This window comes from Nicotiana tomentosiformis, chromosome 7 (assembly GCF_000390325.3).
Source record: "Nicotiana tomentosiformis chromosome 7, ASM39032v3, whole genome shotgun sequence".
Lineage (NCBI taxonomy): Eukaryota > Viridiplantae > Streptophyta > Magnoliopsida > Solanales > Solanaceae > Nicotiana > Nicotiana tomentosiformis.
Genome location: NC_090818.1, coordinates 19,661,533 through 19,733,621, shown reverse-complemented (window position 1 = coordinate 19,733,621; position 72,089 = coordinate 19,661,533). Strand labels below are relative to the sequence as shown.

At 37.3% G+C, this 72,089-nt stretch overlaps 5 protein-coding genes and 1 long non-coding RNA gene across 8 annotated transcripts; 3 read left to right on the top strand and 3 right to left on the bottom strand.

The window, feature by feature from the left end:
• Positions 1 to 13,478: 13,478 nt before the first annotated feature.
• LOC104102188 (universal stress protein PHOS32-like) lies at positions 13,479 to 19,289 on the top strand. Its single transcript, XM_009609838.4, has 2 exons — positions 13,479 to 14,246; positions 18,972 to 19,289. Exons 1-2 carry the CDS (start codon positions 13,586 to 13,588, stop codon positions 18,977 to 18,979), a joined length of 669 nt encoding a protein of 222 aa, XP_009608133.1. The 5' UTR covers positions 13,479 to 13,585; the 3' UTR covers positions 18,980 to 19,289.
• Positions 19,290 to 30,820: 11,531 nt separating this feature from the next.
• Positions 30,821 to 35,889, bottom strand: LOC104102187 (uncharacterized). Of its 2 annotated transcripts, none has more exons than XM_009609835.4 (5): positions 35,636 to 35,889; positions 34,385 to 35,495; positions 32,918 to 34,231; positions 31,747 to 31,861; positions 30,821 to 31,365 (listed from the first exon to the last, which is right to left on the bottom strand). In XM_009609835.4, the coding sequence occupies exons 2-5, from the start codon at positions 35,036 to 35,038 to the stop codon at positions 31,130 to 31,132; spliced, it is 2,319 nt and encodes a 772-aa protein (XP_009608130.1). In that variant the 5' UTR covers positions 35,039 to 35,495; positions 35,636 to 35,889; the 3' UTR covers positions 30,821 to 31,129. The 2 variants fall into 2 exon arrangements, with proteins under 2 accessions (XP_009608130.1, XP_009608131.1); XM_009609836.4 differs by having other exon boundaries at positions 34,385 to 35,490; positions 35,636 to 35,868.
• Positions 35,890 to 44,552: 8,663 nt separating this feature from the next.
• On the bottom strand, positions 44,553 to 46,951 carry LOC138895320 (uncharacterized). Its single transcript, XM_070179998.1, has 2 exons — positions 46,844 to 46,951; positions 44,553 to 45,359 (listed from the first exon to the last, which is right to left on the bottom strand). Exons 1-2 carry the CDS (start codon positions 46,949 to 46,951, stop codon positions 44,553 to 44,555), a joined length of 915 nt encoding a protein of 304 aa, XP_070036099.1.
• LOC104102184 (uncharacterized) lies at positions 46,923 to 52,638 on the bottom strand. 2 transcript variants are annotated; one of them, XM_009609833.4, is made up of 5 exons: positions 52,271 to 52,638; positions 51,000 to 51,420; positions 49,647 to 50,901; positions 49,391 to 49,537; positions 46,923 to 47,898 (listed from the first exon to the last, which is right to left on the bottom strand). In XM_009609833.4, the coding sequence occupies exons 2-5, from the start codon at positions 51,048 to 51,050 to the stop codon at positions 47,288 to 47,290; spliced, it is 2,064 nt and encodes a 687-aa protein (XP_009608128.1). In that variant the 5' UTR covers positions 51,051 to 51,420; positions 52,271 to 52,638; the 3' UTR covers positions 46,923 to 47,287. The 2 variants fall into 2 exon arrangements, with proteins under 2 accessions (XP_009608128.1, XP_070037473.1); XM_070181372.1 differs by lacking the exon at positions 52,271 to 52,638 and having other exon boundaries at positions 51,000 to 51,050; positions 51,171 to 51,307.
• Positions 52,639 to 54,976: 2,338 nt separating this feature from the next.
• Positions 54,977 to 57,025, top strand: LOC104102183 (uncharacterized). Its single transcript, XR_687609.2, has 3 exons — positions 54,977 to 55,276; positions 55,899 to 55,963; positions 56,704 to 57,025. It is a non-coding gene; the product is annotated as an uncharacterized lncRNA (long non-coding RNA).
• Positions 57,026 to 67,479: 10,454 nt separating this feature from the next.
• On the top strand, positions 67,480 to 69,242 carry LOC138895319 (uncharacterized). Its single transcript, XM_070179997.1, has 2 exons — positions 67,480 to 67,644; positions 68,607 to 69,242. Exons 1-2 carry the CDS (start codon positions 67,480 to 67,482, stop codon positions 69,240 to 69,242), a joined length of 801 nt encoding a protein of 266 aa, XP_070036098.1.
• The last annotated feature ends 2,847 nt before the right edge of the window (positions 69,243 to 72,089 follow it).

Sequence of the window (72,089 nt, the reverse complement as noted above, 5' to 3'; positions counted from 1 at the left end):
GCCGTGATTAACGACCAATCCACCTACAGCAGGTCGATCTCAATGATCCTATAGAAACCCGTATCCTGCAGGCGTCTGACTATACGGGGATGGAGCTGGCGGGTCTTAAGAAAGTCCCACATATCGTCTGCTCTCCTAGAACGTAAAGTCTGGGCCAATAACTACCCCTCCCATATGTAGGAAGACCTATGCTCGGCCTGTAGCAATAGTAGCTCCAGGGAGGCAGGTCCAGAATGCAAAGGCGGAACCTCCATGACGACTACTGTAAATTGAACAAAATTAAATATATTATTTTTCTTTTCCATTGCTTAAATATATTGCAATACCTTGAATATTAAATTTTATTCGATATTTTTACTATAATGTTAATTAAGTTGATACATTTTCAATATTATAATTTTATATTTTATATATTACTTTAATATGTTAGTTTTATTATTTTATATGTTAGTTTTATTATTTTATATGTTAATTTTATTATTTTATATGTTTGTTAGTTATTCACCTATTTTTTTACTATACAAGATTTAATTATTAAATATTCACATTTTGGTTCGGACACAATATTTGAGGCCCAGTAGCACCTATATATCCTGAATTCTTATGTTCAGGATGAGAAATATTTTTCAATTTTTCACTCATAAGGTCTGCTATTTTATATGTTAGTTTATTATTGTATATGTTAGTTTTATTATTTAATATGTTAGTTTTATTATTTTATATGTTTGTTTGTTACTGACTTTTTTTTTACTATACTAAAATTAAATATTTAATTTTTATAACTATACACGATTTAATTATTAAATATTCATATTTTGGTTCCGGACACAATATTTGAGGCCCAATAGCACCAATGTATCCTGAATTCTTATGTTCATGATGAGAAATATTTTTCAATTTTTCACTCAACAGGTCTGCTATTTTATATGTTAGTTTATTATTGTATTTGTTAGTTTTATTATTTAATATGTTAGTTTTATTATTTTATATGTTTGTTTGTTTATTACTCACTTATTTTTTACTATACTAAATTAAATAATTAATTTTCATAACTATACAAGATTTAATTATTAAATATTTATATTTTGGTTCCGGACACAATATTTGAGGCCCAGTAGCACCAATGTATCCTGAATTTTTATGTTCATGATGAGAAATTTTTTCAATTTTTCACTCAACAGGTATGTTATTTTTATGTTAGTTTATTATTGTATATGTTAGTTTAAATATTTAATATGTTAGTTTTATTATTTTATATGTTTGTTTGTTTGTTTGTTTGTTACTGACTTATTTTTTACTATACTAAAATTAAATAATTAATTTTCATAACTATACAGGATTTAATTATTAAATATTCACATTTTGGTTCCGGACACAATATTTGAGGCCCAGTAGCACCAATATATCCTGAATTCTTATGTTCATAATGAGAAAGTTTTTTCAATTTTTCACTCAATAGGTCTGCTATTTTATGTGTTAGTATATTATTTTATATGGTAGTTTTAGTATTTAATATGTTAGTTTTATTATTTTATATGTTTGTTTGTTTGTTTGTTTGTTTGTTTGTTAATGACTTATTTTTTACTATACTAAAATTAAATAATTAATTTTTATAACTATACAGGATTTATGTCATGACCCCAAATTCCCTCCGTAGGATGTCGTGATGGTACCTAGTTTTTAAGACTAGGTAAGCCTATCAATGCGGAATAAAAATTTAAATCTGAAATAAATAAACTACAATTCAAAAAATTTCAACTCCCAAACCCGGTAGAAATAAGTCACAAACTTCTAAGAATTTATTCTCTATGTCTCTATATATCAGAGTCTAAAACAAATAAGGAAGACAACATAGTAAGATAGAAGTGGACTCCGGAGTTTGCGATCGCTGACAGATATACCTCGAAGTCTCCTCGTACAACTAATTTATTGATGCCTGGTCTGATAAGGTGTACCTCACAAAAAGATGTGCAGAAGCATAGTATGAGTACACCACAGCGGTACCTAATAAGTGCCAAGCCTAACCTCAGTAGAGTAGTGACGAGGTCAGGTCAGGCCCTACTGGAAAATAATAATAGATGGCATGGTAAAATGTTTCACAATATAATAAAATAAAATGACAATGGAAATGAATCAAGTAGTAGGTCACCATTTAATTACACAAATAATGGTAAATAATACCTCGTGGAACAAAATAAAATTTCTTTTCAACTTTAAGAAAAACAAATCACAAACAAATCAAAGGCAACTACGACCATAAATCAACATCAACAAGGGCACTTCCGAGGTACCGCCTCGTAGTCCTAAATCATAAATAAATTCACAATATCTCATTTCCTTATCTCACCGCGGGAGCCTTCACAATTTATTTTAAAGAAAATATTTTTTTTTCCCGAAAGAGCATCTCGCGTTTTAGCCATCCTTATCACACCGCATGACTTCTAGTAGTTCCCCCTCAAGCCGCCCTTATCTCACCGCATGCGTTTCAATACCCAGACCTTATACCATCGCATGCATATCAATATCACAATATATCACAATCTGCACCTCAAGTGCTCAAATAATTTAACTTGCTACAATAATTCAACAAAAATATTATCCACAATAAAGAGCCCATGGCTCATGCCAAAATAAATCATCAACAATATTTTTCTACAAATAAGAGCTCACGGCTCCATCACAATAAGTACGAAAATCTTACCAAAAATATTCAGGAATAAATAATTCAGCAAAATAATATTTCAAAATCTTTAATACGTTGCTTCAATACCAAATTTAAAATGTCAAATACTTTATATTGATAATATTTATTTTAAAGAAAATCAACCTTCAAATAATGCACAGAATAAAAGAAACCAAGTTCCAACTAAATAGGTAAAACAATTAGCAGGAAAAGGCCAAGCAAATCTAAAGTATATAAAACAAATCAATGATGGAGAATATAACAAGATTTAATAATTTAATTAATATGCAACAGTGATCTACACAATTTAAAAATATAATCCTTCACATTTAACTCGTGTACACACTCGTCACCTCGTATATACGACTTTCATCATATTATAATTAATATCAATCCTAGGAGAAATTTCCCTCACACAAAGTTAGACAAGTCACTTGCCTCGACTTGCTCCAATTTAACCAAGTAGTATGCTTTTTCTTTGATTTTTCGACTCCGATCGACTCGTATGTAGTCATAATTAATTCGATACAATCAAAAAAAATTATAGACCCTCACATCACCTTGAGCACCCTCACTCTTTTTTTCTTTTTTCTTTTTATTTTTACCACCCAGTTTCCCAGATTCAGTTGTTTCAACCCCAGTCATAGTTCCTACCAAAATAAACCTATTTTCCACATATTTAGCAACCTCAAAGATTGTCTCATATGTAATTTTTGGACTAGATGTTACCTGCTTTATTTTAGATGAAAAAGTTTCTTCCCCATCAGTTACAGGCTTGAAGGAATCTTTAGATTTTTGAGGTTCTGCCTGACTTGCCCTTAATTTTCTTGATTTGTTCTCCTCTGGCGACTACTTTGCGAGCAAGCATCTTGAATCTTCCTTTCTTAGAGATAGGTGTGGTTGAGGGTGTGGGTGTGAATTCTTTGGGTGGTGATGAGGGATTTTCAGAGATGTTAGCCATTGATGGTTAGAGGATGAGAGAAGATAATTATGTGTGTGTTTAGAAGATAAGAGAAGATAGAGAGAATTATTTAACGGCTGGAAATTTAGAAGTGAAGAAACGGCTAAGGCCAAATCAATATAAAGAGAGAGAATTCAATTGGGTAACAACAGCTTTTTCATAAGCTCAGAAGTCTAATCAAACTGGGAGTCAGTTTTAAAAGACGTTGAGGACTCTCCCTAGAATCTAGGCACTTATTGTGTTTTGGGACTCTCTTTCAGTGAAACTGGTTCATTTTATAACGGATAAGCTCAGGAAGGTTAGAATTAAATGGGAATCTCCTTTTGATCATAATCCAAATATAATTATTTCAAAATATGCATAATGGAGAGTACGTACCAAGTAATCTTGATGAACCAGGTTCTTCACTGAGAAATCTCTTGTGTAAGTTTGAATTTTCCAAGAGAATAAAGATAATATCATTAGAGATTAATGAGATATTTTAGCACATGGCACAAGAGTATACTAATGAAAGTATGAGACTGAGCAAAATCTAATCTAATTATGTACAAAATTCATAAATTATCTAACCAATTTTTGAATTAAAACTGGTTCCTTTTAGGTGATCTTAATCATCCCTAATTCTAACATGTTCCTTTCAAAGTGATCTTTACTTAGAGCTTTTATGAAGAAGTCGGCTATTTGCTTGTCAATAGCACAAAATTCCACAGTGATCAAACCTTTTTCACAGTTGTCCCTCAAAAGGTGATACCTAAAATCTATGTGCTTAGTTCTTTTGTGATGAACCGGGTTCATGGTCATACTAATTGCACTAGTGTTATCACAAAAGATGGGGATATAACCTACATCAATTCCAAAATCCATTAATTATTGTTTGATCCATAACAATTGAGCACAACATGAGGCAGCAACAACATACTTAGCTTCGGCAGTAGATAAGACCATAGAATTTTTCTTTTTGGTAGCCCAAGACAGAAGTAAGAAATTGTGCCATACCTGAGGTGCTTTTTCTATACATAAGAAAACCTGCATAAATAACATATCCTACTAAGTTGAAATTACTAACTTTTGGATACCATAGACAAAGGTCAGTGGTGCCTTTTAGGTATCTCAAGATCCTTTTGACAGCAATCAAGTGAGACTCATTTGGATTTGCCTGAAATCTAGCACAAAGGCCTATACTGAAAACAATGTCAGGTCTGCTAGCAATGAGATATAACAAGGAGCCAATCATTCCCCTATACAACTTCTGATCAACAGATGAACCATGTTCATCTACATCCAATTTTGTGGTTGTTTCTATAGGAGTGTCAATTTCTTTGGAATATTCTATTTTAAACCTTTAAGCAACTCTTTCACATACTTCTGCTGATAGACCATAGTTTTATTTTAATTTTGTTTAATTTGTAAGCTTAAAAAGAAATTAATCTCACCCATCATACTCATTTCAAGTTCACTCCTCATTAGTTTAGCAAATTCTTTACTTAACTTATCAGTAATTGCTCCAAAGATTATATCATCAATATATATCTGAACTACTAAGAGATTTTTACCTTTTTCTTTCAAGAATAAAGTATTATCAATTTTACCTCTCTTGTAGCCATGCTCAAGCAAGAATTTTGATAATATTTCATACCATACTCTTGGAGCCTTCTTGAGCCCATAAAGTGCCTTGTCAAGCTTGTACACATGATTAAGACACTCCTTGCTTTCAAAGTCCGGAGATTGCTTGACAAATACTTCTTCCTTTAGATAGCCATTGAGGAAGGCACTCATGACATTCATATGATGGAGAGTGAATTCCATGTAGGCAGTGAAGGCTATAAGGAGTCTAATTGCTTCCAATCTTGCAATTGTAGCAAAAGTCTCATCATATTCTATGCTCTTCTCTTGACTATATCCTTGAACCACCAATCTTTCCATGTTCCTTGAAACTGTTCCATCTACATTAAGTTTGTTTCTAAAGACCCATTTTATGCCAATTACTGATATGTCCTTGGGTCTTAATAGAAGATGCCAAACTTGACTTCTTTCAAATTAGTTGAGTTCATCTTGCATTTCATTCACCCAGTTTGCATCCTGCATAGCCTCAGCAACATTTTTAGGTTCAATAAGAGATAAATTATATCAAAATCACAAAGATTCTTCAAAGAAGATCTGGTTTTGATTCCAGAGGTCGGATTAGTAATTATATTCTCAATGGGATGAGAACTTTGATACTTGTAAGTTTTTACAACCACATGGTTTCCCCTAGATGTTCCTTCAATGTTTAGTTGTTGAGGAACAGGTTCATGGACAGGTTCCCTCGAGGTTTGAGGATCAATTCCTCTATGTCCAGTTCCCCCTATCAGGTTGCTCTAGGTAGAAGGACATGTTCCATCACATGTTCCTTCCTCTGGTGCAGCTTCAGCCTGGGTTGTGATTTCATCTGAGTTTCTTACCATCCCAATTGCTTCATCATCATGTTCCTGCCTCTCAAAAAGAATGTTAGTTTCGTCAAAAATCATATATGCACTTTTTTCTACACACATAGTTCTTTTGTTATAAATCTTATAAGCTTTACTATATGAAGAATATCCCAAGAATACTCACTCATCACTTCTGGTATCAAACTTAACTAGGGAGTCTTTTACCATTATTGTGCACAAAGAACTTGCATCCAAATGCCCTAAGATGGGATATATTTGGCTTTCTCCCTTTAAGTAACTCATACGGAGTCTTCTCAACAAGAAGTCTAGTCATGCACCTATTTATAATGTATCATGCAGTGTTCACGGCTTCTGTCCAAAAAATATGGGGCAGTTTACTAGAAAGAAGCATAGTCGTAGCCATTTCTTCCAGTGTCATATTCTTTCTTTCAACTACTCCATTTTATTGTGGAGTCCTAGGAGCAGAAAAATTATGATTTTTTCCATGCTCATCACAAAATTCATCAAATTTAGCATTCTCAAATTCAATACCATGATCAGACCTAATTGATGCAAGTTGATTACCTAGTTGTCTCTAAGTTTTTCTAACAAAAGAAGTGAACATGTCAAATGCTTCATCCTTAGATTTTAAAAACAATGTCCAAGTAAACCTAGAGTAATCATTAACAAGCACCATAACATATCCTTACCACATATTCTCAGTGTTCTCATTGGACCACAAAGATCCATATGGACCAGCTCCATCGTCCTGGTAGTGTTTACCGTTTTCTTGCTTTTGAAAGAGGATCTTACATGCTTCCCCCTTGCACAAGCCTCACAAACTTTATCTTCCTTGAACTTAATGTTAGGCATCCCTATCACCAAGTCCTTGGAGACTAGTTTGTTGAGTTGACTTAGACTGGCATGTTGAAGTTTTCTGTGCCAAATGAGAGGATCATTATCCAACACACTTAAGCAAGTGAGTTCATTATCTAAAAGTATGGACAGATCCACAACATATATGTTGTTCACTCTTTTTCCCTACAAATCTATCTTGTCAAGTGGTAAGATTAATCATAAAGCATTTTGTAGTAGGTGATACTACCATGTTACCTCTATCACACAATTATGATACAGTTATTAGACTGTACTTCAGTCCATATATCAAGTAGGAATTCTCAATAGAGTGAGAATCAATCTTACCTACCTTTCCAAACCCAATGATCTCACATTTCTTCCCATTTCCAAAGGAGACAATACCTCTTTTAAGATCCTCAAGTGAACGAAACTGATTCTTGCTTCCTTTCATATGCTTTGAGCGGTCACTATCCATGTACCATATTTGGTTGCTCCTATTCGATTGGACCTGCAAAAGAAAATCAGGGGTTAGTCTTAGGAACCCAAACTAGTTTGGGTCCCTTTCTATAGGCAAAAAGGTGAATCAAATTCTTTTTGGCCCAACTTGGCAACCTATTTTTCCCTTGAATAAAATCTTTATTCTTTTGACTTACCTTTTATTTTGCAGTGCATTCACTTTTATAGTGACCAGTGTTACCACAATATTTGCAAATCTTATTTTCGGGAAGTGTAAGATACTTGCTTTTGGGATCCCACTTAGGTGCAGGGTTCCCAAAGCTAAGTCTTCTTCTGTCGCTACTATGGTGTTCTTGTAGCCATGAAAGTGCATCAGAGGACCTGTTCCAATTACAAGTTTTGTCTAGCTCATGCTTGACCGTGTTTAGATCCTCCTTTAGAATTCTTACTTGTTCGTCTCTCTTGTACAACTCATCTTTTATTTTTCCTGTATTTTCTTCTAAAGTGAGTTGTGTGTGATCAACTGTCTTTTTGCTTGTTCCTAGTTTCAATTTTAGATTTTCAGATCTAAGCTCTAAGGCAGTTGAGTCAATGCATGAACCTGGTTCTTTAACACAGTATTTTCACTTACAGTTTCACTAACCGTAAGTTCTAGGTTTTTGCACTTAGCCTTCAAAATCACTCATTCTTTAGACAATTGTTCCTTTTTTTTATTTACATCCTCATATTCATTAATTAGCTCTAGTAGCAACCCAGATAACCTTTCTTTAGACAAAAATTTAATCTTGTCTTTGATATGAAAGACACTTACCTGAGTTTCTTTATCATATTCTCCAATGGCCATAAGTGCTCGCTCATCCTCATCATCATCATTATCTGAGCTTTAATTTGATCTTTCTCCCCAAGAAGTGACCATAGCCTTGGTTCATCCTTTGTTGTTGCTTTTCTTGGGTTGAACATGTTCCTTCGTTCAGCCATTTCCTTCTTCTATTCATTTCCCCACAAAGGACGGTTTTTGATGTGATGATCAGGTCTTCCACACTTGTAGCAGTCATCATTGGTTTACTTCTCAGAAGCTTTTGCCTTGTTGTAGCTTCCACTTCTTGAAGAACCTTTACCTCTCCTCACGTACTTCTTGAAGTATTTGGTGATCGTAGCCATTTCATCATCTTCCAGATCAGAACCTTTAGTGATTCTGAGTGCCAAGCTCCTTTCCTTATTAGGTACATCCATTTTTATGGTTTGTCTTCTAAGTTCATAGGAAATGAGATTCCCAATCAATTCATCTAGTGGGAGAGTGTCAATGTCCTTTGACTCCTGGATGGCAGTGATCTTGCTTTCCCAAGTGATTGGCAAGACCCTAGTAAGTATCTTCTCAACCCTCTCTTCTTCAGGGATAATCCTTCCAAGAGATTTTAGTTCATTTGTCAATGTAGTGAACCTTGTATACATCTCCTAAATGTTTTTCCCATCCTTCATAATGAAGTTCTCATACTGAAAATACAGTAGAGTTCCTCTGGATCTCTTTACTTGAGTCGTTCCTTCATGAGGCACCTGTAGTATGTCCCAAATTTGTTTAGCAGTGGCACAACCTTGGATTTTGTTGTACTCATCTAGACCAAGTTCACAAACAGGCCATTTCTTGGCTTTAGCATTCTTCTCCCACTTCTTCAAGTCCTCAGCAGTGCAATCCGCTCTTGTCTTTGGCACATCTACTCCTTCAGAATTTTTTTTCAATGTAGCCAGTGGACCATTAGTGACAATATCTCATAGCTCATAGCCCTCTCCTTGAATGTGATCTCTCATTTTGTTCTTCCACCAAGAGTAGTACTGGCCATTAAAGAGTGGTAGCCTAGTAGTGGATTGTCCTTCTCAGTTTTCAGGTGGTGCACTCATCTTGATTTTCTCCTAAGGTGTTAGTCTCTTTAAGGATAACCCGCTCTGCTACCAATTGATGTTTTGTAATTCAATACCATACAAGAGGGGGGTGATTTGTGTGGTGTCCAATTTTTCGCGTGCATATATTATAGAAGGACCTGGTTCTTCTATGTATTCTTTATACTAATTGTGCAAAATAAAAAAATACGAAAAGTAAAGAACACAAGTATTTTTACGTGAAAAATACCTGGCTCAAAAGGTAAAAAAACCACGACTTACTACCGAGTAGGATTTTTTCCAATACTTCACTAAATCACTGAGCCAAATTCAGCATTTATAAAACTATTTGTAAACCTAAGGATTACCTCTAACCCTTTGTGGCAACCGGCCTCTAGCTGTTGCGACAACTTCAAGTTAACTCTAACTTGAATACTTCACTCAAAGTACCTAGTACAATTGCTTCTAGATAAAGCTGAAAGGTACAACTCAAAAGCCCTACTACAATGAAACTAGAATAAAAGACAGATACTTGGAACTGGTTCTTCTATCTGGTTCGTGTAGCTTTAAGTTTACACACTTGAATCACGCAAGAATTGCTTGCAAAATACCTTGCTAGTTGGTCTCAACTCATAGCGTATGTGCGTACCTGTACAATGAGAACATCCTGCAATATATAGAGTTAGTAGAATAGGAAATAACTAGAGTTCTAATGATATACTCTTTCGTGGTGGAAGAGTTCTAGTTATTTTCAAGTTATAACTCCTCCCTTATCTAGGATAGAGTTCTTTTCGAGTAAGGAGTCATGTTCCTTGTCACTTATGCAACCTTTTTGTTCATGAGATATCAAATATAATCAATTAAACTTATCTCCTTCACATGTATGCCTTGTGTTTGAATCTGCTCGTGACTGTGTACACTGTGTATGGACCTGGTTCATACTTGAGTTCCTTTGTCAATCATCAAAATAAATTTCACTTAAGCCAAGAGTTAGTAATACGTCGACCAAGAATAAGTCTTGAATATTTATTTTGAGTAAAATTTGAACTTACTTTCAAGAGGTTAGAACTGTTTAATTGAATTAGGTTGAACGGAGGAAAGGAAAACAAGAAAACTTCAGGATATGAATTCGAGTACAGATGTTTGTTTCACGCTTAATACACTAGTTGTGCCGTATCAGCATTTAATTAGGAGATTTAATTGTGTTTCAAAAATGTCTCGGGTAATATGACTACTATAAAAATCAGGCGTTTACTGAAAATCAGACTCAAATTTGCGAGGATTCTTATGCCTTTTTTCCAGTATTAAACTAATGTATCGGTAATTATCCATGTGTAAAATAATTAATGTATGTATAAGTTGAAAGGAATTGGTAATATTTACCTTCTGTTGTTGTTAAGGACAGATCCATGAGTTGAATTCATAACTTTTATTCTATATAGATATGAATTTTTAGAATAAAATTCACTATAATTGGTTAAAAATAAAAACAGTTGAACTATAAACCTACAATTCAAACAAAATGATGAATTTCAAACTTTAAATCTATAACATTAAAACCCTGCATATGCCTCTGGTAGTGAACATCTTTGTTTTAAAAGGCGTTTTTGGGGCGAGCCCCGGAGCGAGACATACCAAAAATGCCCCGAGGCGATGGTGTGGGCGAAAGTCTCAAGAGGCGTACGCCCCGCAATTTGGGGCGTACGCCCAGGCGTTCGGGGGCGCGTTTTTTAAGTAAGGAGTAAGCCCCAGAAACTTTTTTCAAATTAAAACAAAATTTGTTGAATTAGACCTTCATATAATATCCAAATTCTCAAAAGTCAGTTTGGTAATTACTCAAAAGGTTTAAAAAGGAACTCAAAAGTATTAAATTTAAAAGTAAAAACCTTTTTATTGATTTAACCCCTAATTCATGATTTTTTCAAATTTTTATTTTGTCCGCTAATCTGCTAATATCTCCCAAAAGCAACGAATATTTAATTTTTTTTACAAATATAAAGAGAACTACATTTTTCTTCATAGCAGCAAATTCAAAGTTCAAATTGCAGGTTAATCATCCTTTTTGTTCCTCCATATAGAAAACCTTATTCTTTTAGACTCAAATCATTTGTGTTTGTAAGTAACGTATAATAGATTGTTTTGATTAATTTTTTGTGGGGATGGAGCACACATATATATAGTTTTCTTTAATTTTTATACAATTTTACTTGTTTATAAATATTAACTGTCATTATATTATTTTATAAAATATTAAAAATTAAATACTTATGAGACTTATGTCACGCGCCTTGGAACTTACGCCCCGCTGAAATATATATAAAATGCTCCGCTTACGCTTACGCCTTTTAAAACACTTGTGAGCGTGAGTATCATGAGTTTCATGATTTTTTCCTTTTCTCAAGATTTACTCGTACGTCGGGACAAATTCGAATCAGTATCAATAGTACAAAATTGAAGGGAAATGTTCCACGTGGGCCTAAATTGGACGCCTAAGCATAGAGAATACGTTACCTCTACGTTACTGGAAATTTATTCTTTGACATTTCGGGATTGTCCCTGTCAAAGCATAAAATAATTTTTTTTATTTTATTAGTCGTAATAGTAGTTATTTCTACCTCAAATCCGAGAGTAAATTTTACAGATAATTATTATCTTTTCATTAAAGTTATATAATTATATTTTTTCATAAAACAAATTAAAATTTTCGCTAACTCACGTAAATATTATAGCAATTGGAAGACATAACTTTCCGATAGTATTCTACAATTTTTTATTTTTCATTTTTAGTCTAATAAATAATAATTTAATTAAAATAAAAATGATCCAATCCAATTCGACCCGATCCAATACCATATACATAAATTAGAATAATACTAAAAATGAATTTTTTCCGGTATACACGTTACTTCTATCTTTTATTTTCTTTTTAAAAATACATATTCTCCGAGCTCTCAAGCAGGGTATTGCTTATTATTTTTATTTTTTTTTAGTGTTGTTGCCTAGTAAGCACTATTTTGTCGGGTGATATTACTCAGTAGCAAAATTAATAGGTGATTATATATTGTATGGCGTTTCCTAAGTAATATCTTTTTCTTTCTTTCTATTATTTTGCATGAGATTCTGATAAAGGGGGGATAAAAGGTATGAATAACCGGAGAGCTTTTGAAACAATAATACTATTAATTTGAATGAATGTCATGAAAAGAAAAATAAAAGATAGAAGTATTGTGTATTTTGGGGAAATAATTCACTTTTAGTTATTTTAATTTATGTATATGGATACTGGTTCGAATTGGATTGGCCATTCCTATTTTAATTGGGTTATATTTATTAGACTAAAAATAAAAATAAAAAATAAAAAATTTATGGAATACTACCGAAAAGTTGTGTTTTCTTGTCACTATGATATTTGTGTGAGTTAGTGAAAATTTTATAATTTTTGTGTTAGAAAACATGATTATATGACTTTAATTTGATTTAAAAAATCATAATTAATATATGACTATTTATGAAATTTACCCCTTAAAACTATAATACCCTTTTATAATGATGCATTAGAAGTATCTATTAGAAAAGTTTGGGATTGTATTGAAAATCACAACGTACTACAGAGTGCCACTAGAAGCACATCGTTTATAGTGATGCACATTAATTAATGTAAATAATTATCATGATCTTTTGCACTAATAAAACAATCACGATTGAACTTGAACTTCTTAGAACTAAAGGAATGATATATTTAGAACCTTTTCCCACATGAAACGAGTCATCCAATAACACGTGAATATATACTTATCTATATCATTAAAAAAATAAGATTCTCCTTTCTTATTTCATAGTAGTAGTTAGTATTAACTTTCTTTTAAAAAAACTTTTTAGGGTGGGATAAACTTGTAAACAACGAAAAAGGACAAAAAAGTAAAAGCTTTTAATAGAATAGAAACCTTATATCTAAATAACATAAAAGTAAAATTTGTACTTACTAGATTTTGTAATTTTAATCCAAAGTTGAACTTATAATTTGCTTGTCAATCGTAATTGCCATTTAAAAGGAGGAGGGAAGATGGAGTTGAAACTAGAAACAGCGTGGTCAGAACGAATCCAACCATATTTACCTATTTTAAACGGCAGTGTATAGAATTTAAGCTACTTTTCCACATAAAAATGATTAGATTAGAGGAATAAACATTTACTCACAATTTAGGATTTCGATTGATTGATATTGATAAAAGACTATAGGATGAAGAGATAGTATTTGGCTTAGCTTTTATTTTGGACCTCAACTTTAATTTTCTTGAGAAAACTACCTACGACCAAACCTTGTAAAACCACCCACCATCCTCCATGTCAGCTCAACCACCAAAATCAATCCATAATTCTCAACTCAAACCCGTTTCCCCGCGCTTTCCACTTTCCGCCACCTCCTCCGCTGCCCACCGTCACGTCGCCATTGCCGTTGACCTAAGCGACGAGAGTGCTTACGCCGTAAAATGGGCCGTACAGAACTACCTCCGCCCAGGAGATGCCGTCATTCTCCTCCACGTCCGACCAACTTCCGTCCTCTACGGCGCAGACTGGGGCTTCTCCCCAACTAACCAGCAACTAAAAATCGAACAAGATTATGATAATTTAACCAACACGAAAGCTACCCAATTGGCATTACCTCTAGTGGAAGCTAACGTGCCGTACAAAATCCACATAGTGAAAGACCGTGATATGAAAGAAAGGCTTTGTTTGGAAGTGGAGAGGCTGGGATTGAGTGCTATGATTATGGGAAGCAGAGGATTTGGGGCGACGAGTAGTGGATTTATAATTAGTAAAGGGAAACTTGGGAGTGTTAGCGATTATTGCGTTCACCATTGTATTTGTCCAGTGGTTGTAGTTAGGTACCCGCAAGAAGATGGCGACGGAGGAGTGGAGAAGAAGGCGGTGGTTGAGGCTGAGCTGCCACCTGTGCCGGAGGAGGAGGTAGAATATCATGATGCTGATGATGAGTTAACTAAGGGTACAATCTTTAATTCATTTTACTATTAATTCTTTAAAAATATTTGCATACAATCAGGCTAATTAAATGGTAATTGTTGGTAATTTTAGATAATAGCATTGATATGTAATCTTGAATAAATGGTAAGTAATCCAAGCAAAATTATTCTAATATATATATATATATATATATATATATATATATATATATATATATATATAGCCTATAGACACATATTTCATGGTTTATATACTAAAATCTCTGTTTGTGCTGAAAAGGGAGGGGAAAAAAAGATTGTTTACTGTTTCTTAAGATTCTTTATAGCCACATTGCACAATCCACTTGAAGAATCCTGAAATAGCAAGTCAATTAAAGTCAGGGGTGGAGCTCTAGAGATCTAGAAGCGGATTCGGCTGAATCCAGTAATTTTGGTTCAAACTTTGTATTTGTCTTAAGAAATTTATTTAATGTACAACAACAACGATCTAGTAAAATCCCATTAGTGGGGTCTGGGGAGGATAGTATGTACGCAGACCTTACCCCTACCCCGATGGAGTAGAGAGGTTGTTTCCGAAAGACCCTCGGCTCAAGAAGACGAAAAGAGACAATATCAATATCACCAATAGAAATCATAGAAAAAGTAACATCATGGAGATGAAAAAGTAGATACAAAGCAAACATGATAGACAGTACATAGACGCGACACAATGGAAAACAAAAGAGTAGTAAGATACAACATTTTCACTAGCTGACATCGGTAAAAACCCTACCATACTAGTCTCACAAAGGTACGAAGTAAGGTAGACTCAACTACCTCCTAACCTACAACTCTAATACTCGACCTCCACAACTTCCTATCAAGAGTCATGTCCTCGAAAATCTGAAGTATCGCCATGTCCTTCTTGATCACCTCTCCCCAATACTTCTTAGTTCGTCCTCTACCTCTTCTCGTGCCCTCCAAAGCCAGCCGCTCACACCTCCTTATAGGAGCATCTGGGCTTCTCCTTTGTATGTGTCCGAACCATCTGAGCCTCGCTTCCCGCATCTTGTCATCAATGGGAGCCACGCCCACCTTCTCCCGAATATCTTTATTCCTGATCTTATCCATCATAGTGTGTCCGCACATCCACCTCAACATCCTCATTTCTGCTACTTTCATCTTCTGGATATGTGAGTTCTTAACAGGCAAACACTCAACCCCATACATCATGGCCGATCTAACCACCGCTTTGTAACACTTACCTTTGAGTATCGGTAGCACTCTCTTATCACACAAGACTCCAGATACTAACCTCCACTTCATCCACCCTACCCCAATACGGTGTGTGACATCCTCGTCGATCTACCCTCCCCTCTGAATAACCGACCCAAGGTACTTGAAATTGCCACTACTTGTTATGACCTATGATTCAAGCCTCACTTCCATGCCCACTTCCCTCGGCTCAGTGCTGAACTTACGCTCTAGGTATTCCGTCTTCGTCCTGCTCAGCTTGAATCCCTTAGACTCAAGGGTCGGTCTCCACACCTCCAACCTCTCATTAATACTGGTTCGCGACTCATCAATCAGAACTATGTTATCGGCGAATAACATACACCATGGCACCTCCCCTTGAATATGGTGTGTTAATGCGTCCATCACCAGGGAAAACAAGAACGAGCTGAGCACAGAACCTTAGTGTAACCCCATAACAACTGGAAACTGCTCAGAGTCGCCTCATACAGTCCTAACCCGAGTCTTAGCCCTATCATATATGTCCTTAATTGCCCAAATGTAGGCCGCCGGCATGCCTTTTGCCTCTAAGCATCTCTAGAGAACTTCTCTAGGAACCTTGTCGTACGCTTTCTCTAAGTCAATAAACATCATGTGCAGATCCTTCTTCATCTCTCTGTACCGTTCCACTAACCTTCTAATAAGGTGTATAGCTTCCGTAGTAGAACGACCCGGCATAAACCCGAATTGATTGTCGGATATAGACACGGTCCTCCTCACTCTCGCTTCAACCAACCTCTCCCATACTTTTATGGTATGACTCAGTAACTTGATACCCCTATAATTGTTACAACTCTGGATATCACCTTTGTTCTTATATAACGGAACCACCGTACTCCACCTCCACTCTTCCGGCATCCTCTTCGTCCTAAAAATAACTTTAAACAGCCCAATCAGCCACTCCAAGCCTGCTCTGCCCACATACTTCCAAAATTCAATCGAAATTTTGTCTAGCCCGATCGCTCTGCCCCTACTCATCTTACGCATAAGTCCCACGACCTCCTCAACCTCGATGCGCCTGTCATTCCCAAAGTCACGTTGACTCTCAAGATGCTCCAGTTCACCTAACACAATATCTCGATCTCCTGTTTCATTCAGAAGTTCATGAAAATAAGTCTGACATCTTCTCTTAATCTGTGCATCTTCCGTCAATACTCTACCATTGTTGTCCTTGATGCATCTCACTTGGTCCAAATCCCGGGCCTTCCTCTCTCTCGTCTTCGCCAGCCGGAATAACTTTTTCTCTCCGCCTTTTTCCCCCAGTTCCTTGTACATACGGTCATAGGCTGCAGTCTTAGCCTCTGTGACCTCTAGCTTAGCTTCCTTCCTAGCTACCTTATACCACTCCATGCACGCTCTCCTCTCCTCCTCACTTGTGCTCCCTACTAATTTTAGGTATGCTGCCTTCTTCGTTTCCACTTTACCTTGAACCACGTCATTCCACCACCAGTCTCCTTTGTGCCTGCCAGAGAAGCCCGTCGAGGTCCCCAACACCTCTCTCGTAGCCTCCCTTATATAGTATGTTGTCATCGACCACATAATGCTCGCGTCACCACTGTTCTTCCAGGCTCCTATAGCCGACAACTGCCCCTCCAACTCCTGGGCTTTATCCTTAGTCAAGGCACCCCACCTGATTCTCGGTCGTCCTCGGCCGAACCTTTTCCTTCTCTTTAACATAATACCAACATCCATCACCAAGAGCCTGTGTTGCGTTGTGAGTATCTCACCCGGAATAACCTTACAATCCTTACACACCCCTCTGTCACACCTCCTGAGGAGGAGATAGTCAATCTGAGTCATCGCCACAACGTTTTGGAAAGTAACCAAATGCTCATCTCTCTTCGGAAAGCTAGAGTTCACAATAACCAACCCAAAAGCCTTAGCGAAGTCCAACAGCGAAGTACCTTCTCCGTTCCTCTCCCCAAAACCGAAGCCTCCATGAACCTCGCCATAGCCGCCTACGATCGAACCAATATGACCATTGAAATCCCCTCCCCTATAAATAGCCTCTCTGTAGGCGGGACTTGACGCACAATCTCATCTAACCCCTCCCAGAATCGTCATTTAACCTCCCCATCCAGGCCCGCATATGGGGCGTAGGCACTAACGATGTTTAAGGTGCACTCTCCAACCACCAACTTAATAGTCATCAATCTATCATTCACCCGTCTAACCTCAACCACTGACTTTTTAAGTTCCTCATCCACTAAGATACCCACTCCATTCTTACCCTTCCGGACTCCGGAGTACCAAAGCTTATACCCGTCCGCATCCATTGCCCTAGACCCTACCCACCTAGTTTCCTGGACACACGTTATATAGACCATCCTCTTACGGAGGATCTTTGACAACTCTATAGACTTACCCATCAATGTACCTACGTTCCATGACCCAATTCTCAACCTATAGGCACCCTTGTTCCCCTTACCTCCCTTGCCTGCCTTCCCACCCCTAACCCTTACCCCACCTCCCGCTCCCCCCGAGGACATGACCTCACTCGGCCATCCCAGACCACAGCCACTATACCTACGACAGACTTAAGGAAATCACTAACACACACTAGACAACAGACCAGAGTAGAAGAAGATATATTGTAACTACAGGCACGCCAATATGGTGATTAAACTAATACGAACTATGATGGCAGCAATTTAACTAACACAACGAAGGGAAACAGGAAAATGGGAGGTACCAACTCCCGCAATTAGAACCTGGTAATTGTCTTAGTATACACGGCAGTATTGCGACCTCCTTGCACGTCCAACTCCCGTGTCGCCCCTTATTGACAGTCGCCCGGACTGTTCTTCACTGTTTGCGCATGCACGTCCCGCTCGCCTCCAAAAGCCACCGACCCTAACCTGAAATACACAAAACACCACGAAACCAAATAAAGGGGGAGGGGTTGTCACCACTAACACTGGTAAAGTCCCAGTCGTAGCAAAAAAAAGCACAAAGAGAAGGGAAACGAAGAGGAAAGAAGCAGAGGGAAAGGGGGGGGGGGGAGGGGGGGATTACCCGTAACTAAGGATTATAAATGAAGAAGAAAAGCTAGAGGGAAAAGGGCCGATGTTGTTTCCCGGCGAAACAGCAGTCGCCGACAATGTTGTTGCTCTAGTAAATATGGGAGTGGGGAAGAGGGAAAGAAGAAAGAGGAGAGAGAGGAAGGGGAGGTGGGAGAGATGAGGGGGGTTACCTGCTAGTGGGGGTGGTCGTCGGCTGCCTGGTCTGGTTTTTTATCGTTGGGGGTGGCGTGAGAGATGAGGGATGGAGCGTAGAAGGAGACCTTAAAACTAGTTCTCAACCTTGTTTTAAAATAGTTTAACTTGATTATCACTTTTTTAAGAAATTTATTTAATATGTACAAATTATTAATTTAGAACTCGGTAACTTAAAAGTACTAGAATCTTGAACTCATAAGTTTCAAATTCTGGCTCCGCCTCTAATTAAAGTAACATTTTCCCCTTTTCTTTTTGCAGGTGATTGATATATTGCTGTGAAGTAGATGGTTATCTTGGAGTCTGGTATTTTACTGCTTAAATTGCAAAAAAAAAAAAAAAAAAAAGAACAAAAATAAAATGAAAAGCTTTTCCATTTTAACATTTCGTTGGAGCTTAGTTACAGGCTCCGAATAATCCTGGCAAATGTAGTAAGGTCAGATTTGAAAAATAAGTGCCAGGGGACAGTCCTTTTGCGAAGGTGTGATCGTAAACCAGTTTCTTTTATCTTGATTGATTGGCTTCTCGAAATAAACTAATGAAAGAGGTACTAATAAGACGTATAAATTCAGTTCGTTCCCTAAACTTTTAAGGAATGCATTTATGCTCTCTTCAATTATATCTTATTTATAAAAGGGAAAGAATTTCCTTTAGTGGCAATTCAACAGAGTGATCAAAGAGTCTCCAAATTGGACGGGTAAGAGCCGTTGAGAGAGAGAGCGCACGCGCTTTGCACTGCAATGAATTTTACTACACTTCAAAATGGAGAATAGGATTGGGGAGGGTACTGCTTCTTAAGCGTCAACGGTACGGGGACGATAAGGGTAAGGGGAGGGTTCTTTGAGGATACTTTTCTTAAGGAGAATTACGGGTACGGAATAAGAGTATTTTTACTGGCATTCTACCAGTACTCTTACTGGTCCTAAGGGTATGGTACCGGTACTTAGGAGTAATTTTAAATAAAAAAAAAATTAAATACAAACCAACTTTAATGGATGAAATAAATTTAATACTTTTATTTCAATACTTATTAAAATAAAGTTAAATTTATGAAATTTTTCAATAACTTCTATTGGTTCTTCGTTTGAAATTGAGCACTTGTTCTTCTGCGTCCCTGCTGTCTTCGGTAGATAGTATTTCACTATAGGGATCGTCGTCTTCTTGAATTATTTCTGGAAGGCCAAAATTTCTTCTATTTCAATATTTCAGCAAGTCTTCATTTCCTTAATCATCGCAAACATTATTTCCAACCGTTGTTCTAGGAAAACCTTGAAAAACATGATTATACGTTTCTTATATGTAACGCCTAAACCCGAACTAGTTAGGACTTGTTTCAAAACGAGGACCCCCTCCTTAGCATTACCCTTAGTCAATCTATTACACATTTTTTTTACCAGTTTAGGAGCCATTTTTAATAATAAATAATTAAAATTATAACAAATAGCAACACAAATATAACAAAATAAATGTGAAAATTAATATGAGTGTTAGACGTTAATTGCAATTAGAAATAGAGAGAAATAGAGAATTAGAGAGATATGAGAGTTTTGTATAAAAATTGAAAAAAAATGAAATGGAGTATTTATAGATTTAAAATAGGGCCTTTGTGTATTTGAACAAACTTAGAGGTTAAAAAATATAAATTCGGGGGTAGGGGGGGGGAAGGATAGGGAGGCAAAAATAGTCGTTTTTGGCAGTTGCCAACGGCTATTTTTTAAATAAAAAAAAATTAGTTTCTCTACATGCACGTTGCGCGTGTATTCTCTCTTAATGGGTATAATTTTATTGAAATTATATAAATATTATATTTAAAATTGTGTTGAGCTATATAATAAAAGGAAAAGACAAAGTGTAAGTATGAGAAAATGATGATTGTTAATTCCATTTAGCCAGTTCAATAAAAATTAAAAATTAAGTAAGAAACTCTACCTTAAAAGTCAACAATAAAATTTGTTCAAGTTCTTATAATTTCATTATTTATATTTCACAAGTTATCGTACTTTTTTTTAAGTTTTAGAAATAACATATAATCTGTTGCAGATATCTGAACTTTTATGAAAAGCTATTTATTATCTATCTTAAATACAAACAGAGTTAGCTGACTAAGAAAAGATATTTTATTTTTCAGACGAGCAAAAGCAGCTTGCTCTATTTATTTAATATATAAAATGTTATAGGAATCGTCTCCAATAATTAGAAAATTCGAATCCAGCCTCTACATTTTGAATAATCTACTTTTCCTTCGTTTTGGAAAGAGCCTTCTTTATCTACCAAGCACCTAACCATGCACTCATATGTTGTCATTTTCTGGAACCAACAGTTTATGATTATAGTGAAAACTTACTATTGATAGATTCTGAAATAATTATGTTAATGCTATCCAACATGGAGTGAAAATATAGAATTCATATTAAAATTAAAATCAAATTTATTCTTTCAACCAAGTTCCAAAGATATCATATTTTAGTTTCCATGAGTTCTCATTTAAATAGGAACTTGTTAGAAATAAGTTCTAACAAGTTCTAAAACATTTTTAAGAGATATATTTTATAAAGATACTTGGTTTATTATGAGTTTTTAAATTATGTTGTGCTTATTTTTTCTTCCATAAAGCATATTTATAAATAATTTTCTGTCAATCATAACCCAAAAGTTTCTTTTTTACTGATAAGTTTTTTTTGATAAATGGCAAGTGCTTTAATATTACTTTGATTTCTGCCCTAATTTGTTATATAATAGCTTTGCTAACAACACTTTTTAATTGAATATTTTATTATTTTGTTGTGGTCTTCTTAATTAAGGATTATCATATAATTTATTATACTCCTAAATTTAAGCATGTATAGACATCTTCTTGAGCTTTAAAATTACAAAAATTCTACAACGGCAAAAGTTGTCTTACAAAAATATACTATATGCTATTAATCAATATGCTTGATCCTACCGTCACCTTTATAAATCATGAGAGTCGGACATATATCTTTCTGAAGTTTGTATCTTTTTAATTACCTTTTCTAACTTGTATCTTTTTATTCCTAAACATATTTAATACTACATGATAATTTTGACCTCTCTTTCCTTCACTTGAATAAATTCATAAAAGAAAATCACGCAGAGATCATACTCATCTGTCTGCTTTAATATCCAAAGTAGATCAAGAAAAGAAACTAAATCAGAAATTTATTATTAAAACATATGAAACGTGGTCAATAATAAAAAATAATGCAAGTTACTAATATTTTAAACAAAGAATTTGCACCCTTGTATCTTTGTCAGCGACAAATAGCACCAAAAGTAATTCAACAAATTAATAAGCCACAACTTAAACAACATGCGTCAGGAGGCAATATAACCGCTTATATAGTGATAGGAGATGGTTAATTTAAAGTGTCCTTGTCCGTGTGATATTGGTTCCAACAGTAGGTAGGAGGCTTAACTCTTAAAACATATGATTATTTATGTATTGCTTTTGCCTTTTGCTAGTATATTTGTGTCACTAAAATAAATGATTTTATGGATAATTTCGTAGAAAGGCATTAAAAGAATGAAATGGAAAGAGAACATTTATTTCATTAAGTGACGATTTGTTTCTTAAGCCCTTGGGTTCACGATCCTTTTTTCTCCGACATTTTTTATCATAATCTTCACGTCTCAAATCTTTCTGCCATTTACCCAAATCAAAGAGAATTTCATTTAGCATTACTCCATTACTCCACTGGTTTTCATTTAGCATTACTCCACCACCAGTGACACAAGCCTTTTATAGACAAGCTTTAGTTTTAAAAAATCCTTAGTGCAGCCAATAGTTTAACTAATTTCTACGGAAAAGTTAGTAACACAATTGGAAAGACACAACCTTTCCAACAAAGGACACAACAATATTTTTTAATTCCTTGACTTTTTAAAAAAAATTATAAGTAGGATGTTTTGATTATTTATAAGGGTATTTTAGTAATTCAACTTTTAAATTTTAGGCTTCCCACTTTTAAGTATCTATGAACGTGCGTTGCACGTTAATAATGACACATAATTATTTAAATATTTATTTATACGAAGGAACAATAAAATTTAATTAATAAGAGAAAATTTATGTATAATAATACAACAATCATCTAAATGCCAAAAAATATTATTACATTAGCATAATATTTGAATTTAAAATAAAAGAACATCATCAAAACTTACAAAAATGATCAATTTTGTCATGTTAGTTAGATAATTATGTATTATAATTTAAAAGTATTTAATGTGATGGTATCTTAAAGAACACTTCTTTGTGGACAATATTTTTTTGTGTATGTTTCCTCCTAAGCTCTGCCTTAACCAAAACTCTTGTTGTCGATCTTGATATCCCTCTTGAAAGTGCAACATACATTTGTTCGTGCAAGAAAATATATTGCGTTAAATATAGTCTAATATTTAGTATGTTTGTCCTTGTACTTTATTTATTATATTTGTAAAATATAAGCATACTAAAAATTATTTTCACACAAATTTAAAAGGATATTCTTTAGTTTCGGAAGACAAAAGTTAAATTCATGGATAAGAATATATTTAGAAGCACATTGACCAGTATCATAATTTTTGCATGTGTGACGTTATTGTCAAAACTTCTATATACCATTTGTGTGCTATTACATAGGCTATTCGGCGTATTTAAGTTTTACAGTAGCATGACGGGCATATTTTACTTCAATGTCAACCTATATACAATGGAAGATCAACTTAGTCTATTATATATACGGTGACACTAACATACGTAAGAAATAATAAACTTGACAACAAGCATGCATGGTAGAGGGTCGTTTGGTATTAAAGTATTTAAGTATTCTTCTTGGTAATAATTATTGGTATCATTTTCTGTTGAGCCAAAAATAGAAAAATATTTTATTTTTACTATAGAATTTTGCAATCAACCTTTTATTTAATTGATCAACATATTCATTTCTGCTACCTAAGATATTTTTTTAATTCTATCATGCGATTTTCACAAATTACGTTTTAATCTAATGATAGAAATGTCTTTTATTAAATGCACTACTATTACCATTGAGATTGATAACCAAGTGTTCAAGAAGAACCAAATCATCTTTTATTGGATGCTCTTATTTGTTTCTGACACGAAGCAAGAAGACACTGAATGCTGGATTTGTTCTTACTTTACATTTCTTGTCAGTTGAATCTTTTTCATTTGAGGCCAGAAGTATAACTTTGGCAAGCTATTTACAGTCTTTGCTTTTGTCTATTTTGGAACTACTGGTAATACTTTGACATAAATTACCTCTCAAATCATTAATTTTTTACCAAACGGTTCATTAATATCCAATATATCTATCTCTCGAACTTTGTTTGACACTTAGCCAAAAGTGATTCATCCCATATTATCAATTTTTCTTTTCTTATAAATTTAGCACAATTGCTCTGCTTTGATATATTTGTGATGGTTATTTAAGGTGTTTGAAGAGATATATCAAATCTAAAGTGGGTTGCCTCACAATAAAATCGTTGTTGGTACACCACTTTCTATTATTGCTAACAGTCTCATGCCTCTTGATATGATATTTGCAAGAAATGTGTGACATAGAAATATTATTTCGATTCCGCTAGAGCCTTCTACAAAGAATAATCCTGTTATACTCTTTATAGTATAGTCTTGAAAGTTTGTTCTTGTTTGGGATATAGCTTTGATAGTGCTTCCGGACACTTGTATAGCATTATGATTCTTAATAATATATTAGCCTTTTTACTTTGTGTTCTAACGCTCTTTTTATGGAATAAATATATGTACCCTAAGATTATTTTTTAACATGAATAAGAATTTTACTCATATGATGAATTTAAAAAAATAATTGAATTGGATTCTCTTGCCAAATAATTAATTAAAAGATTTAATTATTTGATTTTAACATAAAAAATAATTTATTCTATGATGATTTAGATCTTAATATTAGTTCATCTCTTGTTTTAAATATTTAATCTTAATTATAATTTTATCCACCATAAATTTTATTTTCAAAGAGTGAAAGATTTATATGACATTTCACTTTTAGAACTTTATGGTTGTAGAACCATTAGTAGTATTGACTCTTACCTACCATTTTTTTCTCTTTCTCATACATTTATATTCTTAAATATTTTTTTAGTTGTTGTTTAATAATTGGGTATTTTTTAATATTACACAAAAAATTGATTAAAAAATATTATTTGAGTAGGAAAATAATTCAAATATAATATAAAAATATATTATCGTGGGGTTATTTTTTTTCTCAATTTCAAACATTTCATTAATATTACTTTTTTTTTTGGTATTGGACATTATGTAGTGGTAATGTATTGCCAATACGGAGGATTTTGATGAAATTAATTTTATTAAACCTTCCTACATATTTTTAATAAGAATTTAATAGACAAATTTTATTAATTTTAAAATCTTAAATATTCAAAATGTAACGACCCGACTTGTCGTTTTAAGAATTTACGCCTCGTTCAGTGACTTAACGTTTCGAGCAGCCTCGCAATATGTATTATGACCCGCGTGTGTGGTCGAGTTTGAATTACGGATGATTCAGAATGATTTGGGACACTTAGTTCCTAAAAAGAGAACTTAAGTTTTAGAATTTTGACCGTAGTCAGAACAATATGAAGACGACTCCGGAATGGAGTTCTGTTAGCTCCGTATGATAATTTTGGACTTAGGAGTGTGTCCGAAAAATTATTTGGAGGCCCGTAGTGGAATTAAGCTTGAAATGGCGAAACTCAAAATTTTGGAAATTTTGACCGGGGGGTTGACTTTTTGATATTGGGGTCGAAATGCGATTCCGAGAGTTGAAACAGCTCTGTTATATTATTTGGGACTTGCCTACAAAATTTGACGTCATTCCGGGTTGGTTTGATAAGTTTCGGCACGAGTTTTAGAAGTTGGAAGTTTTTGAACTTCAAAAGTTCGATTTGTGGTGCAATTTGTATATTTGGCGTAATTTGATGTGATTTGAAAACTCGAGAGAGTCCGTGATATGTTATGGGACTTGTTAGCATGATTGGACGGGGTCCCGAGGGGCTCAGGTGTGTTTCGGAGTGGTTTTGGACCAAATTAGAACTGTTTGGACTGTTGTTGCTGAAGTCTGGTTTCCTTCTTCGCGAACGCGAAGGGAGTCCCGCGTTCGCGAAGAGGAGTTTGAGGGGCTGATGATTTGTCCTTCGCGAACGCGAAGCTTGAAACGCGAACTCGAAGGAGTTGGTCAGCTGGTCATCGCGAACGTGACGAGCACTTCGCGAACGCGAAAAAGAAATGATGGGGCAGAAGCAGTTGGCCTTCGCGAACGCGATGCTTGTCATGCGAACGCGAAGAAGGATTGGAGGCAGCTGGATTTTTGGCCTTCGTGAACGCGAAGAAGGTGTATCTGGGCAGAATTAAAAGTCCCAAAAATGAGGGTTTGAGATCATAACTCAAAATCAAATTGGGAGCTCGGTACAAGGCGATTTTTGGAGAGATTCTTGCGTGGGTGTTTGGGGCAAGTGATTCTTATCCAATTTTGATTAATTTCTATTAGTATGTCTTTGAATCCATCATTTAATTCAGATTTAATGGAAGAAAAATGAAGATTTTTGTAAAATCTTTCAAAAACGAAAATTTAAGATTTGGAGGTCGATTTGTTATTAGAATTCGATAAAATTGGTATGTTGAACTCGTATCGGAATGAGTGTTCGGATTTCATAAATATTATGTCGGATTCTGAGAGGCGAGTCCCGCGTTGACTTTTTGGAATAAATTTTTAAGTCGACGTATTATCATTCGGAATTATTTTCGATGAATTTTAATGAAGTTATACAATTAATTTGGATAGATTTGAACGGCCCTGAGGTCAATTCAAGCAAGAAGGATATTTTGGAATATCGGCCTAACTTCAAAAGGTAAGTGTCTTGCTTAACCTCGAGTGGGAAAAATTCCCCTTAGGCATTGAGTGTTATGTGCAACTTGGGTAATTGAAAACTATGTACGCGAGGTGACGAGTACGTACTTAGTTTATATGTGTAAATTCTATTGAGTTAAAGTCTTGAGCATATTGTGTAGAAAATTGAATAATTGTTGGCATATATTTAATCATCTACTTGTCGTGCCTAAACCCTTGTTGTTGACTATGTTGTTATATGACAATGTGATGTGATTATTATTTGATTATTTATAAAATTTTGTGAATTTGTTGGCTTGATAATTATTGGAATTTAATTTTTTTTTGGATTTTTTCCTTTGTAAATAATTAATTAAATGAGCTTAAGAAGAGGTATTTATATAATTATTAAAAATTTAATCTTTTATGAAGACTTTGCTTTATGTTGAGTAATTTCTATCTTTATTGATTGTTTATGGGGTAAGTGATTCTTATCCAGTTTTGATTAATTTTCATGATTATGTCTTTGAATCCATTATTTAATTCGGATTTAATGGAAGAAAAATCAAGATTTTTGTAAAATCTTCCAAAAACGAAAATTTAAGATTTGGAGGTCGATTTGTTATTAGAATTCGATAAAATTGGTATGGTTGAACTCGTATCGGAATGGGTGTTCGGATTTCATAAATATTATAACGGATCCCGCGCTGACTTTTGTTGACTTTTTGGAATAAATTTTTAAGTCGACGTATTATCATCCGGAATTATTTTTGATTAATTTTAATGAAGTTATACAATTAATTTGGATAGATTTGAACGGCCCGGAGATCAATTCAAGCAAGAAGGATATTTTGGAATATCATCCTAACTTCAAAAGGTAAGTGTCTTGCTTAACCTCGAGTGGGGGAAATTCCCCTTAGGCATTGAGTCTTATGTGCAACTTGGGTAATTAAAAACCATGTACGTGAGGTGACGAGTACGTACTTGGTTTATATGTGTAAATTTTATTGAGTTAAAGTCTTGAGCATATTGTGTAGAAAATTGAATAATTGTTGGCATATATTTAATCATCTACTTGTCGTGTCTAAACCCTTGTTGTTGACTATATTGTTATATGACAATGTGATGTGATTGTTATTTGATTATTTATGAAATTTCGTGAATTTGCTGGCTTGATAATTATTGGAATTTAATTTCATTTTGGATTTTTCCCTCTGCAAATAATTAATTAAATGAGCTTAAGAAGAGGTGTTTATATAATTATTGAAAATTTGATATTTTATGAAGATTTTGCTTAATGTTGAGTAATTTCTATCTCTATTGATTGTTTTGGGGTGTTGTATACATTGTGGGGAGCATTTGGCTATGTGCTGTGAAATTAATTGACTTGGTTGTAGCTTTGAAATTTGGTTGTGGCCATCGGGTAAATTGTGATATGAATTGATTTTTGTTATGTTGTGATAATTTTCTGTGTAAATTGTTGTGTTGTGTGAGTTGTTATTTTGGGGAGATAAGGGTGGTATTTCACCGTTGATATTATGTGGTTATAAGGGTGGCATTTTATTATTGTGTTTGTTGGCTATTGATATTGTCTGGGCGGAGCGATAAGGGTGGATATAGGAGCAATAAAGGTGGCAATAGGAGCGATAAGGGTGGCTATTAATATTGTCTGGGCGGAGCAATAAGGGTGGCTATAGGAGCGATAAGGGTAACAATAGGAGCGATAAGAGTGGCAATAGGAGCGATAAGGGTGGCTATTGTCAGGGACGATATGTGATGATGTGGGGTTGTGGTGTTCAAAATTTTCATGTGATGTTGTGATTTTCTTGTGTTTATTTTTATACCTTGTGCAACTTGTCTTGTTGTTAGTAAATTGATAATAATCTGATTTTGTTGAAATTGGGAGCATGTGGCTATTGCGAGGCGGTTTATAAAATGAAATGTGGGCACGAGGTGCCGTGAATTGTCCGTGCAGTTGTGATATAAAATATGGGCACGAGGTGCTGTGATGAAATGATAATGATATTTGGCACGTGAATTGTTCGTGCAGTTGTGATATGAAATAAGGGCACGAGGTGCCGGGCAAATATGATGATTTAATTATGGGCACGAGGTGCCGTGAAAATATGAAAATGGGCTGAGACCTGTATTTTGATGATTTTGAAATAAGGTGTCACATGGTGACTTTTTAATTGAAAGAATTATATTCAAAATATTTATTTGAAAGGATTTTTACTTAGAAAGTATCATATAAAGAATTGTATTTTGAAAGATATTTATTTGAGAAAATTGTATTTGAAAAGATTTATTGAAAGAATTATATTTGAAAAATAATTATTTGAGAGAATTATATTTGAAAGAGAGTTATCTGGAAGAATTATGTGAAAGACATTTATTTGAAGGGCTTGATTTAATTGGGTGTAATTGTGTTTATTAATTGTTGAGTGATATTAATGGTGTTCTTGTTGTCTGCTGTACATATCACTGGTTGTTTCATCCTGCCTTTATTATTATTTGTTTCCTATTATTTTGTATATTATATTGCACAGGTTATTAGACTAGTGAGTGTCTTGATTGTACCTCGTCTCTACTCCATTGAGGCTAGTCTTGATACTTATTGGGCACCGTTGTGGTGTGCTCACTCTACTCTTCTGCACATTTCATTTCATTGTACTGTTAATTTGTAATCAAACAGTATTGTATATTCGGTCCTTGTGATCATTCCATATATTCAGACTACTAGTCTTTGGAGGTTGTGTATTGTAATTATTTTCGTTGTTAGATTTTTTTTAAAAATGGCTTCAAAATGTAACAAAAAAATCGGCTTACCTAGTCTTATAGACTAGGTGCCATCACAACGCCTGTGGTGGGATTTTGGGTCATGACAAAAAAATAGCATATAAGGTATTGTAGTCCAAACAATAAATTATTGCAGTTATGCCCTTTTCCTATGAGTTCTTCTGTTTAATATTTTAGGGTTATTTTGGTATATTAATATTGTATTTATGCTTTTATAATAATATAGGCTTTCCTTTTTCTAAATGGGTTTGGACAATATAATACATTCTCAAATTAAATTAGTAATAGGACATTATAATACGCTTTCAAATTAAATTAGTAATAGAAATTTTTAAGAAGTATATCGTAACAGTAATAAGATTACATGACTAAAGATATTTACTTGTTCAATTTTATATGAATTAAACAGATGGAAAGTAATTATACTAATAGGATTACTAAAGGTAATCATGTAGGATTTCTAACGTGTAATATTATGTCCTAAAATTAATAAGATTATAAGGCTAATGTCTAGAATTCTGATTATGTTCTTTATGTGAGTTATTATGCTTAATATTAAAAGTTTATTTTTGTAATCCAACATTTTATTTATGCTTTTTTATATATATATATATATATATATATATATATATATATATATATATATAGATAATCGTTGGCTAACGGTGCAAAAACGACCATTTTTAAAATTAAAAAAAAAAACTTAAGAGTACCGATACGGGTACCAGTACTGACCGGTCTGGTACCTTAAGGGTACTAACCGGACCGGTACTAAGGGTATTTTTTCCGGTACCCTCCCATTAGCCTTACCCTTTACCCAAATCCCTACCCCCAATTCGGACCAGAAAATTTGGTTTGTCTAAAAAATTATTAAAAGGGAATCGAAAAACATTAATCATGTTACAAATCAATATAGTAGCTTTTATGTTCGAATAACGGGAAGAATGACCAAATCGAAAAGTTTAAAGTAATATCTTTCACTCGCCGGGGGAAAATGCTGTTTTTCTGCTAGAAAACTCGTAGGCTTCTGTTAGCATCAAAATGTTAAAAGATTTAGTCCTTTACCATTAGAGAATTACAAGGAAAAAGGTCTATGAAAAGACACATACAAGTTATCATTTTTACAATATGATCTCATTCCAAAACAAAGAACATGTTGACATATCAACTCAAGCGTTTTGAGTCAATTTTCAGAACACTCCCTAACCGAAATAATAAAAGAACCCACAATAAATCATAACGTCTCTCACTCCAAAACAGCGCTAAGGATAAAGAGGACACAAAACTCAAAAGATTAAAATAATATTGACCTATTCTTAACGAACAAAAGAAGACCAAACAGCAAACATGACACGGTATCAAAACGACCTAATGGTCTAGAAAACAAAATATTAACAGAAAACGAAAGAAGAAAAGCGAAAGTTGCAGAAACCACGAACCACGTGCTCTCAAAATCTTGTATACTTGTTTTGCTTCTATATGGTTTCCTTGAAACAAATGGATAAACCCTCTCTTTTTCCTTGTACACATCTATCTAAGCTAACATCTAAGAATAATGATACAGAATGTACATCCATTAGAATCTATACACAAAGTTTCATAAAATCCTGTCAAAGATGGACCTCCACAGGCTTCTCTAAAAAAGGCCATGAGGCTGTGTTCCTCCTATTTCAATTCGGGAATAATTGGCCATTTCAACTGTATTTCTGAAAAACCAATATAACACTGTTTCTAACCTATGAAAAACGGTGCAACAGCTTCTGTAGACTTGGCAATCTTAGCTGCTTCAGCTATTTTGAGTGCCATTGCGGCTTTGTAAGTTGCTAGATCAGCATTCTCCATCAGTTGCTGAGCCCTTTGTCTCAGCCTAACTGCCAAATCCTCCGATTTGTTTGCAGCAGCTTTAGCTTCTTGCACCTTAAGAACTGAGTTCTGTCGCTGCAAAGCATCTTTTTCAGTCACCATTGCTGTCATTGAAATTTCATATTAGTCTTCAATCAAGTGAAAAAATCCAAACTGTAAGTAATAGCAGATACTGTATAGAGCAACCTATTTTAGAGAGTGATGAATTACACTGCAACACAAATCAAGCTTAATTCCCTTATCAGAAGCACCATGGGCAACTAATAAATTGAGAAAAGAGGGCAGGGCTTGAAGACAGAGCCCCGCCACTAGCCACGAACGAACATTACATGGGCACGACTTAGTCTAAACCAGACAATTAACTATAGAGCAGCAACAGATCCAATGTAGAATCCTTGTTAACATGGAGTAATTTCGTAAATACACGGTGCAGATCACATAATAGGACAACAAGACTTCTGATACCAAGTCACACAGATACACACCTGGTAGAAATGGCCGATGTTTGCCTCTTCCGGCTTGGCTTCCTTGTCGTTTGAAAGACCTCTTCTTGCGGAGAACAGATTTTGGGATGACCTGAGATCTCCTTGGCTGGTAACACTGTCAGGAAAGAGCATTGTAACATTCAGATAGCGATAATTTGGATGAAGTAGCAGACCATGCACTGACATTTGCAAATAACCCAAGTGATGAAATATGGTAAGAATTATGACACAAGGCTAATGTGTAACTGGAAATGCCAGTGCCTTTTCTACTTTTTTTTTCTTTAAGAGGAGACACAAGTGCTAAGTTTTGTTGTTTTATTTTCTTTCTTTTCATTTTGCTTTTCTTTTTTGATGGAACAAAAAGTTCATATTCCCCTGAGAATTACTATCTGGCAATATTGCAGCTGAAAATTTTCCTGCAAAGAATTCAACCTTGATTACGGTTAAAACAGCAATGGATGAGACATCTATTTAATTCCTTTGCTGCTCAAACCATTCATCAAGGTCAACGCCAATTGGTGAACATATTCTGGTTTCTTTTCTTTTATTTGGGGGAGGGCAGGGATATGGTAAACCCACCCCATACACCCCCTACCCAAGAGTCCAACAGTGGATATTTCCCACTTTGCTCCATCGGTGAAGAGTCCTTATCACAAGGCTATAAGGACTTTGCTCCATCGGTGAAGAGTCCTTATCACAAGGCTATCCTTCCCTTGTCAGATTGGTGAATCTTAATTGCAAAACATCAAGAGACAATCTGGATCCAAAGCTCTAGTCACTTAATCCAATTGGCTAGTGTATTTTCTCTTATCATATAAAATTATGCTGATGAGAAAAATGGATCATCTTTTTTTCAAAAGGAGAAAAATAGATCATCTTCATCATAAGACAACCTCTCTATAGAACAAAAGAAGCTTTTTAACTTTTTGAAATATGAATGTGGATATCAACTTCTTTCAGGATAAGCAAACAGAAATTCCATTGCGAGGAAGGAAAAAAAGAGAATTAAAAAGAAATTCATACTCCAAGCAGAAAGGCCAACAGTTGGAAAACACAAGTGTATAAACAATGCTACTACTACTTGGTGGAAGTTAAATACAAGTAGAATACAATTGCTTACGAAGATATTGTTGGCAAGAAAAATGCTTCTAGTGAAGCATAACACTTTTACCTGGAAAATTCTTATCAGGGAAGATCGGTTTTGCTTCCTCTTTTTGGACCAGTAACTATACACAGCCTCGACAATTTCTTTCTTTTCCTTATCCAGGCAACTATTGATAGCCGCTTTCTCATCAGAATAATCATCCGGATTACAATAAAAGCCTTTCTCAAAAGTATCAATCAGTATCTCAAAGCTCTCAACCGAAAGATGCTTGTTTTCCAGACAAAGTTCACCATTAATGTTTTCCAGCCACTCCTCGTCATCAGAATCCATGTCATAGCATGCCGTACTCCTTGCTAATGCCCTTGCCAGCTCATCATCTCTAACAGTTATGTATGAATCCGGACGGGCAAACTGAGCAGGATTGCTCTCTGCATAGCCTGATACTTCGCGTACACCAGGAACAGGAATGATGCTTAACGCAGGAGGCTGTACATTGCGATCAGAACATTCTTTATAAAGTTCCTTGAAAATCAACCAGTCTCGCCTATCTGGAAACTCTAGCTTCCAACCACGATCCCCGACCCATATAATGTCATGAGTTACACGGTTGGCACTACAAGGCCTCATAACTTTTTCAGCAGTAAGGTTAAATCTCCTTACACCACCTATCTTCACTGCTAAAATCCACTGTTTTGAACCAGAAAGTTCCATAGCAATAGTGGCTCCTTCTTGCCTGTAACACTTGTCTAATTCAATAACCAATATGTTGGCAGAACAGCTTGTTGCATCTATATCCTGCGTCAATTCCACCAAAGCAGATTTTAGTTCTTTGATGCTTGGTGTGGAGATCTTCTGACCCGAACTCCTAAGTTCATACCGAGACGTACGAGAGGAAAATCGGAGGCCATTACGTCTTAACCTCAATCGGTCAGAAGCCAAAGCACCAATAACATCCTGTGAGCCAAAGCAAGAACGCCTGCCTCTCCTTGAACTCAAAGAGCTTCTCCTCTTCTGAATACCACGACTGTTCCTTAGCTGCAAGTGGTGGGCAGCTAATTTAGGAACTCCAACAGTTGCGTGCACCACTGCAATCTCCCCATCATACATTCCAGACGTGGATACATCCAATCCAGATTGGTTATTCACAGGGATAAGGCAAGAAACAATCTCCTTCTCGTTAGTCACATTAGTTTCCTCAACCATAACTGTAGAATACATGACCAATGCATAGGACATGTGAATAAATCTGAGAAGCATGCTTGAGTGCAAGTATATAAAGCAACACGGGACTGTAGAAAAGTCCAGAGCAAAAACAGGAATCGAGCATGTGACACCAGCGATAAAGCAAGCTCCAGTTTTGATTTTCCTTGGAGTCTGATCCTGAAGTTGCAGAAACATCAAAAACAACAAGGTTAGTAACCCTCACTAAAATTGGGGCATCAAAAAACAAAAGGAATGGGGGGAGGGGGGTAAAAGGCGAAGGCTCAATCGAGCAAATGAATGCCGGGTAAAGCAGTAGTGACAAAATAATACCTGTAGAAGGAGGATACCGTGCAATGAAGAAACGTCCCTCAAGGGTTTTGAGTTAATGAATCCAAAGATTTGCTGCAAACTAATAGTTGACTTCCTCAAGTACCTTAAAACACAATTCAAAAGGCAGGAAACCCAATAACTGCTTCCACATGATGTATTTACAATAACAATGCCAGTTGATATTTGACCCTCTTCAGATTTATCTGAATCCTTAGCATAAGCTGCCCTAACTTTTTTCTTCCTAACGAAGTGCTTGCCATACCTCTTGCCCTCTGTTACCGTATCACCTTTCCCCGATTCATGCCTTTTCCTCTTCCTCGTATATACAGTTCCCCACCTCCTAAAACTATTGCTATTCGGATTAATGATTGGTGTCTCCGGTTCAGCCATTGCCTTAGTCTCTACATCAATATCCGTTTCTTGGTTAGTGTCTTGCTTTGGAGCACTATCCTTCTTAAGCCACCCGTTTTCCTTGTACTTAGTGGCCCCACCACCACCACCACCATCTCTTCCTACATTGTCAAGAAGCTCAATCCACTCATTTCCGTGTTTCGCCCTCTTAACCTCCTCACCTGGGGTCCACAACCGCCTTCCTGACCTCAAAACCCTCGCCCCAAAAACCCTTGTAGTCCTTCTCATCCCTACCGAAGGCATCAGTGCTCGCACCTCAGAAGGCAGTACCCCTGCCCTCGAACCAATCGTTCCCCCTATTTCACTACTGTTCCCACCCAAACTTGGTTGGGATCGAGGTGTCGTTCTTCTTCTTGTTTTTTTCACTGCTGTTACTACCAAAACTCAAGTATTACAGAAACTTTTGCAATTTCTCACACATGCAAGTACAAAGCTATTTTCTTTAAAATTTATCTGTTCTTAATCTCATATACCCAAAACCTTGCTTATTTTCCGAAAGAAAACAAAAAGAAACTACTTGAAGTCCTGTTATTTTCCAAACAACCTCAAGAAATGCTAAGTAACCGACATAACTCTTTTTTTTCCTTAATCAGTGAAGACAACAAACACGTGAAAAATTCAAACCCCAGTTCAGTCCTAATTAGATTTGAATGTCTTCACTTCAGGCCGCCCCCATACGGTGGTTAAACTGCAAACTGCACTGAGTAGCGATGAAAAATGGAAAATCATTAAAAAAAAATTAAACAAGAATCAGTATGATAAAAGAAAAGGGTACCAGTTTTCTTTACATAAAAGAGTTGATCTTTGACATAAACAGAACAACAAGATTTTTAAAAGTACCTGTAACGGCAGAAGAAGACTGATCGTCTAAGTAAAAGTTCCACAGAAGAGAAAGAGAGAGAGAGAGGGTGGGGGTTAAAAGGGGGGTGGGCGGTGGAAGATGGTGGGAGTGAAGAGGTAGTTAAGAGTCGGCGTTTTCATATACAGAGAGAGGTAAAGAGGAGAGTGGAGTTCACGATTCAAGATTAGGGTTCTTCAACGATTCACTCTCTTTTTTTCTCTCTCTCACTCCCTCTGTACATTTTTGTGCTTGTCAATTGAGGCCCATAAGGTTTAAGAAATATCATTTAAACCCCTATTTTGGTGTTTGAAATATTATTATGTGGCCCCGTATGTTTCTGTAAATTGCAAATATGGACCATATGAGATATTTATTATTTAGCTGGAACCCACACAAAGATACACAGACTGACACCACCATATATTGTATAGTATCAGGGTCCTTTTCTTTTTGTTTTTCTTTTTTCAGCTTTCCCTTTTTTCCCTCTTCTTTTTTCACACCATATTTTTGGCGGGTAAGCCCAGACCAAATTTGGCCCACTGGGAAATTAGCCCAGCTGGCACTACACGGAGGCCCTTCAATTTATTATTTTATTGAAAATTTTAAAATAAAATAATATTTACCAAATAGATTATGTCAATTGTCATCTATCGGAGCAGGCACCTTAGAATGGAACTGACATGATTTTTTACTATTAACAAGAGGTCTCGGTTAAGCGTTGAAACGAAAAATTTCTAATAAGGAGCGATTTTCCCCTTTATTAACTTTACCTAACACAAATTCAAATTAGTCAGGGCAAAGGCAAGTAACGAACACCAAATGGATAACCAAAAAAAAAGTGGACTTGTAAGTTCCTGTACAGCAAAGAGATTAAGAGAACACTTAACCATGCTCCATCTCCACATTTTAATATTCGTATAAGTACTTTATTTTAAAAATCAATCAAACTTTTAAATATTCAAGAAAATAGTTTGTAAGGTACGAACATGTATACGGTTGAAGTCTGATTTCGTAGGCACGAGGAGCTGCCTCGAGAGTAAGCTCGTAATAGACCAGGCTCGAGCTCAATGGCAGAGTATGGAGCATGAAGATCGAAGTGCTCACTGAAGATCGAGACCGAGCATAATAACGGAACGGCGAGATATTAGCAATCGACCAAAGATCTCGACGGAAATTTCGGAACAGATCGAATCAAGCGGTTATTGACACCAATCATGGGATTTGTTTCCGTTATTAGAATTGTACCTTATTAATTAGGATTCATCTACTATATAAAGAGGGATCTCATTCATCTGTAAGGAGGATTTTTTGACTGATAAGAATATACACAAACGTTGCTCTATATTTCACTTACTATCCATTATTGTTCATCATTGTTTACTTTATGTTTTTACTGTTCTTGTTACCCAACCTCGAGGCCATCTCGAATCTAGGTCGAAAGCACTGCTAGAACACTGATTTGATTTATTTTACTATTCATATTATCTATTCAATTCCTTATTTATCAATTGGTATTGGATTAAATCATGTATCCTTAAAACCACTAAATAAGTTTAATTGTTACTCGAATTTTAGGGTAAACAGTTTGGCGCCCACTGTGGGCTAAGGATAATAGTGATTTTTCAGTACTGATTCTGGTGAAACACATTATTCTACGCTTGTTCTTGTCAAGTATCTTTGCTTTCACGTTAAAACATGTCAAACTCACAAAACGCATTCGCACATGGTGACAATGGCCTCGGATTCCATGGTGAAAACGAAAATGTGATTGCTCCAGGAATCGAAGTGCCATAGGCTAATCACAGGGGAGCACCGGTTGCCAACCCCGTCGATGTCAGTTCGCACGTTGCTCTAAATGCGGACCTAGGCGCATATCTCGATGGGAGTGTACGCAGAGAAGGTCGATCTAGTGGCCAAGGAACACAGGGCAGAAGAAACGAGGGAGTCAGTCTCCAAGTAATATTTGAGATGTTTCAGGCTTAGCAAGCCGCTATTGCTCAGTTACAAAATCAACATAGAGCTCCGAATAGGGTCGAACCGGAAATTACTCGTCGTACCGAGCCAATACCGGAGAGGCCGAAAGGTAATGAATCGGGAACTGATCTTGCGATAATTAAAATGCTGGAGGAGCTCACCAAAAGAATTGAATCAGGGGAGAAGAGAATCGAAGCCAACGATAAAAAGGTGGAGACATACACCTCTCGAGTTGATCAGATACCGGGGGCACCGCCAATCTTGAAAGGGAGGGATTCAAAGAAGTTTGTACAAAAACCCTTTCCTCCAAGTGCGGCTCCGAAGCTTATTCCAAAGAAGTTTCGTATGCCAGACATACCCAAATATAATGGTACCACTGATCCCAACGAGCATGTTACTCCATATACATGCGCCATCAAGGATAACGATTTAGAGGATGATGAAATCGAATATGTGCTGTTGAAAAAATTTGGAGAGACCTTTTCGAAGGGAGCAATGATTTGGTATCACAACCTGCCACCAAATTCTATCGACTCATTTGCCATGTTAGCAGATTTCTTTAGTAAAGGCACACGCCGGGGCCATAAAGGTCGAAACAAGGAGATCAGACCTTTTCAAGGTAAGACAAAGGGATAATGAAATGCTGAGGGAGTTAGTGTCCTGATTTCAAATGGAACGCATGGAGTTGCCACCGGTCACAAATGATTGGGCCGTTCAAGCGTACACCCAAGGGTTGAACGAGCGGAGTTTGATAGCATCACATCAGTTGAAACAAAATTTGATCGAATATCCAGCTGTAACTTGGACAGATATGCATAATCGATACCAATCGAAGATCAAGGTCGAGGACGATTAATTGGGAGCCCCTTCCGGTTCAGCACATCCAAACAGGTCGGTAGTTTAAAACCAGAGGGACGTTGACAGGGAGCCAAGGTCGAACAGAGACCGATATCAACCATATACCGCAGATCGAAGGAACAATAAGGATAATGGTTCAGGACACAATTCCGGCCGGAACGATCGGAGAAGTGATCGATGACAGAATTTTCGGGGACTTATGAGCAAGAGTGGTTTTGACAAGTACGTCGATCCTACAGAAGCACCTCGATTATCAGAATATAACTTTAGCATTGATGCATCAGGCATTGTATCGGCAATCGGAAGGATCAAAGATACTAGGTGGCCTAGACCCATACAAATTGATCCTTCTCAAAGAAACCCAAATTTGATATGCAAGTATCATGGCATGCATGGTCACAAAACCGAGGATTACAGGCAATTAAGGGAGGAAGTAGACTGTCTATTCAATGAGGGCCACTTTCGAGAGTTTCTCAGCGATCGAGCCAAGAATCATTTCAGAGAAAGAGACACCAACATGAAAAATGAATAGGAGGAACCCCAACATGTCATTCATATGATCGTCGGTGGGGTCGACATTCCACAGGGACTCGTATTCAAATGCACTAAGGTATCAATCGCTAGGGAAAAATGAACCCGAGATTATGTGCCCAAAAGCACTTTATCATTCAACGGCGAAGAAGCAGAAGGCGTTTCTCAGCCCCACAACAATGCTCTGGTAATTTCTATCGTATTAAATAAAGTTCAAGTTAAGCGTGTTTTAGTAGATCCAGGTAGCTCGGGGAATATCATCCGATCGAGGGTCGTGGAGCAGCTCGGCCTACAAAATCAAATCGTGCCCGTAGCTCAGGTCCTAGACGACTTCAATATGGCCAGTGAAACAACTAAAGAGGAGATTATTCTATCGGTGAACGTGGCTGGAACCATTCAAGATACTAAGTTCCACGTGATCGAGGGCGACATGAGGTACAATGCCCTACTCGGAAGGCCTTGGATCCACAATATAAGAGCAGTCCCTTCGACTCTCCACCAAATGATGAAATTTCCGACATCAGATGGTGTAAAAACAATATACGGGGAGAAGCATGCTGCAAAGGAAATATTTGCGGTCGATGAGGTAACATTGATATCGACACTATCAACCTCGAAAAGGTCGAGCATCAAAGATAAACATGAAGTCAAATAGCAATCACAGCCACCGGCCTCGACCGAATCGGGGAAGCGGGAGATAGAAGAAGAAGAGGAGGATTTTTTGACCCCTCAAACTTTTGTTGTTCCCGAAGATACTGATGCCACCAAATCAACGGTCGAAGAGCTGGAACAGGTTATATTGATCGAGTACCTGCCCGAGCGAAAGGTATATCTGGGAACCGGATTAACCCTCGAACTCAGGAAAAAACTTATTCAATTTCTTGTTGATAGCATAAATTATTTTGCTTGGTCCCATTTAGACATGACAGGGATTCCACCGGAGGTAATGGCACATCGGCTAAGCCTGGACCCTAGATTCAAATCGGTGAAGCAAAAGAGAAGACCCCAGTCCGAAGTAAAGCACGCATTCATAAAGGACGAGGTAACTAAACTTCTCAAAATAGGATCCATTCGGGAGGTAAAATATCCCAAATGGTTAGCCAATGTAGTTGTAGTCCCTAAAAAGGGGGATAAACTTAGAATGTGTGTAGATTATAAGAATTTAAACAAGGCATGCCCCAGAGATTCTTTTCCACTGCCTAACATCGATCGCATGATCGATGCCACAACCGGCCACGAGATCCTTACTTTTCTCGATGCCTATTCCGGGTACAATCAAATCCAAATGAACCCGAAAGACCAAGAAAATACTTCATTTATCACCAAGTATGGAACATATTATTATAATGTAATGCCCTTCGGGCTAAAAAATGCAGGAGCTACTTACCAACGCCTAATGAATAAAATGTTCGAAGAACAAATAGGTAAATCAATAGAGGTTTATATTGATGACATGCTAGTTAAGTCCTTGCACACAGAGGACCATTTGGCTCATTTGTAGGAGACGTTCGAGATTTCAAGGAAATACAACATGAAGTTCAACCCCGAGAAATGTGCTTTCGGGGTTGGTTCAGGCAAGTTCCTCGGCTTCATGGTATCAAATCGGGGGATCGAGATCAACCTCGATAAAATCAAGGCCATCGAAGACATCGCCGTCGTGGATAGTGTAAAAGCCGTACATAGGCTAACTGGATGGATAACTGCCTTAGGACGATTCATTCCGAGGTCATCGGATCAAAGTCACAGATTTTTCTCTTTACTAAAAAAGAAGAACGATTTTGCCTGGACCCCGGAATGCCAACAGGCATTGGAAGAGTTGAAGGAAGATGAGAAACTTTACTTGTACTTGGCAGTATCGGAAGTCGTGGTAAGTGGTGTCCTAGTTCGAGAAGAGCAAGGTACACAAATTCTCGTTTATTATGTAAGTCGAACCTTAGGAAAAGCAGAAACTAGATATCCACACTTAGAAAAATTGACACTTGTACTGATAAGCGCCTCTAGAAAGTTAAGACCATACTTTCAATGTCACCCAGTATACGTATTAACCACTTACCCACTTCATAATATTTTGCACAAGCCCGAACTGTCGGGCCGATTGGCCAAATGGTCCGTCGAACTCAGTGGGTACGACATCGAATATCAACCCCGGACGTCCATCAAGTCTCAAATTTTAGCGGACTTCGTGGCTGATTTCACGCCAACCCTCGTACCCGAAGTTGAAAAGGAACTCTTGTTAAAATCGGGTACGTCATCGAGGGTATGGACCCTTTTCACAAACGGCGCTTCAAATGTGAATGGGTCCAGGCTAGGCATTGTTTTGAAGCCGCCCTCGGATAGCACTATTAGGCAATCTATCAAAACTTTTAGGTTAACTAACAATGAGTCCGAGTACGAGGCCATGATTGTATATCTCGAGCTAGCTAAAAGCTTGGGGCAGAAGTCATTGAAGCCAAGTGTGACTCTTTACTGGTGGTGAACCAAGTAAATAAAACCTTCGAAGTTTGAGAGGATAGAATGCAAAGGTATTTGGACAAGCTGCAGGTAACTTTGCACATTTTCAAGGAATGGACTTTACAGCATGTACCTCGAGAACAAAACAGTGAGGCCGATGCACTTGCAAACTTGGCGTCATCGGTCGAGGAAGATGAGATCAGCTCGGGGACTGTCGTTCAACTCTCGAGATCTGTGATCGAGGAAGGTCATGCCGAGATAAACTCTATAAGCTTAACCTGGGATTGGAGGAATAAGTATATTGAATACTTGAATAATGGAAAGCTCCCATCAGACCCTAAAGAGTCGAGGACCCTATGAACCAAAGCTGCTCGATTCACATTGGCTGAAGATGGAACATTATACAGAAGAACATTCGATGGACCATTGTCAGTGTTCTTAGGACTAGGAGGCACCGATTATGTTTTACGAGAGGTCCATGAAGGCACTTGCGGGAACCACTCCGACGCCGAATCACTGATTCACAAAATCATTAGAGCAGGATACTACTGGGATAGCATAGAAAAAGATACTAAGGAGTTTGTTCGAAAATGTGATAAATATCAAAGATTTGCACCGATGATCCATCAGCCCGGAGAATAACTTCATTCAGTCATATCCTCATGGCCATTCATGAAATGGGGGATGAATATCGTCGGCCCTCTTCCATCGGCCCCAGGTAAAGCTAAGTTTTATTTATGACTGACTATTTCTCTAAATAGGTTGAAACACATGCGTTTGAGAAAGTGAGAGAAAAAGAGGTTATAGACTTCATTTGGGATCACATCGTGTGTCGATTTGGGATACCCACAAAAATAGTATGCGACAATGGTAAATAATTTATCGATAGTAAAGTGACGAAATTTCTTGAAGACCATAAAATAAAAAGGATATTGTCAACACCGTATCACCCTAGTGGGAACGGACAAGCCGAATCGACGAACAAGACTATCATCCAAAACCTGAAGAAAAGGTTGAACGAAGCTAAAGGGAAATGGAGAGAAATTCTGCCCGAAGTCCTTTGGGCATATCGAACAACATCGAAGTCCAGTACAGGGGCAACTCTGTTTTCCTTAGTGTATGGCTCTGAAGCCTTAATTCCAGTCGAAGTCGGAGAACTCAGCGCAAGGTTTCGACATGCATCGGAGGAATCGAACCACGAGGCTATGAATACTAGCCTCAAATTATTGGATGAAAAATGCGAAGCGGCACTCGTTCGAATGGCTGCACAAAAGCAATGAATCGAAAGGTACTACAATAGAAGAACCAACCTTCGCCACTTCAGGGTCGAGGACTTAGTCCTAAGGAAGATCACCATCAACACTCGAGATCCTAATGAAGGGAAACTCGGCCCGAATTGGGAAGGACCCTATCAAGTCCTCGATATAGTCAGAAAAAGGGTCTTATAAACTCGGAATAATGGACGGCGAACCATTGTCAAACAACTAGAACATATCACTTCTCAAACAATATTATTGTTAAGGTATGACATCCTCCCTTCTTTCGTTTATATATATTCGACGCTAACTCATTGCAAGAGTTCAACCAAGATATCGAGACCTCGGGTTTTAAAGTACGCATTGCACTCTTTTTCCCTTAGATCGGTTTTTATCCCAACTAGGTTTTTCCGGTGAGGTTTTTAACGAGGCAACAATTATGTGCTACCCGAGGACAATTCAATAGTATCCAAGGCTTCTTTGCAATCAATCTCAAATACTGGAGGGCATTACCCTTGGATGTTGTATTCTCGAGAATAGTATCAAAAGGCCTCGATAGGGAGGCTTTGTAATGGGCCAAACGGTCAAGTAAACTGTGCCCATATAGATTAGTCGAGCCCCGATGGCAAAACATGTGCGCATGTATAAATTATTCAAAGAAGCATTCTCTCTTCATTAAACATTTTGTGTCTCGAGAAAAATTCTCTACTATACAAACCTCATGCTTATGATATTGTGAGAAACGGCTCAAAAGCCAAAGTGCAAATATACACTCAGGGAATGCCATCGATGATAGGCATATTCGAGTTATCTAAACTCAAATTCATAAGACCTCAAAGAGGCACCCCTCGATCTATATGCCAAGGCCACCGTTCTCGGAGAGTGATATTTCAAACAAATTCGAAATGTTATTGGGAAATAAGCCCAAGAGGCATACCCGAAGGCTACGGCCAAACTAAAGGCTACGGCCAAAATACATACCCGAAGGCTACGACCTAAATGTCGCGGCTCGGAGACGTCCGAATTTCGCAATAACGATAGGCCTTCAAATTCTTTGAAAACCCAGTTAAAAGGCTACCCTCGGCAAATAGTCAAAATGGCTTCGATAAAAACAGCCCTCGAAAAACCTTAAGAGGTATCAAATTATCTTAACACAAACGTGCTAAGGCACAAAAAACAAAAGGGTTTCAACCGATATCGGACCCTCAAAAAACCCAATGGGTAAAAAAATACATGCTAAGGCATAAAGAAATTTTTACTAAGTTTTTTAAGCCGAAAGGGGGAAATAATAACCATATGTTAGAGGCCATATAGGCCCAACCTAAAATGGCCTAAGGGCCAATACATTTAGAGTTCAAGACCTTGTTCTCACTCAACTCGGACCTAAGGGTTCCACTATTCCGAGTTCAAATAAAACTGACTTGAATTTAGCTCAAAGATCTGCCATAAAACCTTAAGGGATATGTTAGTGTAAGTTCGAAAATTACCCATTATTTGATAAAAAACCTAAGGGTTTGTTCTATTCTAAGTTCGAAACTTACTCGAACTTAGTTATAAAAACAGTGCAGTCATGGCATCGATCAAGCCATCAGAAATCTCGAACATATTATTGAGTTTGGGGACTCGCCCTGGCGTGTCTAAAAAACCTAAGGGTTTGTTTTAAGTTCGAGCTAGTGTTCACTCGATTACAGAGGCTGCAACAACAAAATTTTCGCAAGGCAAAGGCACAAAACATGTTTGAATATAAAACTGAGAAGACATTCAAAAGAAGTTTTTCTATTATATATTGGTAAAAATGGTTATGTACAAGAGACCGATCAAGTCTTACAAAAAGAGAAATTAAGCCCTAACTACGGTCGATTTCGACCTCTTCTCTGGGAGCAACTTCTCCTTCAGGCCCCTCATCGGATCCGCCTCGACTGCTTTCTTCATCATCGTCTTCATCATCTAAGGAGGCAAGCTGCCTGGCTTCAGATTCAAGCACCTTGGCTCGGGCTATCTCCTCGGAGAGGTCAAAATCTCGAACATGGATTTCCTCGAGGGTTTTCCTCCAGGATTGACACTTTGCCGAGTCAATGATCCATCGCTCTCGGTCAGAACCCTCCCTTAGCTGCATTTGAGCAGCCTTAGCATCGGCCCGGTACATGGCAATGGACTTGTCCGCCATGACCTTTGTCTTTTCGATCTCCGCCTTGGCCTCAGCAAGCCCGATTTCAAGCTCCTCGATCCTCTTGGGTTGGGCCGAACTTTTCTCTTTGATGCCCCGAAGTTGAACCTTGGCCGATGACAGTTTGGCCAAGGTAGTTTCTTTTTCTGCAGCCAGGCGGTCCATATTCTCCTTCCATCGATCACAATCGGCCTTGACCTGATCGACTTCTCCCCGAAGCAGCTCGATCCTTTCGACCTTTTGCTGCAACTGAGATAGTGAAGTATTAACCTCCACAGTTGGGTCGAGTCCATACTCTATCAAAAGGATGGTTACCTGCTTATCTAGCTCGGCCTCTTCCTCACGAGCCTTGGCCAAATCCGCTTGAAGGTCCATTATAGTTTCGTCCTTTTGGCCACAAAGAAGCTTCAGAGCGTTCCTCTCCTCCGAGACCTTTGGGAGCTCGATTTCACACTGGCTAAGGTCAACTCGAAACTTGGCGAAGGCCTGTACAAAAAAAAGGAAAACACAAGTCAGATTTAGAGACGAAAAGAGTGAGAAGACTTAGAGGTTTGATTAGAGCAAAAATAAAGTTTGATTAAATGAAGGAGCGGGTATTTATAGGCTCACATCGACGGTTCGGTAACGCTAATGGCCGACCGATAACTGACAGGCATTAATGATTTGGGGAACTGAACCGACGGGACATTTCGGTCACATCCGTCGCTTACGTCATGAGGACGACATCATGATCGAAGTTTCAGAAAATCGAGGCTCAAACCGTTTCTTATCATTTTATTCCAAGAAACACGGGGACTATCTGTATACGGTCGAAATCGGGCATGTCCGATTTTCTAGGCACGAGGAGCTGCCTCGAGAGTAAGCTCGTAATAGACTAGGCTCGAGCTCAATGGCAGAGTATGGAGCATGAAGATCGAAGTGCTCACTGAAAATCGAGACCGAGCATAATAACGAAATGGCGAGATATTAGCAACCGACCGAAGATCTCGGCGGAAATCCCGAAACAGATCGAATCAAGCGGTTATTGACACCAATCATGGGATTTGTTTCCGTTATTAGAATTGTACCTTATTAATTAGGATTCATCTACTATATAAAGAGGGATCTCATTCATTTGTAAGGGATATTTTTTGACTGATAAGAATATACACAAACGTTGCTCTATATTTCACTTACTATCCATTATTGTTCATCATTGTTTACTTTGTGTTCTTTACTGTTCTTGTTACCCAACCTCGAGGCCATCGCGAATCGAGATCGAAAACACTGCTAGAACACTGGTTTGATTTATTTTACTATTCAGATTATCTATTCAATTTCTTGTTTATCAATTGGTATTGGATTAAATCACGTATCTTTAAAACCATTAAATAAGTTTAATTGTTACTCAAATTTTAGGGTAAACAAAACATATTCTACATGATATAATTACATTTCATATCATATCAGAAGTATATGTCTAAATCTGTGTGTTTGTCATACTATGAAAAAATTTAGAAGTATATTTTGGGACCAAAAAAGTATGTTACCACAAAAGCAATTTATTTCAATGTAGTTTCAAGTGATAGAATGGGTCAACAACCAAATTGACTGCATCCTACTAGTTCAAACTATGAGGTAGTTGCCATAGAGTAACATGTTCCTCATCTAATAGTCAAGGTCTCCATTTGTGAATTTGCTGCTTCTTCTGCTCGAGTTAAAACTTAAAAGTAGTGTTACCTACTCGTTACACTAGTGCGAAAAAGATGAAACTCTTGTTATTCAAATTTTGATGGACAGAATTACCCGATACCTTTGTTGGTAAAATATATAATGGTTAATTGGTTATCATCTCTTTTTCCTTTGTAACAAGATGGCTATTATACTTTCGTAGCGTATGTTAAATTCCAATATTTAGGTCATATATAGCACTGAGTTGCATCAATACTACTTGCAATAGTTGAAGATTCGGACATGTTATTTTGATATACCTTTGAAGATATTTGCCCCTTTAAACCACGTATACAAACAGCTAAAAAACTTCTGGGACAATCAAAAAATGTAGGAGGATTAAAAACAAAATGATAAAACAACCACATTTGAACATCCAATTTGAGAAACAATGTTCTTAATTGTACCCAAATTGTTATGGTACATCGCCCACACACAACGCTAGCAAATAATACCACAGTTACATTGACCTAAAAAACAATCCAATAACAGCTAAAGCATATAACTAAAATCTGGATAAGGCAAGGCACAAGACGACTGAAGTTTGCATGTGCAGGCTGCCTTGCAGATTGTCGCTGGGAAACTAAATCTAGAGGGAGGGGGAGAGACAAATACGCCTAATTTTATACTAGTTTAAACACTGAAACACGAAGACCGCGTCATAAGTATCATAAGTTGACAGTTCTCCCTGATAAATCCGATCCTCAAATCACACCAAGAGTTCCCTCGCTTCGGCTCCTGCGCATAGATAGGTCAGGTCTGAAGCTAAGAAGCTTGCTGCTGAAGTCATAGACATGTTGCCGTGAACTAGTTTTAGTTCCACTAGGGGGCAGGCGGGTGGATCTAATCTTGGATGGTTTTGTTGTGGTCATTGGTTGACTTTTACGGCCATGAGTCAATGAAGATGATGCTTTGTGCGTGGAAGCACTATGGCTTGCCTTCCGCATAGCCTTAAGGTCCGTTTTGAGACCTCGATCTATCTGATGAGCACCAATGGCTAATCTAGCAGATCTGTCTGTTGTGTCCTTCACCTTGACGGGTTTCCTGTTGAAGTAAACGAGATTCGGAAGAAGGCCTTGTAGACATTTTCGCAGTTGTTCATCACCAACATTCTTCTGGGCAGGGTTCCCTTCCAGGCTGATTGCTTGTAAAGAACCATAATTAGCTGCAAGTTGGCCCAGACATTTGGCTGTAGATATTTTGTTGAATCTCAAATCCAGGACGTTCAATTTTAGGAGGCGGTGAAGACCCTCAACCTCACTGATTTTATTCCCCGCTAGGTACAGCTCTTTCAAGGAAGAACAGGAAGCAAGACCTACAAGCCAAATTGTCCATATTAGGAGTAATTTAGCTCAATTACAATCTGCTAAGCTTATAAGGATGAAGAATTTAAAGGGAAAAATTATTGACAAATGAAAGAAAGATAACTTAAAGCTCAACATATGGAGAAATAATATGGTCCCTCAGCACCGACTTGAATGGATATATTTGACTCAGCACACTTGATAAGAACCGAGTTGAACAAGAAACTATTCTTTGTACTTAGGTGATAATGTACCACAGAGAAGAGGCCATAAAATAGAGAATCTTTACCTACTTGAAAGGAAAATGAACTGTTCAATTTAAACGGGATGATAATGAGAGTTTTATCATTAGAAAAATGGGCTAATGACAGTCACATGACTTACTTTTTGATCGTATTGAAATAAAAATGAAAGAAGGAAACAGCATAGAGAAGTAAACAACTAAGTCCTATCTGGCTTGTTCTGTTGTTAATATGTAATGTTCTGTTCACTAGCAAAGTGGTCAGCAGTTTGGATTGACCTGAAAAGGGATGAATTGCACTAATTTGAGATGGAAGCAGTACCTAACTAGTCAGTAAGTTATTACTTTAGCTTTATTAAGTTGAATTGCCAACTTTGATTACCTAGACAATAAAGAAGATTTCAGTAAATCGATCAAAGCAGCAACTCTATGTTCTTTCTGATGTAAATCCTTAATGAAAAGGATAATTAGTATTTTATTTTATTAGGCTATTATCTTTTAGAGTAGATTTTCTCCTTATCATTATCTAGATTAGGTTACATCTTTATATTATCTTTTGTTGATTTTATATTTATCATTTATTTGTTTTTATCTTTATCTCTTAGTTAGAGGTATAGTTTACATTGTTTTAAGACTCTAACTTGGGCAAGGCTCCCAACCTATAAATAGGACCCTCCTTGTACATTGGCACCCACTTCAATTGATTAACATTTTATGAGTTGATCCCCTTGCTTACTCCTCTTTTTCTCTGCTCTTCTCCCAATTCTCCCTCCCTCCTAGTGGTGCTACATCACTTTCTTTCCGAGAAAGGTATATAAATGGCAAGAAAACTCAAAAGAAAAATAAATGTAAGGACTTGTGAAATTCCGCAAACCATGATAATCTAGCAAAGAACCAGCTAACTCATGCTATACCTGTGGCTAAACTTGTAAAGCATTTTACATTTTATTTAACATTCAAATAAAGTTGCTAATGCACCAGATCTTGGATATTATGCAAACTAGACATGTCAAGTTCATACGCGATACAGGTTACTACATTCATCATGATATTAGTAATTATTCCTTGAAGTTCCTCACACTGCAAAGTATCCTTTCAAGTGGCATTTTTCTACAAAAGTTGCACGTTCATTCACATAGATGAATAAAAGAGCTTTGTCTATCAACTTAATGACCAAGTTATTAGGACTTTAAGAGATAATTCATGTCTACATCAAAGAAAGTCTACCACCGATTTCGTAGTGCATCTTGAAAAAATCATACCATGTCCAATCCTTATTAGTCGATTGTAGCTCAGGTCAAGAACACGAAGTCGTGTAAGTTCACGCAATCCTTCAATAACTGAGATACTGTTCCTGGACAGATTCAAAACATGAAGCCCTCGAGGGAGAGCACCAGCAGTTATCCTCACTGCGGAAAAACGTAGAAGCAAGATAACTGTCAGAGCTCTAACTATACGAAGACTTGGAGGGCAGGAAAAAGGTGTCTCAAATCCAGATAGAAAGTATGAGCTACAAACCTATGGAATTCCCAGATAAGTTAAGTGCTCTTAAGCTCACAAAAGCACTGAGAAATGGAATCACAACCAACCCATGATTTATCAGCTGAGCTGACGTGGCATTGGCACTCAATGAAGAGATATATTTCTTAACACTTTCTGCACCAGGGTTGACCTTACCGTCCAACTTTGCAACAGGAGAAGCATCCAAGACAGCTTTACCCGTTTGCACTTCGGGACCGTTGTCAGGAACAGAAAAGTCATCTGCTTCATCAAATCTGCCACAATGCTGAAGGTCTGTGACCCACTCCTCAATTCGTTTAGTCTTAAAATCCTTGCCTGTCAATTCATTCCACCGGCAAAATGTAGATTCTGCATTAACATGCTTCTTCATGTTAACCTCATCCATCCCAGGTAGTATCCAGTCTTTGGCTGAGCCAACATAGTTATAAGTATCAAAATTGTCATCAGGTGGGGTTTTATCATTAACTTTTTCATTATTCCGTAAGCTATCTTCTTTTTCTTTGTCTTTCATCACCTTGTTTGCTACCTCATCCATGAAATTTTCTTTCCGTCTTGCATCTAAAATATTTAAGTCATCAGCAGATCTGGCACGATTGAAGTTGTGGCTAAATTGTCGACCTGTGGAATGAATGTTAGGCAATGAACTTGATTTTACAATACTACGAGTAGTACGTGGTGAATGGTCACCAGACTCATTTGCATTAGACAACTGAACCTCATAGTTCTCTTGTCCGCCTTTTTCTGACTCTTTTGCATCTCCAATTGAAAATATTGACTCATTGTTAGCCAAATCAGAGTTCACTTGAACAGAATCAGAAGGTCCAGCTTCGTGAAATAAACCAAGCAAGCTGATATTAAGTTCCTTCCCACCATCTGCACTTGCTGATCCACAGCGATCATCTGATTCATCACAAGAATATCTACCACTCTCATGCTCTGAGTCATTACCACTGACAACTCTTCCTTCCAAATTCAAGCAACTACCCAAAGATAAACTCTTCCTCATCTGCACATTGTTATGTCTTTTGAATTCACATTCAGTATTAGATTTGCTCTTGAATTCCTCAGATTTATTATCACGCTCTAAAGGAGAAGAATCGGAAGCATGATCGACATAGTTCTCGAGAGCATCTCTCTCCGCTGCACATGATGCACTAGCTGCCGACAAGTAAGCAAAACCCTTCATGGCATGATTCTGAGAACAATCTTCAAGTGTTTTATGCATTGCTTCGGCAGAAAATTGAGTTGTTTTCTAATTAGAGAGGAACATATAATCAGCAACAGTTTTAAATTATGCAATAAAGTAGAAGTAATTATGTTCATAACATCCAAAAATATTTATTTTCTAACCTTTTGTTTGTGGGAATGGACGTGAGCTGGGAAGCATGAAAACCTAAACATCTTTATAAAAGAAAAAAAATCGTTCACATGAGATCTAATCACTTTCGAGATATTGAAGAGCTCTAATAATCTAATATTTACTAAATCGATAATCAGTAGAATTTCAGCAAAAAAGATCACATGATTGCAAGACTTAGCATAGGCCAATCTTAGCCATAATCAAGTGTGAGCCCTGCTGAGACACGGCACAGTCTCCAGATATGGGATGATCTTGATCTCCTCAAAACACATAGTAATATCAACCCCTCGTCCTTGCCCCACACCTGCTTAGAGGTGCGAGAAAAGCAGGAAGTTGTTACAGCGGCCAGACTGGAAGAAGACGTCAAAATCTAAAAGAACCCAATGATTGCTACACCTCAAAGATACCGACCTGTTAAATAAGAAAAAGAAGCTGAAACTGAGATGAACTAAATTGAAACCAAGAGATGAGCAATATATCATGTCACGAAGTTCGAAATCAATATGGTATAACGAATCTCGAAATTTGATTCTATATACACTTGCCCTTTAGATCTCTAAAAATCCATGTACTAGATGACAGGTCATATACCCTCAATCATTTTGATTCTAATCCAACAGAAAAAAAAGAGTAGGAGTTCAAATCGCATATAAATCTTACCGGACCAGATCCACAGAGCATTGAATATACTAAGGCAGCCATATCATGCCAGTATAATTCAAGATTGGAAGTAATATAATGTTAAGCTAAAGGGAATGCCACATAAATAATCAAAGAAGAGAGATTCTGCATGCATTTTCTTCCTTAACATTTAAATAACAGTAACAAATATGATCAGATTTACCGGACCATGGGAATCAAACAACAACAAACTTCATATATATTCTTTTAACATCTACAATTCAATTAAAAGCAAAAGTCACAATTATATACCATGTTTTCAAGATTGAAAGCAGAGGGGCATGCCCATTATGCTCCGAGTTCCAAAACAGCACTAACCGTAGGAAACATATCAATTCAACAACTACTACTAGTACTAGTTGGGGTCGACTATATGAATCCTGAAAATCTATTCTACTCCATTTTTACCAATTACAATAACACTAAAACAGTTACATGATGATGATGTTAACATCCATAACAAGATCCACACCTTCAATAGCATAAACGATCAAATCCCAATTCAGATAATCAAACTTCCACATAAAAACATGTCAATAAAAAAAGACCAACAGTAATAAGCAGAATTAGAAGATCTAACCTTCTACTAGCCAGCTTAACCTTTACGTGCTGAGCTGAAATGACAAAAGAACAATTTTTCAAAAATAAAAATAAAAATTTGTGGCTTTCAATTGAAGGGAACGAGTAAGAAGAAGGAAAGAATAGCAACAACCAACAACCCTACAACTAGATGTGAAGGAGTCGTTTGGCTCAAATTTATAGTTCTATTGAATGGCACCTGAATTATTGCAACTATTTTATTTTATTTTAAATTATTTTCATTGATTAACAAATAAGCTTAGGATATATTCTGTTCTATATACTCATCAGCAAGAAGAAAAAAAGAATATTTCTAAATATTTTTTGTTTAGCGGAGATTAGAAAGAGAAGTTGCTGACCACTAAAATTAGAATTTTGCGATCGGATTTTTTGACCACTTAAAAAGGGGAAGAGTACTCCATAGAGCGACCGCTAATTGAACAGGCTGTGGTTTTATATAAATGTGACAGCTTAATTATAACCGTTGATTATATTTGGGATCGGTCGGCTTTTAAGTTGGTGATTTGTAGCGACTTTTGACCTAATTAAAGAACGCTTTGAAGCTAATTTTTGTCTATACTAGCTGAGTTTATTGTCTTTTTTTGGTTGTATTATTGTTTAATCACTAATGATTCCATTGATGATCTGATTTGATTATGTCGTATATTAATTATTTCTTCTCCTTTGCTCTGTACACTGAACTTTAGTCATTTATTTACAGAAAAGAAAAACGAAATAAATAGGACTACTCTTTTAATGATTTCAATATTCAAGAGGGTAATTACCTAATGGGTTACTCTGACCAGATGTAATAACACCGCTTTTGAAAAATAATTGTGCTTCAGTCTAAGACGTAATTGCGATTGGTCATATTAGTTTTTTTCTCAATCTTGCTATACTCATGCTTGTTAAGCAAATACTAAAAGTTTATCTTTTAAGGCAAAGCACAAATACTATAAGACACCGTTTGGAAAGTCATGTGTAATTACTTGATTGTGTAATTACAAGGGTAGTAATTACTCAGTCTAGTAATTACACAGTATAGTAATTACAATAGCTTGTTTGTTTGTCGTGATATAATTACAGTGTAATTATCAGTGTCGTATTTGATTGTACTAGTGTAATTACATAGTTGAATAAAAAAAAATTTCAGATTAACATATAAATAAATTTTGTTCTGAAAATACTTATGTAAAACAAATATTAAATATTATTTATTATTATGTATTAAATACATATTTTTGTAAGAAAATATTTGTAATAAAATATATTAAATAATTATAAAATAGTAAATAATATCATAATAAAATAATTGGTATTCTCCATATAAATAATTTTATAACTTGAAAAAGAACAATGAAAAAATAGCATAATTTAATAATAACAACGTATGTCAAATTTCAACAACAAATAAGATAAGCTCATTTGGTGCTTATTGGGTGCTAATGAAGGTTATTGTAGCAATTATAATGGAAGGAACAAAACTTGAAGAATTTGTATAAAGCAGGGCTGGTTCATTGAAGGATTACGATCCATGGGAAGAAGCTAGAATTAATATTCCAAATGAAATAAATGAATCAACTAGCAATAAATTATTTATATGCAACACGACAAGGTCGGATTACATAATGAAAAATATGTCTTATTTGTTTCCTCATATAAAAATATATTTAAAAGGAAAAAAAGAATTTGAAAGGGTGCCTTTTAGTTACATTGTGTAATTACACCTAATTCTTTACTCTACCTTGAGAATTGGAGAGTGTAATTACCTCCTCTCAATTACATCAAATTACTCACTAACCAAATAATTACTTTGTCAAACAAACATGCCAAATTGTGTAATTATACCCAATTACACACAAATTAAATTCTCTTGTGGCTTTCCAAACATGCTTAAAATTAAAATTAGGTGTTCTTTAAGTGTTATGCACTTAAACTAAACACATATGACCTTAGCCAAAAGAACAACTTCAAGCAAATACTTTACTATTGTAAGTATAATATCAACCACGACTAATCATAAATCAAATAAGTTAGCATCACATGCATGGATCATTTGCTTATGTAGACATTAAAGTTTTCATGGATAAAATCCATACAAATGAACTACACTCTAAATTCAACACATTATAACTCAAATTAATTATTTGAGTTAATATTATTAGATTTTTTTTAAGTCCAACTGGATGGGACTAGATGTGCAGAACAATTTGTACCCTCTTTGTTGGAGCAAAATCCACTTGAATGTCACTTTATTCGAATGCGCCAAATTCATGTCATGTGTCAAGTAACGTGACGAGTCAGCTTAAATGAGATAGTGGGGTTATCATATCATATTTGAAATTATTGAAAACCGATCAAAATTAACTAACTGTGTAAATAACGTGGTTTGACTAATCAAAATACAATCTTATCATGTATCCAAGTAAATTGGTTTGATTACTTAAATGAGTCAATCAAATAAAACTGAATAGTTCATATATAATGTGACTTTCTTTCTTTTACTACTATAAAAAGTTGTACTCACTAAGGCCAAAATGGCCTAAAAATACATACACTAAAAGGGCTAAATAAAAGCTAACGTATGCTAACGAAGTTCTTCAATGTCACTAAAATATCCTAATAGCTAGGAGGAATATTTGTAATATAAATGTATTAACGTTTGGTGTAACATGAACCATGTGACGAACTTTCACTATAAAAATACGGGGTTATAGCGGCGATTCCAGTGAATCGCCGCAAATATGTAATATTTTATAACAACGGTTCTTTCTCGATTTACAACGGTTCGAACCGCCGCTAGCCTTTTGAACTTTTTTACAATTAATTCTCTTCCCTCAACTATTTAGTATTTCCCACACTTATTTTAGATCTCCCTCCGTGGTCATATCTTTTCCTCCAAAATCCAAATCTCTCATTCCCTTAAGAATATGACCTCTTTCCCTACATGTCGTGGCCTTCTCTCCTTCTTTATTCACCTGATGGAATTCGTTTAGGTTTTGGTAAGGTATCGAATTCAGACCATATTCTGATGGTGTAATTCGTTTCACTCATTGGATTAAAATTGCTAAATTAGCTATCGTTTTCACTTATTTAAGGCATGCATGTGTGTTTATTGGATGAAGAACATTTTAAATTATTGATTTTAGCCGTCAATTTTGCTGATTTACCCGTTGATTTCACTGATTTTCATCGTCAATTTTACTGATTTACCCGTCGATTTTACTGACTTTAGGCGTGTATTTTTTATGTAGATTAATTCAAATAACTGACTTTAGCCGTCTATTTTCTTTGTTTAACTGTTGAATTCACTGATTTTATCCGTCGATTCCACTGATTTAGTCGTTGATTTCATTGATTTTAGCTGTGGATTTTACTTGTTTAGCTACTAATTTTACTGGTTTAGTTGTTGATTTCTCTTTTCTGTTTGCTAGAGTCCATGCATATTTGATAGTGTAGTATTTTTTCCCCAATTTCTATTCTAATGGTTTTATTTTCTCTTTCTTCTAGTTTTGGGTCTATTTTTGTTTGATATTTGGATTGTACTCATATTGTATCCACTTCATTCGATATTTTTTAGTTGTTCTTCAGACTAATATTAACCTAAATATTACATTTGAGCTTGATAGGTAGGGGAGGGATCAAAAACTGTTGTTGAAGCTATTGGGATCGACTTTCAACAGTAAACCATTAGGTATAGCTATTAACAATTTAAATTTGTCCTTTATTTTGAGTTGCTTTCTTTTTTTAAAGGCAAATTAATTATTTTTTAGTGTTGAATTACCTCTTATCATTGAAAATATATCACAAGATGTTGGATTCTTACCTCTTTGTTGTATAATTATTTTATTCTGACCTACAAAATACCTAAGCTTACATATATTTTAACTTACCAGAAATAAATTAAAGATATAGACAATTTTAGGTAGTTCTTGCATGCTATAATTATTTTCCCCCTAAATAAGTTGCAATTGTTCCTTTCTTTGTTTATTTCTCGCTTTGATTTCCATTTAGAAATTCTTTAGAAGCTATGAACTAACTTTTCGTTTTGATTTTGTAATGTTATCTTATGTCTTTATTTTTAGCCATGTCAATTGATAAATCTTGGATTAGCAAAGTACGAAATACACCTGAATATGCATGTGGGCTAATAAATTTTTTGGATTTTGCTTTTGAGCATGGTTCTATTAATGGGCGCATAATTAAGTATCCGTGTCCAAAATGTAATTTTTACAAGTGAAAAAGAAGAAATATAGTTGAAGAGCACCTAACTTGTAAGTTTTTTCCAAAGAATTATAAAGTTCGGTACTTGCATGGTGAGAATCAAATGCAACTATACCACAAAATATTTTAGAGCACACATGTCATAGAAACAATTTTGCAACCCCAAGATTTAATGGAAACTATGATCAATGATGCATTTGGGTTCGCTAGGAACAATATCAATGAGCATGGTGTTTCTCGTGAGCCTATGAATAGAGAAGAAATATTTAATGAAAGGCACATTAATCGGCATAATGAAGAATATGCAAAGTTCTGTGAGCTGGTCAAAGATGGCAATCTACCATTATATGAAGGGTGCACGAAGTATTTTAATTTGTCTTTTCTAGTCAAATTGTATCATATAAAGTATTTGTACCGAATGACGGGCAAAGCACTGAGTATGATATTGGAATTGTTAAAAGATGCCTATATTTTCTGGTTAGATACTTATGTTTTATATAAGATAAACATGTTATGTTTATTTAGTTTTCTATGTTTACTTGTAAAACAGTAAAATTGAATTTGTTATATGGTTTATAGACAAGGGAACTGATTTGATCCAAAAAATGACAAATAAACAAGACTAAAAATAAGACTTAGCAGTTAAAATCGAAGGAAATGACAAGCTTGGCTCCGAAAGCAATGCCTCTGAGGACAGAAATAAGAACAATGTAAAAGAGCGAATAAAGTTATCCGATTAAGCTTGATAATAAAATATAGCATAAGTTTTGCCAATAAATTCATGTGTTACAATGGTTGTTTAGCCTACTATTTATAGATATACCTAGGAAAACAAGATCATAGGATCAAATTCCTCTTAAATGACAATAAATGGGCCATTGATGAATATGTAATGGCAGACCATGAATGCAAATGTTCTCTGCAACGACTTCCCATTTAATACAAGAAAATATTCTTCATTGAACGTTATCCGATGATAAATATATGATCTACTCATGTTGATCATGCTCCCTTCGGGGTCTATCCGATGCCAACTGCAGTCGTTGTTCCCGGACGGGTTGTTACTTGATTTACTTTTTACTTATTTTCGGTTCCATATATCACGTTACTATTCGATCATTTAATATAAACCAATTTTACCCTATACAGATAGTCCCCTGCTTTATGGTGGCATATCTTTGTGTCACCGGAAAGTTGGTGAAGATCCCCGTCTTGACGGAAAATCTTCTGAAAACCTTCTGAATAGTCTTTGACGCTTGAATGGACGCACGTCTTCTCGCATTTAATACCCCGAACACATGTTGCCCTACAATTTAGCAATATTTTTGTCGTTTCTCGAGGTAATCATGAACATAATTTTTGTCGTCTATATCTTTACTTATTCTCATCATTTTACCTCTTTTACTTCCAAAATTTTCATAAGTTCATCATCTTCATTGCACTTAACCTCCTTATGCTTTCATCTTTTTCTGACTTTCTTCAAAAAAATTCACTACCTTTTTACTACCATGGCTTCTTTTACTGAATCTTTTGAAAACTCAGGTCTTCTCTTTGGTGGAGGCTCGAAGATAAGCAAAGACAAAGAGGTTGATGTTGATATTGATCCTCCCACGGTAAGCACCATTATACCCAAACACCTGAGCATCGCCAATGACTTCCAAGAGAAGTTCCCCTCTGCGTCTTCACGGACTTGGGCCGTTAGAAAGTACCCCTCCTTTATTCACCCTTCCAATATTCCTGCTGTGAAGGAGGACTGCAACTGCCCAGACCTTAACATCCTTGCTCCGGATTTGATAGAGCAAGTTACCTTCACCAATTAAGGTTTTACATATGTCTATAGGTAACCCTTCACCTTGGGTCCGTTTTCTTTGAGTGGAGGACTCGACCCCATGATCTTAGATTTCTAGAGTTTTGCCATCGGTACCAGGTATGCTTTGGACAAGTAGGACCTTCTATATGGTGAATGGTGGCTTGTCTGCTAGTTGTGCATGAAGACTACGAAAACCCTAACCTTAGCACACATGATGAATCTCTACTCTCCCAAAATCTTCCTTGGGGAGTAATAAATTTCAGCAAACGTGGCCACCACGCCCTTCTCACCGACGTGGATGATGACAGTGACCGTGGATGGATAAAGAGATTTGTCATCATTGTTACCGCGGATATCATTCCGGCCATAACTTCATTTTTTCCTGAATCATGGAATCGTTCTCATAAGTTTATATCTCTTTCATTTGTAAAAAGACTGTTTCCCGTCATTGTTGACCTTTTTGTTTCCATTGTTTCAGATACTCGATGGACACCACCAAGGACTCAAGGACTGGACCAATTGGTTCAGAAGATTTTGGATATCACAACACTAGAAATCCATCGGTAGAAGGAGATGGCCCCAAAATATAGGTGGAAGGCCAAGAACCACGGTAAACTGAATCCATTTTCATTTTGCCTCCATATGTACATAAGTAAATTTGCTAACTATATCTTTTACTTGATTCATGAGTCCCGCAATGCTCTGTCACCTGCCCCGAGGTCGATATTTGGCTGACCCTGCGGAGGCTGCAAGATTGTTACAAAGTGCTCTCGCTCGAAGCGGCTCTCTTGGATCTGCTTTCGGTGGGGGTAGTTCCTCTCGGAGTCCCCAACCAGAAAATAAAGCAACCAAAAAGGCGCTCTTTCTTGGCTAGGATAAGAATAAAAAAATAAAAAAGGCCACGATCAAGCCGACCATGGTCACTGTGATCATTTAAGACAAAGAAGAAACTAGTGATGAAGATGCTTCCCTGCAAAGAAGAAAACGATCTTCATCAACTCAACCAAATGCTCAATTGGGAGAGCTTAAAACCCCAACCGAAGGTGAGGTCCGAGCACTTTGGAGTGAAATGGAGATAGTAGAGGATGCCGATTCTCGCTTTCTGACCTCTATTGCTATTTCTAGTCCTGGGAGGTCGGACTCCGGGCCTTTTCTGCCTTCGGTTGATGAGAAACCAATAATCAGCGCTGATCCTGTTACACCTGCTTCTCAACCTTCAATGCCCACAACTTCATGCCCCTCTAAACTAGCTGCACCCTCATCACTAACACCCAATGCATCTCCTCTACCGATAACAGACGCTCAAGAGGAGGGTGTTTCTCCTCCTTAGTCTCCTGACCACGGGAATTTGGGGCACAATTACTCACCCCCTTCTCTAGATCCCGGGGGGAGAGAAGTGTAACTCTTTCGGTTTCGAAGGGGTACTATCTACTGTCGGTGAAGCCCGCCAACTACCTAAAGCCACTGGCTTTGGAGAAGGATAAGAAGAAAATACACTTCCTTTCATGGGAGTGTCTATTGAATAATGCAATGCATAATGCAACCGCAGTATCGTACTTGTTCTCTTATTGCTTGTTTTCTACTTATAGAGATTCAAGAAGATTATGTAGCAAAATTGGCTTCACCTTTCTACAATCTATGATCTTGATTCTAGCTCGTTGCCACGAGATATGAGAGGGATGGCCTTCAGGCCGAGGTTGACAGACTTAAGGCAAAGCTTTAACACCAAGGGGATTCCTCGTATTTGAAAAGACATATGTTATATATCATATGAGGAGAAAAACCTTGGAGGAGGCCAAGGCGGGCATCATTGATATTGATGATTACATCGCCAAGGCCCGAGCACTAGAGTTAATCGCTCGAGAATAGCTCCCTGCTCAGCCTGATGCAACTGACTCTTCGAGTACCGGTTACTTGTATTCGGTAACCGAGGATGAACTTGGAGAGAATAATGATGAAGGCCCAAGTCCCGAACCGGCGGCTGATCTGTCCACTTCCTCGGGGGGAGGGGACGTAAATGCTTCTCTCACCCCGAGTTCCGGCGGCGATAATGTTTAGATTTTTTCTTATTTTCTTTTGTTGTTTCCCTTTGTACTTTTGCATTTATGTTATTTGGCATTTTGATAAATAAAGAAGACTCTTGCTTAAGTATCGCACAAAATTTATTCTTTTTGCATAGAATTAGATAAGGCTTCGGGTGTATTTTTGTCTGATAGCTTCTTGTTCCGGACATAAACACTTCCGGAATCAATCCTTTACTATGAGGGTTTCATAATAGAGGGTCCTCTTATGTTTACGGTGCTCTTGAAGAGGACGTCTCCTGTTCATTTCGGTACAAGAATTTGAAGTTTTCAGTTAAATTTCAAATGATAAAATTAACTCATAGTTTGGACAAGAAACAAGATAAAAATAAAAGAACTTTATTTTATTCCTTCTATCTTTAAAAGTACATAAGCATTCGATTGCTTAAAATGAAATTGCCAATACATGTGGCTAACTCGTACAACTTAGTTTTACAGGGTTGGCCATGCAGTCCCTGATCTCGATGAGACATTATTGTTCCTGGGTCTCGTACTCCCGGTTCTTGCGGCATCCTTGCTATCTTATCCAATACTACCCCCCAACGTTCGGATGCGAAGTATGTGAATTAGAACACTGGAATCTTGCTTCGTTGATAGAATCACTTGTGAACGATTGAATAATCTTTGGTTCGATGGCAAGCTTTACTTCCCATTAGGAACTTGCCATTGCACCAAAGATTATTTAACCATACCGTAGTGGTTTATCATTTCAATGCATTGTCATTTAAAGGTCCTAACTTTGCCGATTACGCTTCCTTCATAGTATGCTTTTCATTGTTGCCTCGTGAAAAACCTTGCCAGAGAAATCCGATTGGGAGAAAAACTGGTCGAAGGGAAAAATAGTGCAGCACATACTTTTAGTATAGGTAGGATCCATCAGCAATAATACTTTTTGAAGTGAGTCACGTTCTAATTGCTCGGTAATTTGACTCCATGATTTTTCAACTCGTACGATCCTTTACCGGTGATAGCTGAAACCCGATAGGGACATTCACACGTCTAACACAGCTTCCCAACATTGATTTCCCTAGTGTTTTGAGTCATTTTTCTCAAAACCAAGTCTCCTGATTCGAAGTAACGTAGATTGGCCCTCCGATTATAGTATCTTTCCATCATTTGCTTCTGAGCCACCATTCTCACGTGTGCCAAGTCCCTGTGTTCATCGAACAGATCTAGCTACACCAGCAATGCCTCATTATTTGGTTTTTCATTTGCTCGGAAAACCTATAAGATTGACTTCTTTACTTTCATCGGGATGAGAGCCTCTGCCCTGTATATGATAGAGAAAGGTGTTTCTTCTGTGTTTGATTTTGTCGTCATCCGGTATGCCCATAGCATGCCCGATAACTCTTCGGGTCACTTGCCCTTAGCTACTTCTAACCTTTTTTTGAGGTTTTGGATAATCACCTTATTGGTTGACTCCGCCTGTCCATTAGTGCTCGGATGGTACGGTGAGGATGTAATCTTTTTGATTTTCAAGTCTTCGAGAAATTTCGTGACTTTGGAGCCAATGAACTGTGGTTCGTTTACACAGGCAATTTCCTTCGGTATTCCGAATCGATAGATTATATGTTCCTATAGGAAATCGATCACTCCGCACTCGCTGATCTTTTGGTAAGGACCTGCTTTAACCTCTGGTGGCAGTGGACCGACTATATCTATCCCCATTTCATGAATGGCCATGGGGACAGTACCGAATACAAGAGTTCCGCCGGTTGGTGCACCAATTGTGCATGGTGCTGTCACTTGTCGCATTTCTGCACGAACGTCTTTGCGTCTTGTTCCATCCGGGACCAGTAGTAACTTGTCCTAACTAGCTTTAGTACTAACGAATCTGCAACAGAATGGTTCCCGCAAATTCCTTCATGGACCTCTCTCATCACGTAGTCCGCGTCGAGGATCCTAAACATCGGGCCAACGGGCCTTGGTATGACCTCCTATATAATTGCCCACCCATGATGCAGTAGCGAGCCACAATGGTGCGTAGTGCCCGGGATGCCTTCAGGTCTCCGGGAAACTTGCCATACCGGAGATATTCGAAGATCTCATTGCTCCAGTCCTAGACTAGGTTGGTTGTATTTACCTCAGAGTAGCCGTCCACATCTAGTGCCAAATGCATAAGGTAAACGATAGTACCAGAGTTAGATCCTTTCATCTCCATAGACGAACCCAAATTAGCCAATGCATCTGCTTCCATGTTCTCTTCTCTCAGAATGTGTGTGATCGACCACTCCCTGAATCGTGCAAGCAATGCCTGAACTTTATTCACATATTGTTGCATACATTCCTCTATTGTGTCGAAAATCTCGTACACTTGGTTTACTACCAGCTAGGAATCACATTTGATCTCTATGACCTTGGAGCTAAGTCTTCAGGCCAGTTCGAGCCCTGCAACCAAAGCCTCATACTCGGCTTCATTGTTAGTTAACAGAACAATTTTAATAGCCTGCCTCAGGATTTCCCCCGAGGGCGTGATTAGAACCACCATGAGCCCGGACCCTTTCACATTAGAAGCTCCATCTATGAACAAGGTCCAAACTATTGATGTCGTTTCCGACACTAACACCACTTCTTTAGCAGCCAGGGGCATTAACCCGGGACTGAAATCAGCCATAAAGTCGGCCAAACCTTGTGATTTGATCTCAGTCCTAGGTTGTATCCAATATCAAACTCACTAATTTCGACTACCTACTTGGACAACCGACCTGGCAACTCAGGCTTCTGAAGAACATTCCGCAAGGGGAAGGTTGTCATAACAGCTATTGGGTGGCACTGAAAGCAAGGCCTAATCTTTGGAGAGGTGACTATGAGAGCTAATTCCATCTTTTTGAGGTGCGGATAATGAGTCTCTGCTCATGACAAAATTTTAGTAACATAATAGACATGAAATTGCATACTTAGTCCTCCCGAACTAGAACGACACTTACTACTACTTCCGAGGCTGTTAGATACATTAGGAATTGTTCACCTTCCCCCGATTTTGATAGTAGCGGGGAGCTTGATAGATAACATTCAGGTCTTTCAAGGCTTGCTGACATTCCGAAGTCCATTCGAAATTGTTCTTCTTCTACGGGAAGCGAGAAGAAGTGATGACACTTTTCTAAGGATCGAGAGATAAACCTGCGTCCAATATTTAGGTTAATCTCTGTACTTCTTTTATGCTCGTTAGTTGGTTCGGGATATCTTCGATGGCTTTGATTTTATTAGGATTTACCTTGATCCCTCTCTGCGAGACCAATAAACCCAAGAATTTGCCGGAGCCAACCCCGAACGCACATTTTCCGGGTTGAGCTTCATGTTATGCTTCCTCAAGATATCGAAGGTCTCTTGGAGGTGCTTTAAATGATTGCCTGTATTCAAAGACTTGACTAACATATCATCTATACACACTTCCATTATTTTGCCTATTTGCTTCTCGAACATCTTGTTCACGAGCCTCTGATAAGTTGCTCTGGTGTTTTAAGCCCAAATGGCATCACGTTATAATAATATGTCCCAAAGTTTGTTATAAACGAAATTTTTTCATAATCCTCCTGGTTCATCTTGATTTGATTGTACCCGGAATAAGCATCGAGGAAACTCATTAACTCGTACCCGGCCGTTGCATCAATCATTTGATCAATGTTTGGCAATGGGAACGAATTTTTAGGGCACGCCTTATTCAAGTCTTTATAATCTACGCACATTCTAAACTTGTCATTCTTCTTTGGAACTACAACTACATTAGATAACCATTTGGGATACTTTACCTCCCGTATTAAACCGATGTCGAGTAGTTGTGTTACCTCTTCTTTAACAAACCTGTTTCTGACCTTGGCTATTGGGCATTTCTTTTGCCTTACCGGAGGAAAGCTCGGGTTCGGGCTTAGCGGTGTACGACCACCTCTAGTGGGATACTTGTCATATCCGAGTGCTACCATGCAAAACAATTAACGTTAGCTTTAAGGAATTTAATAAATCCCGAATGAGTTCGGGATTGAGTCTTGTTCCCCAAGTAAAACTTCCTTTCCAAGAATTCTTCGAATAAAGCCACTTGCTCAAGTTCTTTTTTCGTGGATTTGGTTATGTCTGTCTCTTTCGGTACCTGAAAGTATCTCGGTACCAGGTGGGATTCCGACGACTCCTCGCCTTTATCATATTCACTTGACACGGGAGCAAGCGTCGGTTCCTATAATTACTATTTACTGGGATCCTTCCCTTTACTGCTGAAAATCGATAATGCATTCATCTCTCTTATTGCCGGTTGATCTCCTCTTATCTGCTTGATTCCTTCCGGGGTCGGGAATTTTAGTAGTTGGTGATATGTTTATTACACCTTGTGCGTCCCAAGGTGATGTAATAAATATGAGACTTGTTAATCATGATTTAAATGAGTTTAAAGTCATAATATGGCTATATATGATGTTTCGATAGAAAATATAAAGTTTGGGGAAAATCGGATTAAAGTTGCGGAAAACAGACTAAGGATTTGCCTTGTAACAGAGCTTTTTGAGCAATAGATTCCATGTGCTTTATGGGGTCTTTTTGGGACATACTATATACCAAATGGAATATCTACGAGTCTAGTTTCCAACTTATTAAATCGTTCATCTATACGACATCGGAGTAGAGAGATATACGTATTTTCGCGAGACTGCGCAAGCAGCTCGGTTGGGACCCACTTGAGATGGCCACCGACCTTACGTCTTTAAAAGATGTTTCAACCTCATTTCGAGTCATTTCTCGTCCAAATTTTGTCCAAAAGCTTTCCAAAACCCTTTCTAACGTATTTCAAAATCCCAAGAACCAAACTCAAGGGAAATCAACTCAAATCATCATCAAAGTTGTTAAAGACTACAAGAGAATGCTTCTATGATGTTGTGGTGTGATTGAGGGCTATTGTGAGCTAAGTTGAGATAGGGTGTCGAGTTGTAGCTGCTGTCCAAGGTATGTATAACATCTTCTTGATTGTGCCTAAGGTTAATCTTGTGTTGGTTGTATTGTTTCAGTGAAAAACCATAAGATAACACTTGAATAAACATGGGATATGGTTGTCTTTTTGGTTGGACTATTTTATGGCTAAATATATGGTTTGTGGTGGCTGGAAATTGTGAGAAATAATTTGATAATGTTGTGGCTGCTGTTGTTAAGTTTTTCTAGGTGTTAATTAAGTTGATTGAATAAGAAAAGATGAAAAACAAGTGATTGACGATAAAAATTAAGGTGTTAGACGTATGGGGTTATTTTGGAAGGCATTTTGTGGATATTTTGAACTAGAAATAATATAGTACATATAAGTATGATGTTCTGAAGGTTGTAAACCTATTTATGGAATAAGCAGGTTATATTTTGTTATGAGTAAAAACAAGCTTGCCTCTCAATATGATTGTTAAGATAATCCGGAGAAACTTATATTGGATTATATTATTGTTGTTGCTATTATTGGTTATAGTTGTTGTTGTTGGGATGTTGATGACAATTAGTGATCTTTTGGATGTATTAAAAATAGGGGACTTGCTGCCCGACTTTCCTTAAGCCATACGACTAGCCAAATACGATTGTACGACATTATATGTTAACGGCAATATCATTTCACTTGTTGTAGATGCAAGAAGTTGTGTTGAGCTTGGTTGAGTAATAAGTAAGAGATCATACAGGTATGTTAAGGCTATCCCTTCTTTTAATTTGGTTTGATCCATATGATACAACGAAACGAGCAAGCACGCCACTTTCACAAATGATTATATTCTTAGAAGTACTAGGGTTGCCTATGTTCTTGATTCCCCATATGTCCTATTATCATATCGTCTGTTCATGTGTCTCATGACATTTCGAGAGATCGTATTGACTTACTTTATTATGCATTGCATTCATTTACACATTTATATTGACCTATGACCATATGGTGTTATATATTCGTATATTATATGTATATGGGGTATGGGGAAAGGTTATGGCGTTATATACACACCACTATCTAATCAGCTGGTATACGTTCATGATTTTGCCCACAGAGGCCGAGATGATATGATGGGATTCCCTCAGAGGCCTGATGATGTTATGTACGCATATATCTATGCATGATATGACATTTATACACATACGCATGACATTATAAATATTTTCATGATTCACATAGCTATTCAGACTTACATGTTGAGTTCTTTACTCCATGTTTCTTTCATGCCTTTTATATATTGATTTTTATGCCTTACATACTCGGTACATTATTCGTACTAACAACCCTATTGCCTGGGGGCCTGCGTTTCATGCCTGATGGTGCAGGTAGATAGGCTGACGGTCCCCCTCCTTAGGATCCTAGCTCAGCGAGAGTTGGTGTGCTCCATTTGATCCGGAGTTGCTATTGGGTTTTGGTACAATACGTTTGTATACATATAAGGGTATGATGGGGCCCAGTCCCGTCCTTTATACAGTTTTATACTCTATTAGAGATCTGTAAACAATCATCTATAGTTGGATAGTATATGGCCTTGTCGGCTCACCCTACTGTATTCCGCATGTATATGTATATGTCTTTTGAATATGTCTCCTAACGTATGCTATTCACATGATTCAGCAGTTTAGGGGCAGATGTTGTGCATGACCTACACTCATTTCATGTTTATATCTTAAACGTATGCTTAGGGGTGTTCGATAGGTAGAACTCAGGCACTCGTCAAAGTCTATTGGTTTGGGTCGTGACAAAAGTGGTATCAGAGCAGTTCCATCATAGGGTTGTCTACAAACCGTGTCTAGTAAAGTCTTGTTTATGAGTGTGTTATGCACCGCACTTATAAACAAGAGACTGAAGGACATATAGGATGTTACCCTCCCTTTTTATCTTAGATTGTGCGATATAAGAATTCATTTTTCTAACGTTATATTATGTTTTCAGCGATGCCCCAGTAGGCTACAGCCGCCCAGAAGGGCAAGTCCGTGGATGATGAGACCACAAGTGGAGCGCCACGAGTTACCAGGTCTCGGGGAGAGTCATATAGTGAGACTCCATCTCAAACTTCACATACCCTACCCTCTCCGAAGGAGATCCGAGGGGCACCAGCTCCAGTGCCATCCCCAGTACCCTCAGTTCCTCAGCTAGATGCACATGGTCTGGAGATGAGAAATGCTATTCAGCTATTGACTCGATTAGTTGCCGCACAGGCTCGATGCCAGGAGGTAGGTATCAGTCATGCAGATAGGGCCATCAGTGCGAGGGTTCACGATTTCATTTATTTGGACCCTTCCGTATTCACTGGAGGAGATCCAAATGAGGACCCTCAGGTATTTATTGATAGGATGCAAAGAACTTTGAGGGTAATAAAGGCCACTACGACTGAGTTAGTTGAACTAGATTCTTATAGACTTCGGGATGTTGCATTTAATTGGTACGAGTCTTGGGAGTTGTCCAGAACTATGGCAAGAGTTTGCAGAGGCTTTGTTTTGTCATTATTTGCCACCAGAGCTTAGACAGGACAGAGTTGATAGGTTCTTGACCCTTCGGCATGGTAATATAAGTGTTCAGGAGTACAACCTTCAGTTTGATTCTTTGGCTAGGTATGCTCCCACTATTGTAGCTAAGATGGAGGATCGGGTTCACCGATTCGTGATGGGGTTGGAGCCGCACCTGCTTAATGACTGTATGTCGGTCTCACTTCAGCCAGGCATAAATATTTCTCATATTCAGGCATACGCTCAGGGTGTAGAGGAGCACAAGCAGAAGCAGAGGGCCAATCGTGAGCATGATAGGGGCTAGAGTAAGAGAGCGAGATATTCAGGTCCTTCCAATGAGTTTCGAGGTGATTAGCAATAACAGTACCCCATGTATCCAGCCTAGCCATCGGCTAGTGCACCCCCTCAGTTTATCGGTAGGAGATTTGATCGTTCTACATATTCAGGGCCCAGTCAGAGTTCCAGGGCCTCTAGTTCACAGTATAGGGGTGAGTTAAGTCAGATGAGGCACCCTTGCCACGATGTGCTCAGTGTGGTAAGTAGCATTTCGGGCAGTACCTTGTAGGGTTGGGTGTTTGTTATACTTGTGGTCATCCAGGCCACGTTATGAGAGATTGTCCGACGAGAGGTAGTGAAGGTATAGTTAAGTCAGAGAGATCTTTAGCCAGTTTGTCATCATCAGTATGCCCCCTGGGCAAGGTTCATAAGCACCAGCTGGTCGTGGTAGAGACAGAAGTGGAGCATCTAGCTCGAGCGGTCCTCAAAACAGTATTTATGCATTAGCGGGTCGACAGGATCAAGAGTCATCACCTGATGTTGTTACAGGCATATTATCAGTCTCCTCATATGATGCATATGCATTGATTGATCCAGGTTCCACCTTATCGTACATCACACTGTTGGTTACTAGTAAGTTTGGGATAGAACCTGAGTTGATTGAACCTTTTGAGGTGTCTACACCTGTTGGGGATCTAGTGATAGCTAAACGGGTATATAAAGACTGTGTAGTAATAGTTCATAGTCGTTCTACAGTAGCAGACCTGATTGAGTTAGATATGGTGGAATTTGATGTTATAATGGGTATGGATTGGTTGGCTTCTTGTTATGCTAATGTTGATTGTAGATCAAAGATGGTTCGATTCCAGTTTCCAGGAAAGTCAATTCTGGAGTGGAAAGGTAATACTGCATCGCCAAGAGGTAGGTTTATTTCCTATCTCAAGGCAAGGAAGATGGTCAGAAAGGGTTATATTTACCACTTAGTTCGGGTACAAGATGAGAAAGCAAAGTCACCGACCCTTCAGTCTATCCCGATGGTTAATGAGTTTCCCAATGTTTTTTCCGATGAGCTTCTAGGCCTTCTGCCAGAGCGCGAGATTGAGTTTGCTATTGACACATTACCAGATACCCAGTCGATATCTATTCCTCCGTAAAGAATGGCACTTGCAGAGCTGAGAGAATTGAAAGAACAACTTAGGGATTTTCTAGAAAAGGCTTTATCAGACCCGGTACATCACCGTGGGGAGCACCTGTGTTATTTGTAAGAAAGAAAGATGGTTCCTTGCGGATGTGTATTGATTACAGGCAGTTGAATAAGGCGACAATCAAGAATAAGTACCAGCTCCCGAGAATTGATGATTTATTTGATCAGTTGCAGGGTGCCAAGTATTTTTCGAAGATATACTTGAGGTGTGGCTACCATCAGGTAAGGGTTAAAGAGAAAGATATCCCGAAGACAACATTCAGGACCAGATACAGGCACTTTGAGTTTTGAGTTATGTCATTCGGGTTGACCAATACCCCAGCAATATTCACGGACTTGATGAATTGTGTGTTCATCCCTTTCTAGATCAGTCTGTGATTGTATTTATAGATGATATTTTGATTTACTCTCATTCAGAGGCTGAGCATGCAGATCATTTATGTACTGTACTCAGAGTTCTACAAGAAAGGAAGTTGTATGCAAAATTTTCTAAATGTGAATTCTGGTTGAATTCTGTAGCCTTCCTTGGTCATATTATTTAAGGTGAGGGTATCCGAGTTGATACATAGAAGATTGAGGCAGTGAAGACTTGGCCTAGACCCACGACACTGACGGAGGTTTGTAGTTTCCTAGGTTTGGCAGGTTATTACAGGAGATTTGTAGAGGGTTGTCCTTCTCTTTCAGCACCATTGACAAAGTTGACTCAGAAGGCAATTAAGTTTCAGTGGACTGATGCTTGTGAGTAGAGTTTCCAGGTATTGAAGGACAGATTGACTTCAGCACCGGTTCTGACACTTCCATCCGATGGTTATGCTATCTATTGTGACATTTCAGGCATTGGATTGGGTTGTGTATTGATGCAGCATGGTAAGGTTGCCGCTTATGCTTCTAGACAACTAAGAAACCACGAGAAGAATTACCCGACCCACGATTTAAAGTTAGTTGCGGTGATTCATGCACTAAAGATGTGGAGGCACTATTTGTATGGAATTCATGTTGATATCTACATTGGTCGTAAGAGCCTTCAGTATATATTCAAGCAAAAGGAATTGAATTTACGTCAGAGGCGATGGTTGGAGCTACTGAAAGACTATGATGTTGATATTTTATACCATCCAGGGAAGGCGAATGTAGTAGCCAACGCCCACAGCTGTACCTATGGGTAGCCTATTATATTTATAGTCAAAGAAGAGTGAGATAGCTCGTGGGATTTATCAGCTAGCTAATCTTGGAGTTCGATCACTAGATTCAGGTGGTACCAGAGTTACTATTCAAGACACGACAACATCTTCTCTAGTAACTGAAGTGAAGGAACGCCAGTATGAAGATCATGTGCTAGCTCACTACAGAGATACAACCCCTCAAAAGGAGAAGACACCATTTGAGATTACAGGAAATGGAGTCCTTAGATATCGAGGTGGATTATGTGTTCCTAATGTGGCAGGGTTGCGCCAGCAGGTTATGGGAGAAGCTCATTATTCTCGTTATTCTATTTATCCAGGAGCGACGAAGATGTATCCTGACATCAGGGGAATATACTGGTGGGACAGAATGAAGAAGGATATAGCAGAGTTTGTTGCTCAGTGCCCTAATTGTCAGTAGGTTAAGATTAAGCATCAGAAACCCGGTGGATAATTATAGGCTATAGAGATTTCGACTTGGAAATGGGAAGTGATTAATATGGATTTCATCATAGGCTTACCTCGTACCCAACGTAAGTTTGATTCTATATGGGTTATTATTGATAGACTTACAAAATCAACCCATTTTCTGCATGTCAGGACTACGTATTCAGTAAAGGATTATGCAAGGCTTTACATTAAGGAGATATTACGACTTCCTGGTGTCCCTATATCTATTATCTAAGATAGAGGTGCTCAGTTTACAGCTAATTTCTGGAGGTCCTTCCAAAAAGGATTGGGGACTCAGGTAAGTCTTAGTACAACATTTTATCCCCAGACAGACGGTCAGGCTGAGTGTACTCTTCAGTCACTGGATGATATGCTACGGGCTTGTGTGATGGACTTCAGGGGTATCTGGGATGATCATCTTCCATTTATTTAGTTCGCAAATAATAATAGTTATCATTCCAGTATTCAGATGGCTCCATACGAAGCTCTTTACGGACGAAAATATAGGTCTCTTATCGGATGGTTCGAGATTGGGATTCTAAGTTAGTAGGACCAGAGTTGGTACAGCAAGCAGTTCAAAAGATTAAGCTTATAAGGGAAAGGCTATTAGCAGCTCAGAGTCGTCAAAAGTCCTATACAGATAATCGACGACAAGACTTGGAGTTTCCGGTAGACGACTGGGTATTCTTAAAGGTATCACCGATGAAAGGAGTTATGAGATTCAGTAAGAAAGGAAAGCTTAGCCCTCGGTACATTGGACCTTATAAGATTATACGCAGAGTAGGCCAAGTAGCATATGGGTTAGACTTGCCTTCCAACTTGGAGTTTGTACATCCAGTCTTTCATGTGTCTATGCTCTGTAAGTGTATTGGAGATCCCTCTAAAGTCATTCTAGTTGATGATGTTCAGGTTACAGAGCAGTTATCATATGAGGAAGCTCCCATTGCTATACTAGATAGACAAGCTCGGAGATTGAGAACTAAGGATGTAGCTTCGGTTAAAGTACTCTGGAGAAATAATAATGTGTAGGAGATGACTTGGGAAGCTGAAGAAGAAATAAAGACTAGGCATCCTCACTTGTTTCCGCTTCAAGAGGAGGATTAGACTAAGACATCACAACCTTTAGGTACGTAAATGATACTTGACTCTTATGTTAGTTATTGTTA

What these genes read in the sequence shown, in the direction of transcription:
- LOC104102188 (XM_009609838.4), top strand. Translation starts at nt 13,586, where the DNA reads ATGTCAGCTCAACCACCAAAATCAATCCATAATTCTCAACTCAAACCC.
- LOC104102187 (XM_009609835.4), bottom strand. Translation starts at nt 35,038, where the DNA reads ATGCCTTCGGTAGGGATGAGAAGGACTACAAGGGTTTTTGGGGCGAGG. An exon ending in ACGGTATCCTCCTTCTACAG is followed by an intron (nt 34,232 to 34,384) that starts GTATTATTTTGT and finishes CTGCAACTTCAG; the next exon opens with GATCAGACTCCAAGGAAAAT. An exon ending in ACATCGGCCATTTCTACCAG is followed by an intron (nt 31,366 to 31,746) that starts GTGTGTATCTGT and finishes TTTCAATGACAG; the next exon opens with CAATGGTGACTGAAAAAGAT.
- LOC138895320 (XM_070179998.1), bottom strand. Translation starts at nt 46,951, where the DNA reads ATGTGGTTGTTTTATCATTTTGTTTTTAATCCTCCTACATTTTTTGAT. An exon ending in AGGGGCAAATATCTTCAAAG is followed by an intron (nt 45,360 to 46,843) that starts GTATATCAAAAT and finishes TTTTTTGTACAG; the next exon opens with GCCTTCGCCAAGTTTCGAGT.
- LOC104102184 (XM_009609833.4), bottom strand. Translation starts at nt 51,050, where the DNA reads ATGTTTAGGTTTTCATGCTTCCCAGCTCACGTCCATTCCCACAAACAA. An exon ending in TCCATTCCCACAAACAAAAG is followed by an intron (nt 50,902 to 50,999) that starts GTTAGAAAATAA and finishes CTCTCTAATTAG; the next exon opens with AAAACAACTCAATTTTCTGC. An exon ending in CTTATCTGGGAATTCCATAG is followed by an intron (nt 49,538 to 49,646) that starts GTTTGTAGCTCA and finishes GTTTTTCCGCAG; the next exon opens with TGAGGATAACTGCTGGTGCT.
- LOC138895319 (XM_070179997.1), top strand. Translation starts at nt 67,480, where the DNA reads ATGAGAAATGCTATTCAGCTATTGACTCGATTAGTTGCCGCACAGGCT. An exon ending in ATCCAAATGAGGACCCTCAG is followed by an intron (nt 67,645 to 68,606) that starts GTATTTATTGAT and finishes GCGGGTCGACAG; the next exon opens with GATCAAGAGTCATCACCTGA.